At 38.5% G+C, this 72,089-nt stretch overlaps 2 protein-coding genes and 1 pseudogene across 2 annotated transcripts; 2 read left to right on the top strand and 1 right to left on the bottom strand.

Moving 5' to 3' along the window:
• Positions 1-21,322: 21,322 nt before the first annotated feature.
• On the bottom strand, positions 21,323-22,135 carry LOC145788700 (glucan endo-1,3-beta-glucosidase-like; annotated as a pseudogene).
• Positions 22,136-28,456: 6,321 nt separating this feature from the next.
• Positions 28,457-35,732, top strand: LOC114270128 (receptor-like protein 13). Its single transcript, XM_082908162.1, has 7 exons — positions 28,457-28,523; positions 28,631-28,786; positions 28,938-29,003; positions 33,141-33,296; positions 33,385-33,456; positions 35,115-35,270; positions 35,609-35,732. The coding sequence occupies exons 1-7, from the start codon at positions 28,457-28,459 to the stop codon at positions 35,704-35,706; spliced, it is 771 nt and encodes a 256-aa protein (XP_082764288.1). The 3' UTR covers positions 35,707-35,732.
• Positions 35,733-35,771: 39 nt separating this feature from the next.
• LOC145812925 (uncharacterized) lies at positions 35,772-38,392 on the top strand. The gene is made up of 2 exons (XM_082908163.1): positions 35,772-35,912; positions 37,251-38,392. The coding sequence occupies exon 2, from the start codon at positions 37,565-37,567 to the stop codon at positions 38,390-38,392; it is 828 nt and encodes a 275-aa protein (XP_082764289.1). The 5' UTR covers positions 35,772-35,912; positions 37,251-37,564.
• The last annotated feature ends 33,697 nt before the right edge of the window (positions 38,393-72,089 follow it).

A 72,089-nucleotide genomic window follows, 5' to 3' on the forward strand; every position in this document is an offset into this window, starting at 1 on the left:
GATTACACCGAAAGAACTCCCTCTTCAAGAAGGAAGGCCCTGCCTCAACTGCCTGATTCTCAGCCCTAAGAATACCCAAAGCTCCTGCTAACTCTCTGGCCAAGGCACCCATAGCCTGCTGACCTACTGGCTCGGCCACAGTGGCCTGTCCAACTCCCTCCTGCACTGCCGGAACCTCCTCCGGTAACGGTACTTCCTGCCTCGCAGGTCTACCACGCCTAGCACCCCTTCCTCGTCCTGACATCCTAATAAAGGCAACACAGAACGTTAGCACATTCACAAATGTGCCGAAACTAGACACTCACGTCCTAATGCATGGACAACTGTAATTCACTCCACATAAGCACATAAACACATAAGCACTTACGAATTTCATTTCCGGATAATGATAGTCCCGAGACGTTACTAGAGTTCCGGTTAGAAACAGCATTGATCAAGTGCTTTTCCAACAAGACTCCCAGAAACTCAAGGATCCAATCAACATCCTAGAAATTAAATCCCATACCCACATAGTCACATAAGCATGTTATCAATTAAGCACATAGCATATGATACTACATCTAAGTCTCTATCAAGCGAGACAAACCCATTGTGATCCTAATCACTTCCCACGTACCCAAAGTATTCGAACCCGGTACGCTCTGATACCAAGTTGTAACGCCCTCAAAATAATAACATTAAACCCATCAAACAAGACATGCGTTGACGTATAAACAAACCACCTTCTATTATTCATTAGCGTCTCATTACATAAGTATTACATGTTAACATCATAACAAAATGCCCTACGGGCTTACAGCTTTCCAAGTTAACACTTGGTTACAACAAAGAGTGCTAACTCGATACACATTAAGCCCTTGGCTTGAAGTTACATGTAATGCATCAAAAGTAAAACAACAAAACATGTCCGCCTCTAGCCTCCCAGCTATGTCCTTGGAGGTGGCATGCTTCCTGTACCTGAAAATGATGTTCCCATATAGGGTGAGCCACGACCCAGTAGAAATACACTAAACCAACCATGAACAATGACTAAAACATTAGCAATTGATAGATGGCCAACACTGATACAATCACATAAATTTCATATTTATGTCTTACAACTTATGAGTCTAAGTTACCTTTCATTTTCCCTTTTTCAACAGATAAGCATGTCAGCTCTATCATCATTTCAACAGATATGTATAAAAACTATATCTCACATTCAGATAAGCATAAAAGCTATATCCATATTCTCAACAGATATGTATATCAACAATACCCACAGATAAGCATACAAGCTATATCCACATTCTACAACAGATATGTATATCAACAATATCCACAGATAAGCATACAAGCTGTATCCACACTTCACAAAGATAAGCATATGAGCTCTATCTTCACTTCTCTAGACAAGCATATGAGCTCTGTCTACGGAGTTCATCCCCTATCTCCTCCCAATACCTATCCGGTTTAGAGGTACATCCCCTATCTTCCCCTAAACCGCGGAGTACATCCCCTATCTCCTCCTCTACACATAACGTATATAAACACATTGGTTCTATATACAATCACACAATACATACAATTAATGTATTCAATTAACCGTCAAGTTCCATGACACATTTCATTGATCAGTTTCAGTTTACCTAATCATCATGCATTGTCTACAACAATCACGACTATCCTCCACCGATAGCCCAAAGCAGTTATTTCTAAACAGAAAATAAACGCACAATGGATATTCAATCAACATTTCATTCCTCATTCTTCTCAACTAATTATCCCAATTAATTAAACAATGTAATTAGGTCAATTCCCATAATTAACATTTCAACCCTTAGGTTCCATTTTCATCAATGATCCAACAATCATTCCATTTTTCTATGCCAAACATGCATCTAGGTTTATTATGAATAAAACCCCAACTTTTGTAAAATTACACAAAAGCCCCAAACTTTTACAAAATTACCAAACCAAGCCCAGCATCTCAAAATACCAAAATTTAATGACAAAACCCATAGAGAGGAGTAGGATATCCCTACCTCAAATTCGGAGCCCCAAAGGAGATGAAGACCAAAACCAAAATGCTCCAAACCTCGAAATTTTCAGATCAAAAGGAAGCTCTCGACGATCAACACAACTTTTGTGAAGACAAAAGGTGAGTAAACGATCCTTACTAGATCAAATCTAAGAGAGAAGGGCCGATTTAGAGTGAGAAGCTCTGAAAATGGCTTTTTGGAAAAGTAAGAGAGAGAAGAGAAAGCAAAAAGTGATTTGAAAAGGCACAAATTCGGGACTTTAACCCAGTCTCCCGCTCGAGCGTAAAACACCCCGCTCGAGCGGCCACTCACAGACTTACGCTCGAGCGGCCAACCTCCCGCTCGAGCGCAGAATGCACTCGCTCAGCACTTTTGCAGAACCAGACCTCCGCTCGAGCTCCCAACCCTACGCTCGAGCATACAACGCTGCACAGGAAAATACTGAAAGGGTGTAATCTCCGCTCGAGCGCCAAAATCCCCGCTCGAGCGTACAGGCCAAAAATCTGGGCAACTAGTTTTGGTTTCTAAACTCAACCAACCTGTAACAAATCCGCCCCAACACATCCTATAACTCAAATACGAAGTAAAAAGGATGCAAACAAGATAATAAACAACTACCAACATCCACGGACACATGTCCGGATCACGGTATAACAAGGGTAAACCCGGGATCGCTATAAGCGACAAAATGGATTAGTCACAGTAATGATATATTTAGCGACCAACAATTTAGTCGGCAATTCCAACTTTTCCCGACCAACCAAAATTTTGGTCGCGAATTACTTTTCCCAACCCTCAATTGGCGACCAAAGTAGCGACCAAAAAAATTGGTCGCGGATGACTTTTGCTGAGTAAAAATGGGCTTTTAGCGACCAATTTTTTGGTCGGCAAAAGTGTTAATTCTTGTAGAGTTAGTTTATGTCAAATTTCAAAATTTATTTAAAGTTAATTTCCTAAAGTCCTATTTACAAATGTTATGGTAGCTTAGGTTCTATTTAAGATTTTTTAAACCAATGAGTCCTATTTAGTAAAACTGAGAATATTATCGGTTGTTTCCAATTTTTAAAACTATGAACATTATCAATTTTGCATACTAATGTTCCAAATAATTGTTTCACTAACTGATAAAAAAATAGAACATGAGATTAAAGGTTTTTGCCGTTCTACTTATTGGTTTGATTCAACTATCTAATAAAATCAAGAACATTAACAGTTTTTTTCAATTTTAAAACTGAGAACATTATCAATTTTTTCATTTTTTCATTTTTTCAGTTTTTTTCAAAATTAAAATTTTGCACATCAATATTTCATCATGTTCCTTTATAGACACAAAATTTTTAATTTTACAAAAAACAATTAGTTTTTTTTTTTTTGCACATAAATTTTTTCTTTTTTTTCAATTTGAAAGTTGATATTTTAAAGTTTTGAAGATCAAAATAAATGTCAAATCATCATGTTCTTTTGTAGATAATCATAAATGATAAACAATCATTGTTTCAAGAATAATTCCAACTATTAAAAATTTAATGGGATTTGAAAATCTAAAAAATCTTAATTAGAATTTAATGGAATATAAGTTCATAAATTAGAACTTGTGTGTAAATGTCTCATTTTTTTATTAGCGTTCGACATTGGTGTAGATGTTTACTTGAGGTCAACTACCAAAGTGTTGGTTTGGATGTGAGTTGACTTTTTTACTATTTTAATTTGAGGTTAAAAAGCATGGTATAGATTTTTTTTTATTTTTTTAACTTTTGGTAAAAGAAAAAATAAAATGATTATAAATTAAATGTAACATTTTATTTTATTGAACTAAAATAATCAATTTTATTTTATATACCTATTTTAATCCAAACTAGTATCCCAAACATAGCAAAAGTCTAGTCTTTGCAGTGTTGTGGAGGCAAGAATAGTCCAAATACTGGGACGAGACCCAACCATAACTATCAGCCATAGATCCACGGGATGCTTGCCATCTGTACAATCCAATCCAATCCAAGTATGTTATATCAGGATACATAGCAAAAGTCTAGTCTTCGCAGTGTTGTGGAGGCAAGAATAGTCCAAATCCTGGGATGAGACCCAACCATAATTATCAGCCATACATCCACAGGATGCTTGCCATCTGTATAATCCAATCCAATCCAACCAAGTATGTTAGATCAGGATACATAGCAAAAGTCTAGTCTTTGCAGTGTTGTGAAGGCAAGAGTAGTCCAAGTCCTGGGGACGAGACCCAACCGTAATTATCAGCCATAGATCCACGGAATGCTTGCCATCTGTACAATCCAATCCAATCCAATTCAACCAAGTATGTTAGATTAGGATTTGGGTGGGTTGTTATGTGGGGTGCACAGCAATCACTGTTATACAGTTAAATGGACTCATTTCATGGTCCATTTCGATAATCCAAATCATTCACATTTTAGAATATATCAAGTAGAACATATCTGTAAAAAATTAAGTTAATGAGATATCATTTACTCTTTCATCCACTCACATTTATATTCATTTTAATACTTTAAATCACAATTGTTATTTATTTTTGTAAATACAAATGTGAGTGGATGCATGGGTAAATGATATCCGATTAATTTGATTTTTTACAGACATATTCTATTTGATGTATTCTAAAATATGAACGGTTCAGATTATTAAAATGAACCCCAAAATTGACTTATTTAATTGCATAATAATGGCTACTGTGCACCACGCACATCAGCCACCTCAAATCCGTTAGGATCAAGCTTTTGCATATACACTGCATAGATTGTTATTTAAGGTTGTTTGAGAAGTAATTTAAAAAATGATTTTTTGATTTTTTTGATTTTAAAAAAATATATATAAAAAAAAATAAAAAAAATGATATAACTTAAAAAAATTAAAAATTAAAAACAAAACCAAAAAAGTCCAAGTTGCCAAAATGGGCCTATATATACACAAGAGAACTATGTTGGTTACATTCATATAGTTTTTGCATAAATGGGGTGGGTTTCAATAGGTATTATTTCTATTTAAGATTAGCTTTGTTTTTGTAAATTTAGGGTTTATGATATTTAATTTGGGCAAAATATAATTTGAGATTATTTTTGCGATTATAAATACTTTTTATGCTCTTTATGAAAATTTTGTCATGGTTGTTAATTGGAACATTGATATTATTGCAAAAACTTGATAATTGCCCGATAATATTCGTGCGAGTTTCACTGTGAAAAATTTGTTGAATAACAAGAACATGTATTTTTAATTAACTTTAATGTTCCATTGAACACTCTTTACGTATATAATGTACCTATTTACACACACACACACACATATATATATATATATATATATAGAAAATGGTATGTTTGACACTATTGAAAATGAGGTTATCCAAAAAATGGCACCTCGTTGAATATAATTGTAGAAGTTTATGTATTTTTTTATTTTGTTAAGACAATAATATTATTCACCCCCCAATAAAAAGACAATAATATTTTATTAAAAGTTTATTTTACTTAAAGTTTGAGAAGTTTAAATTTTAATTAGTTTAATTTATTTTTTTTCTCATAAAATTTGTGAAACTTGAGTTTTTGGAGTGATCACATCCTTATAAATTTCTGGAGTTGTCACTGTATATAATACAAATACCTTAAAATTTTGAAATAAAGAGTAAATTTTGGAATAAATAGTAGATTGTATACTTGTAGGACTGTTAAAATTTAAGAAGTTAAAGTGATATATCTTAATGTGGGGCAAATTACAATAGCAGTCCCTATAGTTTGGAGCTCGTGTCACTTTGGTCCTTGACTTTTCAATTGTGACACATTTGATCCTGAATTTTGAATATTGTTTCAAATAAGGACAATTGAAGATATCATTGCTTAATTTCAAGGGTAAAATTGTCAATTTGATAAAATATAAACTAATTTGACAAAAATAAATGTCAAAAAAATATTTTCAAATTTTAAAAAATTATTTCTACTAGCCAAAGATAAAATTATGTAAAATTGATAAATCTTTTAGATATTTATTTATTTATTAAATTAATTTTTATTTGGTGTTTAGATAATGATCATGTAATAAATGGTTGTTAGGATTTTAATGTGTAATCAATATATTTAATATATGAATTATTTTTAGTTTTGAATGTTTTGATTTAATGGATTGATTTAATAATGATATTAAAGTTGTCGTCATATTTGATTTTTGAAAAAATAGAAACTAATTTAATGAAAATAAAAATAACTACCCATTACATGATCATCATCCAAACACATAATAAAAATTAATTTAGTAAAAAAAATAAATAAATGTCTAAGAGATTTATCAATTTTAAATAATTTTATCTTTAGTAGGTAGAAATAATTTTTAAAAATTCAAAAATATTTTTTTGACATTTATTTTTGTCAAATTAGTTTATATTTTATCAAATTGATAATTTTGCCTTTGAAATTAAGCAATGATATCTTCAATTGTTCTTATTTGAAACAAGATTCAAAATTTAGGATCAAATGTATTACAATTGAAAAATTAGGGATCAAAATGACACAAGTTCCAAACTGTAAGGAAATTTGCTCCTTAATGTAAATAACTCTAAATAAAAATCAATTCTGAAAAGAACAAATAAAACAAATGTGCTTTCTACTACATTCCTCAAAAATTTGTGTCTGGATACTCTGGAGTGGAGTGGGCTTCCCTGGAGTCTTCTTGCATTGATTTTTCTTTTTTCTTTTTTTAAGTTTCAATATATATTTAAAAAAATAATTATTAATTGATGAAGTTTTTTTAAATATTAATAATTAAATTTTAAATTGTTTTATTAACTTCGTAAAAATACTACTGGATGATAATTTTTTCAAGTCTAGTCTTTGCAGTGTAAAAACATTACGCGTTCACTTGTTGTAGATATTGACTTGAGGTCAACTATCAAAGTCTAGTCTTTGTAGTGTTGTGGAGGCAAGAATAGTCCAAGTCTGGGGGACTAGACCTAGAGTTAATGCTAGAAATTCTAATGTTGTGTTTGGTTGAGGGATTTAAGGAGGGATTTGGAAAGGGAAATGGAAAAGGTAGGTGAAATGTGAAAAAAATATACATATTTCACATAGTTTCACACACCTTTTCCCTTCTCCTTTCCAAATCCCTCCCCAAATCCCCCAACCAAACACAGCATAAATGAATTATCAAATATTTTAGTAGAATATTTGGTAATTTATTTAGGGTTTATAGCATTTTTCACTAAACCCAACCATAATTATCAGCCATAGATCCACGGGATGCTTGCCATCTGTACAACCTAATCCAAGTATGTTAGATCAAGCTTTGCATATACACAGCATAGATTGTTATATATATATACAAAGAACTATGTTGGTTACATTCATATAGTTCTTTTTATTTTTATTTTTGCATAAATGGGGTGGGTTTTTCTGGGCAAGTTTGGTATCATGTGGGTACTAATAGTTTTGATTCTTGTCAGCGGACATAGTGATGGTTGTTTGGAAGGAGAGAGGAGGGGTCTATTGGAATTCAAGAACTTCCTCAAATGCAACGGTGCTGATGCAGACCATCTTCTCCCTACCTGGGTTGATGAGAAAGCAGACCATCACAGCGATTGCTGTGATTGGGAGAGTCACGTGTGATCACACCACAGGACACGTGACAGAGCTCTCTCTGGATAGTATAAAAGATGTATATTATGTCGATGATACGATTTGGTTGGACTCACAATGAAGGTACGCAATTTATAAGCTAATAATATGTAGTCAATAAAACCTTCAAGTCCCAATCAACCCTAAATTACACAATGATGCCTAAAATATATTCTACTTATTTTATCTTTTAACACCTCAATCTATATATATTAAGCAAAAATGAATTTTTAATAAGAAAAGGCTTGTGAAACTCAAAATTCTATTATCTAAAATTTTTATTTTTTAAATAAGTAAAACAATGTTCTAGTTAGATTTTATTGAATCACTTAGAAATATCTTATTATTATGGCTTCATTTACACCTTTCAAAAGGAAAGTTAATTAATCTATATAAAAATTTAAATTTTGAAATTTGAGAAGGAAAGTTAACTAATCAATTTTAAAATTTCAATTTGTGTACCACTAAAATATAGGAATCAATTCACATTTTGCATAGATTTTTTCTCTTGATGTTTATTGGTTTTATATGCATCAACATTCCAATCAATATATATACTATATATTAAGGAAATGAGGTTTCTAATGAGAAAAGTTTTGTGAAATTCAAAACCCTCACACTATTTTTCTAGAATTCTTATTTTTTAAATAATTAAAAAATCTTCTATTAGCTAAGTTTTATTGAATTATTAAAATAAATCTTATTATGCCTTGATTTACACATTTCAAAGAAAAGTTAATTAATCTATTTAGAAATTTGAGAAGGAAAGTTAAGTAATCAGTTTTAATTTTTTTTTTAAAATCTTATTATATCTTGATTTACACATTTCAAAAGGAAAGTTAATTAATCTATTTATAAATTTAAATTTAGAAATTTGAAAAAGAAAGTTAAATAAACAGTTTTAAAATTATTAAAATTATCTTTTAACTTTTGTAGAATCATTTAAAAAAAAAATCTTATTACACCTTGTTTTACACATTTCAAAAGGAAAGTTAATTAATTTATTTATAATTTAAATTTAGAAAATTGGAAAAAGGAAAGTTAATTAATCAATTTTTAAATTTTTAAAAAAATCTTATAGCTTTTATTGAATCATTTAAAAAAAAAAAACTTATTATGTCTTGATTTACACATTTCAAAAAGAAATTTAATTAATCCATTTAAAATTTTAAATTTAGAAATTAGAAAAGGATTAGTTTCAAAATTTAAATTTTTGTATCACTAAAATATAGGAATCAATTTACATCTTCCATAGTTTATCTTTCTTGATGTTTAATTTTTTAAATATTAAAAAAAAAATATTGGCTACCTTTTATTCCCTTATAATGCGATTGATGATCCATTTCAAGAACTTGCGTCTCCCAATAAATATTATATAGTTTTTTTCATATAGTGTATATCAATATAATACAGGATCCAAAACTCCTTTCAAACATTGATGATATGTTTGGTTCATGGCTTTTGGTAGAAATTTTGAAAGGGAAAATGAAAAGGCTTATGAAATTAGGTAAAATGTAGTTATATTTCATTCATATTTCACCTATTTTTTTTCCTTTCTCATTTCAAATTTCTACCCAAATCCATGAATCAAACATAACATAAAGTTGGGTACATATTTTTCATATTGAAAATTTTGAATTAATATTACTTTTTAAAATTATATATTACAAACTCTTATCACACATGTATCTCAATATAATAATAATTGAAATTTATTTTAGTTGCTATCTCAAAAATTAGTTATAGAGTCAAACAAAATGTGTAGGTCTTAAAGTTTTAAGGTAAAAACTTTATGTTAGAATTTGTTCGAACTTAATTCTCTTAACATTTATAATTTTTTTTATTGATTGATAAAAAAGTACCGTAAACATTAAGCTGTTTTTTACGATATTGACTTATTAAAATATAATGTATTATAGCGTAAACCAAGAATTATTGAAAGAAAAAAAAAATCGACTCGAACTAGATTTTTTAGGCTAATTTTTAATATTTAATCCAATATTAGAACTCCCAAACTAGCTCATACCAGTCATGAACCGATAAAAACAATTTTTAATGATCAGGTAAAGGTCACATTAGCATAAATATTGAGTCGAGTAGCTTCTATGTCACTCCTAATGTTCAATCTAACATCACAAGTCAATCATAATCTATTTTCACGTAAGAGTTATAACATACGACAATTTACAATTTCGAGTAAAAAAATTTTAGGCTTTGTGAAATAAGAAAAAATTAATATATTACGAAACTTATAAAACAAAATGTATTTATATTTTATTATAAATATAATTTTTGTAATTTATTCTTTAATTTTTACCAATTAAATTATGACATGCAATTTTTTATTAAGAACTCAGAACACACAATTAATGATATTAGAATAAAAATGAATAAAATTGAATTGATTATAAATCATTTTTACTACATAATTTAAATGAATTTTATATTATTATTGTAATTTAAAAACTAATTTTTGATTATTTATTTATACCTATACATAGCACAGATAATATATTAGTATTTAATTTATATCAATTGCATGGTAAACTTTACACAATATTTTAATACTAGTATATGACCGTGCCTAAATGCATGGTGCAATTAATGATGAGATCAAAATATAATTGAATATAAAATTATTGAGTTGAAATGTAATTTATTAAATTTGTTGTTAAAAATTTGAAGTCAAAATATAAACACAGGTCCGGTTAGTTTCGACTTTCAAATAAATTTTATAAAATTACCCGAGCATAAATGCACCCCAATAAAATTAAAGTAAAAACAAAAAAAGGTAATTTATTGTAAGAATTTAAGCATTCCATTTATATTAGTGTTTGAGTTATGTCTCGTGAGCTTTGTCACTAAGGTGGGTAACAAACTTTTGTTAAAAAAAAAAAACTCTTATTTTCAGTCCTTAAACAAATCAAACCACCCCTATTATCTCTCTTTTCTCTCTTTCTCACTTGCCTTGTGAAAAGATTCCATAGTAGTAAAACATAAACTATTTTTATCCCCATTTTTTTTTAAAACAGAACCCAATTGAAAAAAAAAAAAAAACATTTTTCACATAAATATTTTTTAACAGAATCACTTTTATTTTTTATTTTTTTTATTTTAATGATGTTACATTTCTTAATAAACGTAAACATAAACATTTCTAATGATGTTACATCTCTTAATAACCAAGCTAATTGATTTTTTTCATTTTTTTATTATTTAAATTTTGAGTTCAACTTTGTTAGCCAAAAAAAAAAAACTTTCAAGAACACCATGCTCAAAAGCAGCGGAGGATGGATTCCGGTGGTGAAGCAAAGAGGGAAGCAAGAAGCAAGGAAATCAGTGGGCAGTGCAGTAGTCTTCACGGTGTTTGTGGATAATCTACTTAACTCAATGAATACCAAAGGCTTGTTTAACCTGTTTGGGAAGTTTGGAGTTGTAAAAGATATTTTCATTCCGCAAAAGCGTCGCAGGAATACCAATACTAGATTTGGTTTTGTAAGATATAGCTGTGAGGTAGCTGCAAACGTTGCTGTGCAGAAGGCGGATGGTCTATGGGTGGATGATAAGAAGTTATTCGTGAAACTTGCAGCTTTCGAACGAAGCAGAGAATAGGGGAAGTACCATGCTCAAAAACCACCGCAGTTACATTTCAGAGAGGAATTCCGGAGAGGCTCATATCACTTCACCAACAACAAAACGTTCGCAGACATGGTAAAAGGTATTCAGATACAGGACAGAGACTTTATTACAGTTCAGGCCGAGGAGTATGGTAATGGATGGCTTTACGACAGTGTCTTAGTCCGGCTAAAAGTCAGATGTGTAAACATTAGTTTGAAGTTTGAGCTTAATGCTAGAGGAATAGATGGGTTTGAAGCCAGACAAGGAGGTGGTCGTGATGTGGTGTTATCTTTCAAGTCCAAGGAGGAAATGGTAACAAAGATGAAGTCTATCAAAGAAATTATCCATGAATGGTGTGATGACATCATCCAATGGAGGCTAGAGCTTGCTCTGGCACAGGAGAGACTTGTATGGCTTACCTACTATGGCATTCCCTTACATTTATGGAATAGGTCCAGGCTTGTTAAGATTGGTAGCATATGGGGTGAAGTTATTGATGGTGCCGAAGGCTTGCCTCAGTCCTTCGTATATGGTGAGCTTAGGATCCTTACCAAGTGCATGGAACCTGTTAACAGTGTTATCAACCTGGTGACTAAGCACTCCTCTTATCCAGTGAGAGTCTTGGAAGTTCAGGTCCTTGAAGCAAAAACCATAAATCAGTGCTGCAGCTGTTTGAATCATCTAGATAAGATGAAGGAACTCAGTTCAGAGGAGGAAGGTGAGGATCATGGTTCCAACCGGGTTGGTAAGCCACTACAGAACCTCAGAGATGAGTCAACTCAATCCAGAGAAGGTGGGTCAGCTCAGGGTTCTGAGCAATTCAAAAATGAGGCCACTCGAGTGTTGACACGTGGGGATGGCAGTATAATAGAGGCAAAATGGAAGAGTGATACGGAAGTGGCTGAGTCTAGTAGCATAGTAGGCAAGGAGCTCGAGGTTGAAGCATGCAAGGAAATGGTGGCAGGTAGCAGTGCATTTAATGCCTGAAAACCAGCTGAACAAGGTAATGATGGGCATGTCTTCTCGCCTGGGTGTATGAGAAGATTGAGTGGTTCTAGTCTAAATGTACATGGGTTGAACTTCGAAGTGGAGTTGGGCCAAAAAAATTTAAACCAAGAGGACTTGGGCCATAATATTTTAAACCATGGGTTGTGTGGGCTGACTGATTTGGGAAAGGCAGCTTTTTCTGAGAATGTCTGTCCAGTTGAGGAAGTCAGCAATTCTGATGATGAGATTAGCAGCAATGAAGATGAAGGTGTAGTGGCCTAACCTGTTGTAGCTGCTTGGGCCAATAATGTTAAGACCCAAGGGAAGGAAATTAGTAGGCCAAGATCAGAGAAGGAGATGACTATCAATGTTGGTCCTCAAGGTAGATTCTGGAAAAGTAAAGGAAAATCGGGGGCTCTCTTAAGAAAATCTCAGCAGTGCTATGATCAGGTGTACACGCCTGGGTATATGAGAAGTTTAAGTGAGTCTAGCATGCTTAAGCCTGGGCTAAATTTGGAAGTGGTGTTGGGCTATAATATGGGGTCTACTGATCAGGTTATCCAAACAAAAGTGGGCCCATCAGCCCTGTTGAACAAGGGACTGAACAAGTCAGTAAACGTGAAGAAGGAAGGTAATAACAATCGGAACCGTAAAGGGAAAGCATCAGCAAGGGATGAACATGGAGAGCAGCAGAGAGATTCTATTAATCATGGGGGAAAAGCCCAACCAAAGGCTACTATTGAAGCTATAGTTGACCCAGGAATGGAGCAGCTTGTTCGTATTGGATCAGACATAGGGAAGAAGGATCCTCAGAGTCATGTTCCCTCAGTTCCTACGCAATCACCAGCAAATGGAAGAGACAAAGGAAAGAAAGTGGCTGTGGCTTTTGTTAGGTCAACTGGGGATCAATTATTGTTGGAAAATAGAGCAAGAGTGCAGGACTGTGGTCAAGTTTCGGGTAGTAAAATAAAGGGGCAAAGACAAAGAAGAATGAGGAAATTGCGTTCTACTCAGCAATTCTGCCAAGGATTTCACAGAGGAGCTATATTTAGAGCTGCGGCAGCTGTGATGTCTTCATCTCTGTCAATCAGTAGTGGTGCTTATAAACAGATTTTAAGCCGAAATGAAGCTCAAGAAACCGTGAAGGTAGGGAAAGTTTTGGGTATTGAATTTGGGGCTAATGAAGAGAGTGTTATCCAGAAAATTTCGGAGATGGACAGGCAAGATGAGGAAAGACTAACCAAAAAAGGGGTGAATGGTGGTGCTTAAGTCTGCACCTGCAGGAGATTTTGTAGTCAAAGTTTGTTCCATAATGAAAGTTCTTTCATGGAATGTTAGAGGCTTGGGTAAGCCTGAGAAAAGGAGGAGGATCAGAAATTTCATAAAGTCAAAAGGGGTGGATATGGTGTTGATTCAAGAAACTAAAAAGTCAAGTATTGATGAGAGATTTGTCAGATCTCTATGGGCAGAAGATGAACTGGGGTATATGGAGGTGGGTGCAGAAGGGAGTGCAGGGGCTTTGTTATGTCTATGGAAACCTCATGTGTTTTAGGAAGATGATAGGGATTGGGGTCCCAAACCATTCAAATTCTTAAATGCCTGGGTGCTACATCCCAGCTTTCTTAAAGAAGTTGAAAAGGTTTGGGTTGGTACACAAGTGGAAGGGTGGGCTGGTTTCAGAATTATGGTCAAATTGAGAACACTTAAACAAGCACTGAAGATTTGGAATGTGGAGGTATTCGGTCAAGTGGAGTCCAAGCTTAAAGCTGCTGAGGCTGAGTTACATTCGTAGGATCTAACAGCTGAAGAGAGAGATCTTGTAGAAGATGAAGTTAGACAAAAAATTGAGATCAGAAATGAAGTGTGGAAGCTTAGAAAAAGGCTAGAGTGGATATGGTTGCAGAAATCCAGACTGAACTGGACCTTAAAGGGGACAAAAACACCAGGTATTTCCATATTATGGCATCAAGAAGGCATAGTAAGAACGTCCTTGATTCACTAAAGATTAATGGTACTTTATATGAGGATCCTGCAGAGTTGAAACAGGTAGTGGCAGCTCACTTTAAAATTTTGTTCTCTGAAGTTTGGAAGATTAGACCAAGGATAGGGGGCGAGTTTAGAAGCATTGATCAAAATCAGATTCAATCTTGTTTGGTGAAGGAGTTTTCAAGAGCAGAGGTTTGAGCAGCAATCGAGGAATGCGATGGCAATAAGGCCCCGGGGCCTGATGGATTTAATCTCACTTGCTTCCACAACGGATGGAAATTTATGAAGGATGATATCATGAAATTCATGCAAGAGTTTCATGATAATGGTGTATTAGGTAATGGAATTAATTGTTCTTTTGTGACCCTTGTTCCCAAAATAGTTAGTCCAGAATCAATTACAGACTTTAGACCTATCAGCCTTATTAGTTCAGTCTATAAAGTGGTGGCTAAAGTTCTGGCCAACAGGATGAAATTAGTGTTGCCAAAAATTATTGATAGAGTCCAATCAGCATTCCTAAGTGGTAGGAATATTATGGATGGTGTTCTTGTTGCAAATGAGATTGTGGATTGGTGGAAGAAGACTAACAGAAAGGGGCTAATCATTAAGTTGGATTTTGAAAATGCTTACGACACTGTTAACTGGAATTTCCTCATCCAAATGTTAGAGAATTTTGGTTTTGGAACTACCTGGACCAAATGGATAAAGGAATGCATTTCTTCTTCAAGAGTGTCAGTTCTTGTTAATGGGTCACCATCACCAGAGTTTTGCCCTCAAAAAGGTTTAAGGCAAGGTGATCCTTTATCCCCTTTCTTGTTTAATGTTGTAGCTGAGGGTCTGAATATACTCATATCAAGAGCTAAAGATATGGGTCTGTTTAGAGGTATATTTGTAGGTGCTAATGGGTTGAATATATCTCACTTACAATTTGCCGATGACACAGTGCTGTTTTGTGAGGCTGAAGGGTCACAAATTTTGGCTATAAAAAGAATCCTTAGGTGTTTTGAAGTAATTTCAGGTCTAAGGATCAATTTTGCTAAAAGTGTTGTGTGTGGGGTGGGTGTGACAGATGTGGAGGTTGATGAGTATGCTGGGAAATTGAATTGCCTAAGCAAGAAATTACCATTGAAGTATCTAGGATTACCACTGGGAGCCAGCCTTAGCAGGAGTTTGACTTGGAGGCCAGTTGTAGAGAATTTCAAGAAAAAGTTATCTGGGTGGAAGAGAAGAGTGTTATCTTTTCCTGGTAGAGTCACACTCATTAAGTCTGTGTTGTCTGCTTTACTTGTGTATTACATGTCTCTTTTTAAAATACCTAAGTGTGTTGCAAAAGAGATGGATAGGATTCAAGCATCATTTTTATGGGGTGATTCTGAGCGTAGTAGGAAGTTGCATCTAGTTAGGTGGAATGAAGTGTGCATGAGTTTGAAACAAGGAGGGTTGGGGATCAAAAACATCAGGTTAGCCAATGATAGTTTTCTTTTAAAATGGTGGTGGAGATATGGGCAAGAGGATAAGGCACTGTGGAAGATGGTTATTTGTGAAAAGTATGGTTCAGTTGGGGGTAAATGGTTCCCCGATAAGGATGTTCACGGTCCTATATCTCAGACTTGGAAAGACATCTTATCAGTGGCCCAAAGGAATGGCAGTATTCTCCAATTTTGTAAGGATAATGTGGAAATCTTAATAGGTAATGGGCAAAGAATCAGTTTCTGGAGAGATAATTGGTTGGGTTCAACAAATCTTTTATGCTAATTTCCTAGATTATTCCAGTTGGTTAATGATAAAGAGATTTCCTTGAATGTTCAAGTAGCCAGAAGAGATAGTCAATCTGGGTGGTTTTTCAATTTCAAAAGACCACTTCGAGCTTGGGAAGAAGGCGAGTTGGTTAGATTAACCACTGCTCTGGGGTCAGGCCCTCTTTTAAGAAGTGATGTAGCTGACAGTTTGGGTTGGAAGGCTGCTCAGCTAGGTATTTTTAAGGTTAATGCTGTTTATGCTTGGGGTATGCTCAATGATGGTCCCATTCATAGATCAGTTGATCTTATCTGGAATAATTTTTCCCCACCTAAAGCAAATTTTTTTTCTTGGTTAGCTTGGAGAGGAAGACTGAAAACTAAAGATTTGCTACAAAGGTTTGGAATTCTAGAGGGGGAAGATGTCCTTAATTGTATATTCTATCATGAGGCTAGAGAATCTCTTGACCATGTTATGCTTCATTGTTCTTTTACTTGGAAAATTTGGTCTGCTATTATCGATTGGTGGGGTATTCAGTGGGTTATTCCCAGATCCATAGATGGTCTTTTACTCTGGTGGATGGGTTAGAAGTTTAGGAAGAAAGTTAATCTGGTGTGGAAGGCCCTTCCAGCAGCAGTGTTGTGGTCTATGTGGAGTTATAGAAATGAGTGTGTGTTTAAGGCAGTCCAGCCCAATTTTCAGGTTCTGTGTGAATGTATCAAGGTGAGGTTAGCAATTTGGATGAGATCTCATTTCAGGGATGCTTCATTTTCAGTCAATGATGTCGTGTTTAATTTTTCACAAGTCAGGTGTTGTCTAGGATTTCAGTTGGTGAATTCTGTTATGTTATGTTGCTACTAGCCTGGCTCAACTGTGAGTTTTTTGTGTGCTTCTCGTTACTGTTAGAGGTTGTTATCTACTAGTTAGGCTGCTGTTGTGTTGTTGTATTGTGAGTTTTTTGGGTGCTTTTTGTTGTTGCTAGGGATTTCAGTCCATCAGAGCAGCCACCAATTTGACGTAAGGGCATGATGTGGTTGGGTTGATTAAAGAGTGATTCTGTGATGCATTGCTGGTCTGGTGGTGGATAAATAGGTAGCTGTGGTAGCTGTCTGCCTTTCTTTCTTTGCTCTGGCTGCAGGCTTGGGGAGTTGCTGCTATCTGTGATTTGTGCTAGATGAATGGTTTACTCTAGAGGAATGGCTGTCTGCGAGTGTTTTTCCTTTTTTTGTTTCCGTTCTGTACGTTGGTTACTCACCGACTTGGAACGTGGAGTTAGTGCTAGCAAATAATTTGGTGTGCATCTAGGTGCCAACCTAGTTGGGATCTTAATGTTTCACTTTGATGCTTTTTGCACCCTCCTATTTATTGATGTGCGTTATCATACTTTGTATGTTTTCTTCATCAATAAATTTTCTTTTCGCTGATCAAAAAAAAAAAAAAAAAACTTTCCATAAACATTTTTTTAGCATAACCACATTCACAATTCTATTTTTAAGATGCTTTACTTCTCTACACTTTTTTTTCTCCCCCAGACATAAAACATTGGACATTGTCTTACCAAACTATTTAATAGTATTTTTTAAAAAAAATTATTCTCTCTACTTATTTTTTTGTTTTCAAAAAATATTTTTCTAGCAAGGTAGATAAACTGGAACCACTGGCATGCTCTCATCAACTTTGTATGATAATGATTTTTTTATATATCAAAGTGGAACAATTTATGAAACTTTTAACACAAAAAAAAAAAAAAAAAAAAAACACTGTTTTGTAGGAGTAGACAATTTGTGTTCACAAAAGGAAAATGATATACAAGTACACTTTTTAGATCCATTTTCTAGACTCAGTGATGTGTCAAGAAGATGATTGGTTGATAATTAGAAAATATTTAATTATTAACCAATCATCTTCTTGATATATAACTAGATCTAGAAATTAAGTCTAATTTTTGGACTTGAATAGCAATGCTTTTTCACAAATGAAGTGGAATGCAAAGGTAAAAGGTCAAAAACACTATTTTTTTAAACATTAACCTGCGCAATTGAAAAGCTCTAAGTTTTCAATTTAAAACCTAACATCTCATCTCAATTTGTAAGTTTGGAGGACAAACCAAGTTCACTCTTGTGTCTTCATCGAGGATGATTGACAATTGAGAACTTCAGCGATGCGTTCTTTTCATCTTTCACTTCGTTTGTCTTGCATCTTCGCCGACAACGGTGGAGGACTCCTACGTACTCTAGGTTCTTCGTTCGTCTTGCTTCTTCGTTCGTTCATTCTGTTCTAGATCTAGGTTGCGACGGTGAGAGGCGAACAACACCATGGTCGGGTCGCGAGAGAGTTGTCAGAAAGAGACGCCCCAAAACCCGCTCGCAACCCGGGGTGGGCGCGGTTCGGTTAGGCCCGGGCTTGAGCCCAACCTGGGCCTTGGCCTGGGCTGTCACTTTGAAGACCGGCCCTGCCTGTGGGCCCAGCCTATCAGTCCACTCAAGGCCCACTCAAAGCCTAGTCTGAGGCCCACCCCGCCTGAGACCTAATGTCATTTTTAGTGAAAAATAATAAAATTTTGGTAGGAAAAAAAAAATGTTCAAGCCTAGGCCCACCAGCCCACCCAAAGCCCGAATACCCCCTAGGCCTAATTTTCTGGCAGGAGCCCGTGCGGCCTGGCATAGGTCGGCTCAAGCACGGGCCCAAGTGGATCGGGACAAGTTTACACAAGTGAGAGAGTGTTTTGAAATTTGAAATCTAGGAAAGTGAGGTGAGATGTGAGAGAGAAAAGAAAGAGGGAGGGAAGGTGGGTGGGTTGGTGAAAAGACTCAAAAAGAAGAGAAAGACATTTTATTTTATTTTTTTGGGAGGAGGGGAGAGGGAACAAAAACAAAAAATCATCTTGACCCTTAGATATTTGGTAAGTATAATTTGAACCATTAAAACAAAATATATCTCTGATACATTTTGGACATTTTCAAAATCCTTTCTGCCTTATTATGTACATAGTCTCCCTTATCCTATTGTCTTACCTTACTCCTTTCACTCCATTTTGATTGATCGTATTTTGCATGAAGATGGAGGGTTGTATTCTCTCATGTTAGATTTGAACTTGAGGTAAGACTCACTATTAATCTCATTTCAATAATTCAAACTATTCATTATACATCTCAGTTTATGTCATCCATAAAATAAGTTACGTCTATCAGATAATCATAACTTTTTTCATTTTCATTTTATATTGGTTATCTCTGAAAAAATAGACAATAAGTAGGTTTTTAAAAATAGACTATCCATTTTTTTGAGAAACGTGGCAAATGAAAAGATTACGATTATTGAATCAATATAATTTTTTTTCCCGTATATAATATGCATGGGTTTCATTCATTTTACAATTCAGATCATTAAAACATGACCTATAGTGTGCCTCAACGATCTCTCAAGTTTTCTTAATTTCAAATTGAATTTGAGAGAATCACAACCTTATAAGGTGTTTATGTATGTGTTTTGTACATGAACATATATCTATATAATAAGGCAGAAAAGATTTTAAAATGTCCAAAATGCATTAAAGATATATTTTGTTTTAACGGTTCAGATTATACTTAAGTATGATTTTTTGTTTTTTACTTTTCCCTCCATAATATGTCTTTCTTTCTCTTTATCTCATTTTTGAGTCTTTTCACCAACCCATCCACCCACTCTCCTTCTTTTCTGTCTCACGTCTCACGTCTCACGTCTCACCTCACTTGCCGAAATTTCAAATTTCAAAACACTAGCCTCATTTGAAAAGTTTGCTATTTTAGTTTTTGACTATTTTAGTAAGCTAAGGGCCTGTTTGGTAATCATTTCGTTTTTAGTTTTCAGTTTATATTTACAAAAATTTAAAAAACTTTTATAAAAACTTGTTTGATAATTTTTTTGGTTTATAAATGGTTGTCTCAGTTTATAAATTTGAGGAAAAAACGTAAACTCAAAAAATGAGTTTACGTTTTCAGTTTTCAGTTTTTTTTTCAATTAATTTTTTCTCTCAAATAATTTTTTTTTCAATTAATTTTTTTTCTCAAATAATTTTTTTTCCAATTAATCTTCTTTCAATTAATTTTTTTTTTCATTTTTTTCAATTAATTTTTTTTTTTCAAATAATTGTTTTTCAAATTTTTTTTCCCAATTAAATTTTTTTTCAATTTTTTTAATTAATTTTTTTTCAAATATTTTTTTTCAATTAATTTTTTTTCCAATTAAATTTTTTTTAATTAATTTTTTTTCAATTATAATGTGTGTGATCCCATTGTCATAAATAATAAAAATAATTATAAATATTTTGGGCCTGAACAAACATATTTTTTAGTTTATGTTTTTAAATTTTTTTAAACATTTTGTTCAAACCAAACGCGTTTGTAATTTATGTTTTTCTAAAAATAAACAAAAATCAGTTTATAAAATTTTTGTAAACATAAACAAAAAACGTAAACGTTACCTAAATTTTTGTGTTTAGGAAAATTGTTGATTTTTTTTGTAGTTGGACGTGATATTTGTGAAAGAAAAAGTAAAATGATTATGGGTTTGATATGATATTTTGTCTTATTAGTTATTTTAGTATATTTTATCTTTTTGTAAATTTTAGCGAAAAAACCAAAAAGTCATTTGCCATACCAGGCCATTAGGCCTCGTTTGGGAATCGACTATTTTGGTAACTTTTTGATTTTTTGATTAAAATATGAGGTAAAAAAAACTAATATGTTTGAAATGACTTTTTAATTTTTCGAAAAGATGTGCAAAAAGTAAAGAGAAAAGAGAATCTTTGACTTTTTGGTATAAGTTATAGACTTTTTGATTTTTTAGGAACTTTTTGACTTTTAAACTAAAACTCTCGCATGCCAAACGAGGCCTAAGAGTAAATAGATGCACTAAAATATTTCTTTCCATGCATGATAAGGTTGATTGGAGTTTTTTTTTTTTTTTTGGTCTATTAGGTAAAGACAATTAGGAGAAGGGATTACATTAAAAATTAATCCGTAAATTTGAAGGATGGGATTGATATAAAAAAAAAAAAAAAAAAAATTATACAAGTCTTAAGTTAGAGAAGGTGTGAGATTGTGTACCAAAAATTAAGGTGGGGATGGGTAGATATTTTGGCATAGGTGATACATCTCATTAAAAATAAGTCAACAACTAATGAGTTGTAGTAAGGGGAGAAAATTATCAAAAAGTTAGAATCATATGTATTTTACACATCCTGAAATAATTTCACATATTTTTATATAAATTTTTGAAAAAATTACTCATAAATCCCATTTTAGTAAATGTTGCTCTAGTTAGTCCTAAGTGTTTTTTTCTTAAACCATTTAGTCCTTTTTATTTATGGTGTGATATATGTTTTTGATATATGATGTTTGATGATGTTGGAATCCCCTCAAACCCTTCTCTCTCCATCGCATAAACAAACGCATCAATCTGTTGGAATCGGAAATCCCGCCCAAGACCTTATAGAAATCATACCAAGCAGAAAAACACACCCACACAGAAAGTGTCCAGATGGGTGAATTCAACACAATCGTCGTATTGAATAAATTATCATAAACCAAGTTCTGAACAATCTCTATGTTCCTTCTCCGAAACAGAGCATAGTCTAGCGATACGAATTGTAGGTTGTTTGTGAAGCTGAAAAATGGGTACACATTGACCATTAATGGCGACCCAGTATCCTTCAAAAATTACAGCAATGGACCCATTATTGATTGGTGATTTGGGTCGAAAGATGAGGCTGAGGGAGGGTATGAATTCATCAAAATCGAGGCTGCGTGAGATGTTGAGAGCTTGATTGTGTCTGATAAACCCGAAGTTTGAAGAGCTATGTATAGATTGTTCATGGCAGGGACTAAATAGGTTGTGTAAAATGGGTCTTTGAGGAGGATTTCGTTGCCTACGGCAATGTACTTGATTTGGGTGGGGGAAGATGTGGGAGAAGATGTTAGATTGGAGCCATTGGAGAGAGGGGTCTATGGTGGTGGTGGCGAGAGAAGGGAGGAGTTCGTTGGGGACTCCGATCTTGAGGGAGGTGCTGGTACTGGAGAATGATGTGAGTGTATCGGGATCGGTGTTGAAGAGGCGGACGGTGGTGATGATGTTTGATGATGTAGTTGATGTTTGATGATGTTGATGATGTTGTTAGTGTAGTTAATGTTGGTGATGTTGATGATGTTTTATGATGTTGGTGATGTTGATGATGTTTGATGATGTAGTTCATGTTTGATGATGTTGATGATGTTGCTGATGTTTGATGAGGTTGAAGATGTAGTTGATGTTTGATAATGTTCACAATGTTGGTGATGTTGATGATGTTTTGATGATGTAGTTGATGTTTGATGATGTTGATAATGTTTTATGATGTTGGTGATGTTGATGATGTTTGATGATGTAGTTGAAGTTTGATGATGTTGATAATGTTGTTGGTGTAGTTAATGTTGCTGATGTTCGAAAATGAGGGAAATCTAAAAAAGGTCTATAGTAAGCTTTTAACATTCAAATAGGACTTATTAGTCTATAAAAGGCAGGATCAAATGGTTTAACAAATTAAAATTTGGGATTTATTGATATTTTGCCCTAATTTCTTTTACACATTTTAATGTATATTTTATTTGTCAACCTAGACAAATAATAACTCTATAGACCGTCATTGGCATTTTTTAAAATGAAATATGTGATGGTGACATTTTTTAAGTTACAAATCATTTCATATAAGGCAGTCCCTAATCTTTACTCTTTGGTTCTTTTTTCATGAATTTTGAGTAAAAATTCAATTAAAAGCTTGATCTAATATGAAGGTTACCAATGCTATAATCAAAATTTTAATTTCTCAGCCCATCCCAAAAGCCTCTTTTAACCATTTTTTCTTATGAAAGAAATGAGTGTTTCAACCATTCTCAATCCTTAGTTCAAAAATTAAATAAATAAATAAAAAACCATCCTCAATCCTTACTCCTATCCATAGTTGAATAAAAGCATGGCCATGGAGCATTTGATGAAAGAATTAAGTGAGGCTAGAGTTGATGAAAAATTTGGTTATCCCTTTATTTGATATTGATACAGGTTGGAACTCAGTTTTAAGTATTTTTCCATTAAATTTGAGTTTGACAAATGATTATAGATGCTGTAAGATTCTATTTTTTCTACAGATGATCTGAAATTAAGAAAATAAAAAAGTAATTGTTTCCTATTTACTTTCCTATTTTTGTTTTTTTAATCTACCTAGATAACAAACAAAGAAAATTTTTTATTTTACATTTAACTTCACGTAGAGGGATTTGAAATGGATGCTTTTAAATACATCCATATAACTCTTCTCCACACCGACTTTGCGATGAAACCCAATTCGCAATAGTCTCAACTCATGACTCGAGGCGTGGCTAGTCGACCAATGTGAGTTGTCAAAACTGGGGGGAGGGGGGGAAAGGAACGAAAAGAGAAAAAAGGGTTATATTTGTAAAACTGAAACCAAGGATCTTTCTGCCCAAAAATTCATCAGTTTTTAAGGATCACAGCCTTTCCTATAACCTGCAAAAATTTATATTTGAATTGTGATGACTGTACTCCTCTTTGCAGGATTTGAAAGATTGTTAAATTTGAGGAAACTGGAGATCTTGGATCTGGGTTCCAATGACTTTGATGACAATAATATCCTCCACTCTTTGGGTGCTCTCACTTCAATTAAGACTTTGATTATCAGTGACAATGCCTTGGGAGGATACTTCCCTGCACATGGCATGTTTCCCTCCTGTTAGGTTTTATTTTTGGCAACCCTGTTTGACAAAACTTCTTTCAGTTGTATTTGTTTTCGAACTTTTATTTCAAGATTGCCACTTCACTGATTATGACGGGGATCGAGCTGCCCGGTCAGCTCGCGGGGGTCCAGGGAGCAGCGCCCCTTGGTAGGTCCGGGGCAGCGCCCAGGCGGGGTCGAGGGGCAGCACCCCCAAAGCAAAATGCAAAAATGCATTCCAAGTTGCCTGTCCGCTCAAGCGGATATTCCCCCGCTCGAGCGGAGAATGCTGGGTTTCAGAAGTTTGTCAGGTCTGTAAAAATACTGGAAGATGTGATTTCGAGCTCGAGTGGACCTCTGTTTTGTCACACACATATTTTGCTGAAGACGCTCGAGCGGGATGTTGGGCGCTCGAGCGGACCACGCGAACACAGTTTTCCGGATTTCAATAAGGATTGGGTTTTCTTCCAAATCTAGGATTACTTTTGGTTTTCTATAAGTAGTTGGTTTTCTCCCAAAAACTAGACTACTCCTGAATTCCTCCAGATCTTCTTTTTGGTTCTTAAGGTTTATATCTGGGGATATTTTGTTAGTTTTCTTTGATGTTTTATTGAGTATTCAACTCATGGTTTAAAGAGAGTACATCAAAGGTTTTGTTTGCTATACACAAGAGAGAGAGAGTTGTTCTTCGGTAGATTCTGAAGAATTCGAGCCTGAAGCTTCGATGGATTCTGGAGTGGCTCATCGTAAAGACAATTCCGAGGTGAAGACGGGGTTGGAAGAGGCACATAGAGGTTGGTTCAATTAGGCGTGGATTCGCTAGGTAATTGAGAGCATACTTGTGTAATTCCTTTAAATCTTCTTAGTGAATTGTTTTGTGGCTGTTGCCCGTGGTTTTTTAATCACAGTTGGAGGTGTCCAATTGTGGTTTTTCCACGTTAAAATCGTTGTGTTGATTTGTGTTGATTGTTTGATTGGAATTGTTACATACTGCTTAAAATTGTTACATAATCACAAATCAATATCTAGGGGATTTCTAGATTTTTCACCTCCATTCATTTTCATAGGGCGTACATAATTCTGTGCTTCTCTTTCTATGCAGTTTCTTTTTAATTATATATATGGTTACTCATACATGTATATTCTTGGCGTAGAATTAGTAGCATTGAGAAACTTGGAAACATTGGATATAAGCACCAATGGTTATCATGGCTGTCTCCCAATGCAAGCTAACACAATAGCCATCTCTACATCTCTCTTTTATTGTCTATTTGATTTCATAGGATCAACTCATTCAGAACTCAAGTCATTGAAGTTTATAATAGTATAAGGAAAGAGGAGAATAAAAACTTGACTGGTGACTAAGGTGTGATGTTTGCAATCAGTTTGCAATGACATTCATTTTTACTCCCTCTCAAATTTTGTGACATAATGTTTTGGCGGTAAACCTCTAAAATTTGATTGTTAGTAACTTTTAATCACCAAGATGTCTGAAATTCATTGCTAGAAATTTTTTTTTGACCAAACCACCATGCAAGATTCACCTTTGGAAGAACAATTGAAGGGTTCCTAGAAATCCATATTGAATAAGGAATGCAAATCCAGCTACACTCTAGTGATGATGTCTTCATGTAACTACACCTGATGAAAGTGACCCTTGATTTTACATGCTCTTTTTATCAATAATGTCATTTCATTGGATATGAAAATATTTTACTTATCAAAAAAAAAAAATGACATTATCATTGTTTCTTATCAAAGGAGGATCTTAATATAGACTCTGAAATGTTGACAAAAAACCTATGATGTACCATATCTCTAATCTAATATAACTATGTGTTGAGCTTGACACAAAATTTGATATATATATATATATATTAAGGGTAAATTACACTTACACCTCCTGAGATTTAGATTTAATATATATTATCCCTTGACGTTTGTGAAATTATACTAATCCCCTATCATTGTAATTATTTAGACGGAATAAACACATTAAACTCATACACTCTCTCTTTTCTTATTTTGCTTTACTTCCTACATTTTATTTTTTTTTTCGTTTATTTTACTTTTTTTTTAATGTAATTTCTTTTGTTTTTCTACTAAGAGTTGTTGCCTTTTATATAAGTAGGGGGATTTGTGAAATGAGACTATTAATTACATGGATGAGAGTATAATTTTTAAAATATCAAAAAATAAATTGTAATTAAACCAAACCTTAAAGGTGTCAGTGTAATTTAACCCTTTATTACAACTTTGCTGGGGACCCCAGTGGGGGTGACCCCCAGTGACCCCCAGTGTCACGTGTCGGCCTGGGGTTGGCTGAAAAAAAAAAAAAAAAACTTGTTTTTTGGGCCAATCACAGGATACCCCCAGCACCCCCACTGGGGTCTCAAGCTTTATTCCTTTTATTAATAACACACGAATACATCCCAAGAAATCCACAATCCACTTGCACACAATAGTACACTATATTACTAGCACATATGTGCCGACTTGATCAAGACTTTACGAGGCACCACTTACACAAGACATTACTACACTCTCATGACAACCGACACAGCTTACTCATGCTATTTCACTCACACGTTTTGTATATATATCTCACACACTTTCTTTGCATTCACTCTCGCACACGCCAAGACTTATCCTTTTTCTCACTACGTAGGGCTGCGTTAGAAATTCGTAAAATTCATAATTTGATTTGATCCAATCTAATTTGATAGGTTTGAATTAGTTTTTAAATTCGTGATTTAGTTTCCGATTGAAAAATTAAAAATTCGTAATCCACGGATCGGTTTCGGATTGAACCCCACGGTTTCTGATTGGAACTGATCTGGACCATATATAAATAGCTATATTTATATTGGCCCTGTTTGATAGAGCTGTGGGAAAGTGCTTGTAGCTTATACCTTAACAGCTTATAACTTATAACTATGAACATAAGCTGATTTCTGACTTACAAAAAGCTATAAGCTATAAGCTTAAGCTAAACCAAACACATCAAAATAGCTTAAATTAAGCTGAAAGCTGAAATAAGCTGAAAAAAAGCTGTACCAAACAGGGCTATTATACATTCTCCCGCATAGAATCTTCTCTTATTCCATATAAAATCTAAATCCAAACCTAAACCTGCATAGTATATTTTTTTATTGCTTTTGTTGTTGGTTTTTAGTTTTAATTTGTAATGGTCTTAATATTTATGGTGGAACCCGTTTTCTTATGATTGTTTAAATTTTAGAATAGCATGCCGCTATTGTGGAAAGACATGTTATTATTGTAGAATTGATGCTATGTTTATATTTTTATAAAATTAAAATGTTTTATATATTTTTTTATTATTTAATTATGTGAATCCATGGTTTTAAACCAATTCAATCTGTGTTTAAATGGATTGGTGCGGATTGGTTCCATGATTTAAACAAATTGGTTCCACAATTTAAACGAATTGGATTAATTCTATTTTTTTAGGAATCGTTGATAATAAATTGATCAATTTTTTACTCCAATCCAGACCAATCCGAATCATGTTTCCCCCAATCACTGCAAGTACACACATAGAAGACCAATTTCGTATTTATAGCTGCAAGAGTCGGCTATATCCACCGACTTTGAAATTCCAGAATTCTTCATAAAGGTGGCAGCCCAAGCTCTTCACACCCACACATTCCTTTAACCAAAATCTAACAAGAAATATCTAAAGAGAAAGTTAGAGAAGATTCCAGAGAGAAGATTCTAGAGAGAGAGAGAGTGTTAATGTTGAATATAATAATATAACTATACTCCTATATAACAATATAACTTTACTCCTCCAGATATTGATAGGAAAACCATATTTCTGGTCCAATATAACCAGTGGCGGAGCCACGCAAGGACCGGGGGTCACGTGCTCCCCTAGATTTTGTGATTTTTTTTTTTTTTTTTTGTAAATATGAAGAAAATATTTTAAATAAAAAGAATTACAAAAATATTATTAGAGTGAAATGCCAATGACATTTTAAAAATTATGAAAATAATAATGGTTGTTTTGATTGAAAATGAAGAGATTACTATAAATTATATTATCTATGAAAATTTTAAATGTAACGGTAATGTCATTATTATTGACATGCAAGTATAAATAATCTCATTATAAAGATATGAAATTTATTGGATTGTTAGTTACATTTGACATGTGAGGTTCACTCTCTATGTGTTTATTTACTATTAGTTAGTGATATCACATACTAATGATGACGTGATATTGCCATTATATTGAGTTTTTAATCAAATTTTGTATAAAAAAATAATTTATCATTATATAATTTATTTTAAGACTTATATCCATATTTTTTTATATTGTTCATGATACACTAATTGTAAATAACATTATTTTTTTGATGTTTCTTGAAATCAATTGTAAAAATTTGCGTGAAATACTTTTGTAAAAATTTTCGATATTGTAATTAATAAGTACCCCCTAATTTAACCTTCTGGCTCCGCCACTGAATATAACTATGTACCGCAAACAATTTTGGAAAGAAAAATATGAATGCAAGATAAGAACTAGTTGTACAACTTACATTTCTTTATCAACCTGTTGCATTAGTGCATTTGTAAGTTTGTTCCTTGGGAAAGAACATAGAGAAAAAAAAAGAACTGAATCTCTTGATGGCATATGTACTTATAGTGGCACAAACTTTCAAGATTGTATTTGTTCAAATGGAGGGAGTGGGTCATTATTTGTTACAATGTTGGTTGATCAATTAATCATTGCATTGTGTGTAATCAAGGATATAATATATACGAATTACTTGGGTAAGAAAAATTTATTGAACACCAATCTCGTGGTATTTGGATCCTTGGAACTAATGCTTTGTTGAATCGAAGTGTCAATGATTTATTTTATCAAGATTTTCATGCAGGTTTTGAAAAGCTGTCGGCTTTGAGAAAATTGGAGACTCTAAATCTTAAATGGAACGACTTTGATGATACCATTCTGCCATCTTTGAGTGCGCTTAGATCCCTTAAGATGCTTAATCTCCGTGCAAATAACATTGGGGGATTATTTCCACCTCAAGGTAACTTCAATTTTGTCTGAAAATTCATGATTGTTTCTTATTTGTACAGGAAGTTCAGAACTGGTAATCATAATTACAATTACATAATTATTTTTACTAATCTTGGTATTACTATGTTGCAAACTCATCACTTTGTTGTTTCTTTGTGCAGAATTAGCTTATCTTGGGAACCTAGAAAGGTTGGATCTAAGTTTTATTCAATTTAATGACATCCAAGGTAAAACCTAGCCTTCTTGAAATTACATGCTTGCTTCAAGTTTTCAACAAACAGAGCAGGAAAACCATATAACCTCTGTAGTATTTCATGCACTAACAATAATGGACTATCTTCCCATCCTATTGCATTTTAATCACTGATTTGGCTCATATTGCCTAGAAAGAAGAACAACAAATATAATCTAGAAGGAAGAATGAGTAAATGTTTCACAATCTTGTGGAAACTGATATTGCAGGTCTTGAAGTTCTCTTTTGACCTCGATCTTGATGCAATTGAACTAATTCTCATAATTCTGAATCAGATAGCTCAATTTATAAAGATACATACTCTATGAAGCTTAGACACTTCTAAATAGGCATTTGTCTGTATTGAATTCCGACATTCTTCAAATGCTCCCCAACATGTATTGGAGTTCTGTTATAAATATTTGGGGGACTCACATCTATTTCTTAGAACACAGTATTGTAAGTTTGAAAAAATAAATTTGGGATTTAATTGGAAAAAAATTTGTGAATTCTTATTAATCTCTCATTCTTTAACTTTTGAATTTTAAGAATGAGTAATGCTAGGTTTCATGAAAGAAATATCATGAAAAGCTTCATAAAGATTCTCCACCATTGGATATGTAATTGCATAACATACAATAAAACATCACAATCTAATCTAAAGGTGGATAATTTTCATGAAGTCTTTAACATTACACTTTAAGAATTGTAGAGCCCAAAACTTCCGATTTGCGTATGAATAGACTTTTTAGGTTAGGATTTGTCTATTGACACTTCTTTTTTAATGTGTAGAAAGAATGTAAAAAATGATTTATGACTATTTTGATATAATAAAACATAATTCATCTGTTTAGTTTTCAAACTCAAAAACTAGTTTTAGTAATTTTATTTTTCTTATATTTTGGCTTTAGTGAATTTCTTTAAATTTGTGTCAATTTTTTTTTTTTAATTTTTAGATACACGTGAAAGGTAAAATATTTGCAACAATGTTAGGTACCCATAAAAAAGTATCCATAAAAGTATCTAAAAAATATAATGTGTGGATCACATTCATTCTAAGGGTGGCCCACATAATACCAAGTTCAATCACTTTGAGGATAAATTACATATTACTTTTTCGGGGTACATATCCTTTTCCAAATATTTGTGAAGAAATTTGAAGAAACTTCACAAAAAATTAAAAAAAATATGGACATTTTTGTGTGTTTTTTCTTTTCTTTGGTGAATTTTTTTTAGTTTTTCTTTAAAAATATATTACTTTTTAAGTGCATCTAAGAAGTAAAAATATTTGAACTAAATATATAAAATAAAAAAATTAAGAAAACTTGAAAAATAAAAAATTCGAAAGCAGCTTTGAAAAACTAAACAAAACAAAGTCAATGCTTTCACTGTTAAAGAAAAAAATAAATAAATAAAGTAAAAGAAGAAGCAGTATCTATTTGTCCTTTTGAGGTATGCATATAAAATATGCGTTAAGATCCTCTAGAGTGATCCCCCTAGAGCGATCTCCTACAATAAAGGATATGGGCGCGACACCTGTCTCACCAATGGAACCAATGGTTGAGATCAATCCCTCACAAAAACGACGTCGTTTTGTGGGGGAAATTAAAAACAAAAAAAATTCAAATATCTTTTGTTCTCTAAGTCCTTCCTCATTCCTGGGTTCAGCTCTACTTCTTTGTCTCTCTCTCCTTTCCGATCTTGCTGCCCACCGCCTCGCCTCACTGTCGCTGCCAACAACCTCCACAACACGACTGTTGCTCCCCGTCTCCGGCATGGCTCCGCCGCTGCCTCGGAGATCTGGAAGACCTTCTGTCAATGCCTTCATCTTCGATCTCTTCCGCCGCCACCGCCACTCCAACACCTTTGGTTCAATCGCATACCACAGATCCGTCGACGAGCTGAACCCTAGTCGAACTGTCGTCTTTGATCTCCTGCTCCAATCTCCACGTCCTGTTGCTCATTTTGATTTTGATGATGATGGGGTCTGTAAATCTTCTCTCCCATTTGCTAAATAATAATTATATAAAAAAGAAGAAGAAGTCATATTATATATAGATATATACAGTTTGAAGCCTCTTTCTTTTTGTTCTATAACACAAACACCCACTTGTGTGTTCCATTATTTGCCAAGACAGGTTTGTGTCTGGTTGTGCGCCAAAGATTGATGTAAAATTATGGAGTTGATATGATCAATGTTTATTGTTTATTTCCTGTTCTGTTCTAAACCTTAAAACCAAGTGAATGCTTCAAATATACAATGCTCTATTTTTATTTCTTCTTCTAAACCTGATTTGGGGTTTTTTTTTATTTTTTTTTAACTCAAATAATAGTATATTGTTTATTTCCTGTTATGATCAATGTATATTGGGGGTGTTTGGTGGGGCTTTTTTGAGCCAACTTATGGCTTCTAGCTTTTAAAAAGTTATTTTGGACTGTTTGGTTAAACTTATTTCAAACAACTTCTGATTCTAGCAACTTATTTTAAGTCAAAAAAGCTGATTCTGAGAAGCTGCTCACCCCTTGCTTCTGATTATCATCTTCTGCTGTGGACTTGTTAATTCATGGTTATACTCTTATATATTTTTTTTTTATTTTTTTAAAAATAGAAAGAAACCAAAATGGACTATAGAATATTATTATTATTTTTTTATGAGAAATGTAGACAAATAGTGAATAATAAAAAATAAAAGTTAATTGAAAAAGCTACTTCACAGCTTATTTAACAAACACTACTCAGCAACTTAAATCTATAATCTAACAGTTACACCAAATAGATTAACTGCTTCTGATTAAAGTCATAATCTATAATCTGTTAAGGTATAATCTATAATCTATTTTAACAGCTGCACCAAACAGGACCATTGTTTATGATCAATGTTTGGCCATGGAATCTCTATCTTCTCTCTTCCCTCTTCTCATTTTGTTCGTGTTATTTATTTATTTATTTATTTCCCCACCAAAACGACGTTGTTTTGGTAAGGGATTAATCTCAACCCTTGAATTCATTAGTGGGACAAGTGTCGCGTCCATATCCTTTACTATAGAAGATCACTCTAGAGGAATCACTCTAGAGGATCTCAACGCATAAAATATATGCTCATTAGTTGTCGTGTTCTTCCACTTCATATGTTGAGATTTTTTTAATATTGTTATGTTTGTATGTCTATATCACGCTGTATTCATGTCTCATGTCCGTATCCGTGCTTCTCAATACATAGTGCATCAACTAACCAAATTGCCTCACTAGTCACAAACATATTAAGATAACCATAAATATTGTAGCCCTTTTAAAAAAGAAGTTTGAATTGAATGAGAAAATTATTAACCTCTGTGGCTTCTAGCAATAGAATTGCAATGTTAAATAGAGCGTGATTGTTGATTACTCTTTATTAAAATTGATGCTGGCAATCTCAGCTAGTAAGTAGAGATAGCATTCCACTTAAAGTCTCCAATTTATGATTTGAAATCCCAATACAGTGAATGAGGAATTGGGTGTATCACAAAATAATTTCAATCATGTATCCCGTTTGACCAAAACCTCTATACTATGAGGTCAGTGATTCGAATTTTCTAACCTGTGTGAGGGTATTGTTCCCCGTATATTTGTTGGGGTTTCTCTCTCCCTCTTTGAGAGTTTTTTTGTACTAATTGTGTGCTGTATTTAATTTTTATTATTATCATTGTATTTCATTAGGTTTCATTGTAATATCATATATGAATCGATCAAAATAATAATAATAATACATTATTACAATCATATAGCAATATTAGCAAGATGAGGTCTCATAAATTCTCCCCTTCTTTTTTCATAGCAATTTCTCCCCTCCCCATACCCTGTTTTAGCAGGAGCCCGTGTATTAGGTTGCCCTTTTTTAATCTCTCCCCTCTCTCTCTATTCTGTTTCCTTCAATATGGGAATGAAATAACCAAATGAAAATTATATATGTAAATGGTAACTAAAAACATAATGAATTTTTGTAGTGGTTTATTAAATGTCATTCTCATAGCTCCAATGAAAGATTGATCGATTCAATGTTTCATTAACTTATAATATAATGAACATTATCAATTTCTTGGAAGTTACAAAAATATGAAGCAAAAGTTGTTAATTTTTAAAAATTTACTGCAGGTTGTGAGAACTTATCGAGATTGGAAAATCTAGAGAGGTTATATCTTCGAGGAAACAGGTTCAACAAGAGCGTCATTCTATGTTTGAGTTCATTGATATCTCTCAAAAACCTTTCTCTTCAAGGCAACAACTTAGGAGATCCCTTTCCTGCCCGAGGCATGTCTATCTTTATGAGAACTCCCAAAGAGAATATATTATCCATCCTCATCTTATTCATATCTTAACAAGAATTGTTTCAGTGCAGAATTAACGGTGTTGAAAAACTTGGAGACGTTGGATTTAAGCTCTAATGAGCTTAGCTCCCTAACAATGCAAGGTATGACTTAAGAACTTCCTAGATTCAGTTGAATAGAACTATCAATAAATTCTCTTTTTATATGTATGAGTTCATGTTTAAACCACCTGCTATGGAGACACAAGCACTAAATACCATGATTAATGGCACAACTATAGCTTACAGCAATGGGTCAAAAGTATATCTGTCTATTTGCAACCAACTTCTTAAATATTGATCTACCCATCTAGAAATATTACAGCATGTTTACAGGCACCCCCATCTGGTTGTTTTTGTTAGCTCAGTAGCCCAACTAAAATAATGTTGAGCCATTAGAGTTTTAGCCGTTGGTATATGTTACAAGGTTTTGTTGAATTAGCAGGAAAAGATAGCATAGGAAAATTATTAAGCATAAAAAATAAACAGAAAACATAATTATGTGGTTTACCTTCTTTACCCACCAAATTGACTGTACTACCAAAATACCCAAACAAAATAATACTACTTACAAACCACAACTTAATAGATATGATACCGAGGCATAACCCTTTAACTTGCTTTTTTAATAAAAAATTTCCATCTGGAGTTAGTTTGCAATTTTTGCTTAAATATTCTGCTCAAGCAGCACTACTCATTCTTCTTTAGAGAATCAACTCTATTACTCTCAAAAGAAACATGCTCTGCCATGAGAGGAGAGCCCCTTAACCCTCGTATTAAAACCTTGGGCATGCTCAAAATTTTAACTCTAAGCCTCTTTTAGACCAAATTATTACTGCAAAGATTATGAAATTATTTCCGCAAGAATACTTCATAAAAGAAAAACCAACACCTAAAGATAGGAACTTGAGACAATTTCCAGCAAGTTCACATAAAGAGAAAGGCCATGAATCAATTAAAGCGAAGAGGATTTGACAAAGGCATTGGACAATGCATGGATTTTAGAGTGTTGTGTCATTCATTGAGCTTCAGAAGAGCATTTTAATGTCTACTTGAAATCAACAATATATAGAAATCTGATGTTATAACTTTGTATTTAGATAGCTGACACTTTCCTTAATAGTAGCATTCAAAATCATAGATTTCTACCGTGCAATTATGTGTAAAATAATGATGGTGCCATTCAATGATTGTGCTCTTGATTTTCAAATATTTAAATAAATAACAGAAAACCCCAAAAAGAGAAAGCAAAACAAAAGAAAAGGAAATAAAAGGCCGGAAAATAGTTGTTAGTACTTCTAGCTCTACAACTTCTTTTGTTTCATTTTGTTTATTATTTATTATATATTATCTTTTTAACTGGTTCAACTTACCTATTGATTTCAAATTGAAAATATGATTGAATACATTAGATGTTACTTATGAAAGAAATTGTCTACATTGTCTGGTTTTATACATAGCAGGTAATTCCCCATGAGTAGAAACAAATGGAAGTGTATTGATTCTTTAATTAAAATGACATAGCTAGCGGTTTGTAGTTTACCTAATTATTGTTTTTGGTGAAATAAGGGGTGTGTGTGTGTGTGCTAATTCCATATATACCACTATATATATATATATATATATTCTCTACAATTGTGAATCAGAGTGAAAGTCTATTTACAAAGTACCTAATTACCTATGAAAGCAATAAGTTGGTCATTTTCACTTATGGTTCTTTGGGGTTGACTTTTAATGACATTTGATCATGGTCATATGCTCAGATTCTAAACTACTGTCTAATTTGAGCAAGATGAGACATCTGGATCTAAGTGGTAATCATTTTGACAAGGATGCCTTCAGAATTTTGGGTGCTCTCCCATCCCTTAAGCTTCTATCCTTAGTGTTCAATCAAATGGAAGGACCACTTTCTAACCAAGGTATGTGTATTTTTTATTTCTCAAATTCATGCTACTTAAGTTAATTTTTTTAGTTCCATTTGAGTGTTGAGAACACTTACAATAGTTGGAAAAATTAAGTCTTACAGCTAGCAATTTTGTGCGAACTTATAGTTCTTCTTTGTCAAATATATCTTGCTGGAATCTATTATTGCCATCAATGGCATCACTGTCCTTAAATTTTTTTAACATTACATTTTCATTTGAAATTGAGCTACTAACTGAGGTGCCCATAGAATATAGGTCACAACATCAAATTATATTTATCTCTATTTTCTTTATCTCAATCTAATTAACGAGTCTCTTCACCCGGGTTACAGAATTGACTTATAATCTTAGCAATCTGGAGGTCCTCCTCCTCAGAGGAAATCTGCTCAATGGAACACTACCAATGGAAGGCAAGAATTTTGTTATTTAAATTGTCTCAGGATCACCTTGAAATCTGCTCTATTTTACCTTTATCATATGTTTTGGTAGGTTTGACATCCTTCCGCCATCTTCAAATCTTAGATTTGAGTGAGAATAATTTCTTTGCAAGTATTCCTCCATCCATAGGAGCATTATCTTCTCTGAAAGCTCTATCTCTAGCTCAAAATAACCTTAGTGGTTCTTTACCAATTCAAGGTAAAAATTCCATTCGTTAAGGTTATCTATTATAAACTAAAAGGCCAACAAAATATAAATTCAAAGGCCAACAAAAATTCTATTGCTTCCTTTCTGTTTTTTTTTATTTTATTTATTTATTTATTTGCTTCATGCAAAGCTAATAAATAAACTAGTATTGAAGAAAACTATGAACTAGCATCATCTTTATGTTTTCAAGAGTTAGCTGGTGTTTGATAAAATTGGAAGTTGAAAACTAAGAGTTGAGGAAAATTCTAATGTACACTCCTTTAAAAAAATGTGTATCATATGAACCCCTAAATATGTTATCTTCTTTTTTAGTTATGTCATTTTCTTCTTTAGTTATGGAAAAATTTCTTTTTTAATTGTGACATTATTTTAGCTATGACACATGAGTTCTTTAATTATGCGACATGTTGTGTTTAATTATGATATACTTTTTTTTATTTTTTCTTTTTTAATTATGACTCAAAAAATTGAAGTTATGTTATTTTCCTTTTAAGTTATAAGGTGCATATCGTGCACACTTTTGAAGAGTGTGCACCATAGTGTTTCCCAAAAGTTGAAAATTACTCTCTCTGTCCCAAAATATTAGTCCCTTATTCCATTTTTCATTATCCCAAAATATTAGTTCATCTTCAAAAATTAAGGACTAAAATAATATGAATTTTCTATTTTGCCTCCTTTTAAATTCATTAACAACACAAAAGGTACAATTATAACAATTGACATTCCCAAAAAAAATATACTACCAAAGGGTAATTTTGAAAAATTAATATTTATAAAGTGCAATAATTGTACTACAAAAAAAGTTGAATTCCCCAAAATGGACTATTATTTTGGGACGGAGGGAGCACTGAAAATTGAAAGCTAAATTTTTTAAATTAAAAAGCTGTTTGATAAAAATTTAAATGTTGAAATTGTTTAATATGTAAGAGATTAAATCTGAAAATTATTATTTTGAAATTGTATCTTTCAAATTTTATATTGTGATGGTAGTGGTGGTGATGATGGTGAGGTTATAATAGTATATGTTGATGCTTGTGCATATGTATTTATAAATGCAGTCAATATTAAATAAGTTTCGTATCACTTAGAAAAATTTTAACTTTTAGCATAAATTTTTAGACCCACTTGAATTTTTAAGTGATATTAATTGTAGTTATTAAATAAATGTAATTGATTTCATTTAATACATTCAGTTTTAAATATTGAATTGTGTTATCAAACAACACTTTATATATATAATAATAATAATAAGAATTTTTTTTTATAGAGCATTATGTAAATACATGGCATTACAAACTATACGTGTTTCATAAACTTCTTGTTTTCTAGGTTTGTGCAAACTGAAGAAACTTGAGGAGTTAGATCTCAGCCATAACCATTTTGAAGGGATCCTTCCTTCAGGCCTAAGCAATTTGAGATCTCTCAAGTTTTTTGATATTTCTCTAAACCAATTCACAGGAAACATTTCTCCATCTCTGTTTGGAAGCCTCAACTCCCTAGAGTACATTGATCTTAGTCATAATTGTTTCGAGGGTTTATTCTCATTTGGGTCATTTGCAAACCATTCAAACCTTGAGGTGTTTGAATTGATATGTGACAATGACAAATTTGAGGTAGAGACTGAATCTACAGATTGGATTCCCATGTTTCAGTTGAAGGTCCTTGTTCTATCAAACTGTAAGCTCTCTGGCGAAGTTCCAAAATTTCTACTTTACGAAAACAAATTAAAGGTCATCAATCTCTCCCACAATAACTTGACAGGTTCTTTCGCAAACTGGCTATGGGTGAATAATACGGGATTAGAAGTTTTAAACCTGCGGAATAACTCTTTTGTCGGTCAATTTTGTTTGCCATCATACCGCTATATAAATACTTATTGGATGGATATCTCGAACAATCGCTTAAGTGGGCAAATTCAAGCCAATATGGGGCACATATTTCCATATATTTTTTACGTCAACTTATCTAGTAATGATTTTGAAGGTGGTATCCCATCCTCATTTGGTAAGATTAGTTGGTTGGAATATCTGGATTTGTCCACTAATAATCTTTCAGGGGAGGTACCAAACCAGTTAGTCAGAAATTGCAGATCTTTAAAGATTTTAATATTATCAAATAACAATTTTCATGGTCAAATCTTTTCAGCTGCCTTCAACTTGACTTCGATATGGAGGTTGCAATTGAATGATAATCAGTTTGCAGGGCCTCTAACAAATGTGCTCTCCAAATTGTCTAAATTGGATTTTCTTGATATTAGCAACAACTACATGTTTAGCAAGATTCCAAGTTCAATGGATAACAAGACATCGTTGGGTACACTAATCATCCGAAATAATTCTTTCAATGGTGAGTTCCCATGTGCACTGGTTCAAAATGTGTATATGGACGCCTCTTATAATTCGTTTTCGGGATCAATACATCCTTCTTGCTCAAACCCAAACCTGGGATATGTGGAGCATATGCATTTGTGAGGGAACAAGTTCACAGGATTAATTCCAAGAGCTCTCCTTAATTCGTCAAATCTTTTGACCTTTGATATAAGCGAAAATAGCTTTAGTGGCAGCATTCCTGATTCGATTGGAGTGGCTTCTAACCTCAGAATTCTTTTGTTTAGAGGTCATATAACATGTAATCCCAAGGACTTCATTTCGGGAGACTCTATTTGCACCCTACAAACTTGGTTGTACACGCCATTTTTTAGGGAAAAAAATAATACCATTATACGCCTAAATTAAATTACCAAAAACCCAAAACTCTTAACCTTTCTCCAACAGCTTTTTCATACTCCGGTTGGCCCCTCTCTACTTCGGGCAACCATTTAAAGCCATCCTTTCTACTCTGGCCAACCGTTGGCTATCGCAGTCCTTCCTCTCCCTTCTTCTTCTTCCTCCTCCTTCCTATCCTTTGCTCCTACCCACCCTACCATCGCCGTTTTTTTTTTTTTTTCCTTTCTTCTTCTTTGCCTACAAAACCCTAATCCTCATCCTCTCCAATTGTACCTTCCATGGCTGTCGTTCACCCCATCGTAAACCCCCTTTCCCATCGTGACTGTCTTCTCTTTCCCTCATCGGGAAACCTTCCGCAACCATAAAAAAGCTCCACAGCCACGATCGCGACTATCTTCTCTCTCTCCCATCGTAAAACCCTTGCAGCTATGAAATCCCGCATAACCGCTACTTCATCATCATCATCTCCTTATTTTTCTAAAAACCCTAGCTCTGATCTGATCTGATCTAAGGTTTTTGGAAGAAGAAAAAAAAAAGAAAATGTAGTGGTGGTAGCGAGTGTGAGCGATGGCGGTGACTCCTCTCCTTCGATGATCCATTGCCCTAGGTCCCTCTTCCTCTTCATCCCCCACTGTCGACTCTCTTCACCTTATTTTTTTTTACCCAAATATTGTCTTCCACTAATCTCATCCATTTGCTATCGTCGCCACCTACACAACTACCATCGAGTCCCCCCTTGCCATGCTCATGTTCGATTCCTTTTTATTTGAAATCAGCACTCTTAGTTCAAAATATTAGTATCGAACAAAACGGTGGAGCTTCGAGTGTAAACTATCGAACAAATTGTGGTAGTTCAGATGTAAACCACTGAACAAACAGTGGTGGTTAAGACCTGGGTTATTGAACTGAATCTGGAGGGATTGTAAGTAGTGTTGTAGTTATGATGATCGCGTGAGAATGGTGGGGTTGCATCTGTCGCTAACCTTTTGCGGTCGCGATTGCGATCTCACTTGAGTAAGAGAAAAAAGAGAGGTGGGTGGAGATGGCGATGGAGGTCACAGTGGTGGATGGATATGGATTGAGAAAGGTCATCGAAGCTTGGAGTATGGCAGAGAGCAGTCCAAAAGTGGCGTGGGTGTTGATGTTGGTGTTGGTGGGTGGTGAGTGAGGGTGATGACGATGGCGGCCGGAGTTGGGTGGGTTAGGGTATGAGAGAGTAAAGATGGAGATAAATCTTTAATTTGATGTTAGGACAAAATTGTAATAAAAAAATAAAGAATGTATGGTTCTAAAACAATTATTGGGGTGCTATTAGCACATTTGTAATTTACCCTATGTAGTTTTCTTTACGTGCTCCTAGGAGGGGTTTAGTCTCCTTGGATACAATAGCCCTATAGTTCAGACTCCCGTGGTTCTAAATCTGGCTTCACAAGTGTCATGTGAAATAGATAAACACAAAAGAGCCCAACTCCAACAAATCTTTTGGAAAATCGATTTACAATTAGAAATGCCAAAAATGGACTCATTGCCAGATTTATAGAGTCGCCAACTAAATATTTTTTGGGAAAGTTTAGAAAACCCATGACTCGTGCCAAAGGCCACTTGTCCGTCATCACCAAAGTGTCTTGGCCCGAGAACTTAGGTATAAGAGGGGAAGGTCATGAATTGAGCACCCCACTCACCCGATTGGCCTCTACTAATCATGATGTGAATCTTATGTATATTATATGCTATTGTTCTGATTTTTATGCTATCTTTACTATGCGATGCACACAAGTATAGACTATTTCACAAAATTTGAAATGTTTTGATTTCATGTTCGTTTTGAAAAAAGTTTTGAATACATGTCACTTGAAAAAGAGAGCGCGTGCATATATTAATCAAATCATCCAAATTTAAGCAGAAAAGCCATCATCCACAGGCATTCAAATAGGTATATCAATTAAGCACTTAGTCTCATGTTAGACATGTTTGGTATGGCAACAATTACACGCATGCAATATGCTAAAGCAAAATATGCTTACCCCAAATATTCGAGGCTAGCCAAAGGAAAGAAAATAGTTAGAAAAGATACATGATCCTAAACAATGCAACATGACTAATGCAACGCATACAATATGCAATAATGGGCTTGGCTACGAGCATGGCATGTAAGTCAATTCCAGGCATGCGATTAAAGCACGTATTCAAGGAAGTTGAATTTGACGTTGGTTAATATGATGAGTCGAACCCTTATGCATGCAAGACAAATGGATGCAAGTCATGGAAAATGCTAAGTAAAACATGATGCTACCATTATAAGCAGATAAATAAAAGGGAGAAAGAAATGGGGGGAGAAAGAAATGGGGGTTGGAAGACATACACGATATTACAGGTTTGCCCTCATACAAGAGGGTCCGAGTGTCCGAATTAGCTACTTATTACGAATCCCAATGAATAATAAACGAAGGACTATCTAATTTATTACAACAATAATATTACAATAATGATATGCAAAGAATGAACAAGAAACCTACGCGCGCCAACAAAGGTAGCCCTCAAAAACTGCTATGTTTACCTCTTGGGAAACTGATCTATTTCACCCTCAGCCACTGCTCTCTCTTGAAGAGAGATAGCTTTTGTTGTAAATCAAACTTGATCCTAAGGCAATCTAAAGTTTGAATTATGGTACTCAAGTCTTAACCAAGGCTTCAAATCCAAGCTCTAAGGGTGTATATGGTGTATGTATATAGTTTAAGGATGATATGATAGCACAAAGGTTGCTTGTAAGAGAAGAAGGAGCTCTCAAAGGTCTTTTTATCTCTTGGAAAATTTTCTAACCCTCAAAATAGAGGTCTGAGCTCGTATTTATAGAATTTGAGGTAAATAAGTCATAAATATCTTCAAAAATAGACAGTTGGCGGATTCCTGCCCAGAACAGTGTTTATCGCCCAAAAAACACGACCAGGCTCCAATGGCCACGGCCGGCCCCAAATGAGGCATGGCCAGGCCCCAATGTAGTTCCTTTGTCTCTCAGTTTCAAGTTTAATGCAGGTTGGCATAGTGTTTAAAAAGGGATTTCTAAAGCAAAATCAATTGGGTATGGAAGGTTGGGATTGTTCAAATTCAGATTTCTTCGTTGAGAATTTAAGCCACTTACACAATCTAACCTTCATCATCGAGTGCTTAGAATAAAATGCCCAAGTCTTGCGGGCAGTCAAAAATGGGGTGTCTGCAGTTGCCCCTCTTTGACAAACTTCGTACGTCATGAAATGACATGAGTGAATGTCAAAGACCAAAGATGACCCATTTGACGAGGCCGTAAGACTTGGGCAAACAAACAAATGCATATACAATTGATTGAACCCGAGAGTTGCCTACGTATCCCTTTGCAAGGAATCAAACCTGCGTAGTTTAGGGGCAGAATACACAATGACATATAAAATACGATGCATGTGAAAGTTCGACTTATACGTTGCAAGAAGTTGGTTACTTTTGAAGAAGACTATGAGCATGCAAAACAATGCGATAAGCAATAACAAAGTAAAAGCACAAATGAAAAGTCTCAAAAAAAACCTGACCGTGCCTCGCACAAAAATGAGTAAGCAATTAACAAGACGGGACAACCAACAAACTTGTCTCTCCTCATTGCATTCAGAGAGAAAGTGAAAATTGCAACCAAGAGAAAATCGACAGCCTAACGCATATCAAGCAAAAGGATGCAAATGTGGTGTGAACAACAGGTGCACCTGATGTTTTTGACCGAGTGGAATCGGCAACCTAACGCGTCTCACACAAAAAGTGGAAAGATGTGTGAACAAACAGGCGCACCTAATGTTTTTAACCGAGTGGAATCGACAACCTAACGCGTCACACGTGAAAGGAGGAAAGATGATGTGAACAATAGGCACACCTGATGTTTTTAACCGAGTGAAATTGACAACCTAACGCATCTAATGCAAGAGGAGGAAAGATGGTGTGAACAAAAGGCTCACCTACTGTTTTTAACCGAGTGAAATCGACAACCTAACGAGTCTCATGCGAAAGGAGGAAAGATGATGTGAACAACAGGAGCACCTGATGTTTTTAACCAAGTGAAATTGACAACCTAATGCGTCTCACGCAAAAAGAGGAGAGATGGTGTGAACAACAGGGGTACCTGATGTTTTTAACCGAGTGAAATTGGCAACCTAATGCGTCTCACGTGAGAAAAGGAAAGATGGTGTGAACAACATGTGCACCTAATGTTTTTAACCGAGTGAAATCGACAACCTAACGCATCTCACGCGAGAGGAAGAAAGATGGTGTGAACAACAGGCGCACCTGAAGTTTTTAACCGAGTGAAACAACAACCTAACGCGTCTCATGCAAGAGAAGTAAAGATGGTGTGAACAACAGGCGCACCTGATGTTTTTAACCAAGTGAAACAACAACCTAGCGTGTCTCACGCGAAAGGAGGAAATCGAATCAACGAAACAGCAAACAAATTTTCGGAACTCGATGCAGCGAGGGTTTCCCATCCGCAAAGGTGTCGAAGAATGAAGCTCACGGAGCTAACCCAATTTAGGGTACGAAGATTTGATCATGAGTTTAGACAAACCAAAATGATGCACAAACCAAAACGATACTTGAATTAATAACATGAACTCAATTCTACCAATTTTCTTTTGCAAGTGGGCCTAATTAACTTACCTCAGAAAAATGATATAAAGAACTGAATCCAATTTGGATTACGACTCCGTAATGCTTGAAAGCCGGAACAAATTATGGAGAAAACAAAACAAAATACTCTTCCTCTTTTCTTTCCTTTCTCTTTTTCTCTATTTTTTTTCCTTATTTCTTTTTTTTTTCCTGCTTTTTCTTTCCTTTTTTTTCCTATTTATTCTTGTTTTTCTCTTTTGTATGGCCTACCTTGATTTAAAGCAGGCTTCCCATTCAGTGAAATAATGAAACAAAGAAACTAGGTTGCACTTGGGGCCGGATGGGCCTAAATGAACCACGGCCAGGCTTCAATGGATTTGGCCGTGATAGTGGCCAGGGGTAGTTCGGTAAAATCGCGAGCTGTGGTTTCTTAAAACTCCTTTGGACCCTCATTCCGCACACACCTCCATTCGAAAACCCTCTCCCTCTCTCTCTAGGCTTCTTCTCTCTCTAGATTTTCCTTCCATTTGTAATACCCAACAAAGCTTGCGAATTTTCCCTTGAAAACCCTTTTACTTCTCTATCTTTTGAACCAATTAAAACTTGATTTGGTTGAGTTTTGGGATTTCTCACTTGTTTGCTCGGGTTTTACCCACCCGCTCTTAATTTTCCAACTCTCTTTAACTTCTCTCTCCGAGGGTTTATACTTGGGGTTTTCCCCTCTCATTCAACCACCCACACACTTTTTCTCATTTTTCCTCATTTTCCTTCTATGGTCAGTGGCGAGGTTCCCATTTCGGACCTTGCCGCAGATATTGGAACCATCGTAGGTGAGGACATGCCAGCCGAGGATATTCCCCCTCCCGTGCCAAAGCCTAAGTTTCTCCCTTTTGCTGATAGACCATTCGATGCAGCCACCTTCCAACAACGCACACATGCCTTGACCTCTGGTGGCATTTTGAGATTCGAGGGCCTTATTCCCGGGATTGACGAGAATGTCCTGCTGTGAGAGCCTGTGGAGTACTTATCTGCTGACGCCTCTATGATAAGAAATCTCTCTTTGTTTTGAACATATTTAAACAAGTTCTTTATTATCCTTTAATGCGAATACTGACAACATGCCCCTGCCACAGGTGATAGCCAGGAGGATAGGCAGTTATGGGACTGTTTCAAGCCCTTGGCATTGGTACGAGAGGCTCTCTCCAAAGATCCTCACACTTGTCAACACCGCCAGTTTCGGGCCTTTCTACTCAGGACTCATACAGATGATGGCCGAGCCATTGCTATATGGGGCTTTAGTGGAGAAGTGGTGGGACACCACCAACTCTTTCCACTTATCATCGATCGGGGAGCTGACCTTTACCCTGTATAACTTTTCAATGCTCACAGGCTTGCGGATAGGGATTGGCGACCCTGTTCCGTTCGATCCTGACATGACATAGTGGAGAACCGCACAGCTTCATCTTCTCGGGGCGATCTCGGACACTTCCGGCCAAGGGATGGTATGCTACAGCTAGTTCTTAGACCACTTCTTCGGCCTTTAGCCAGCTACCCTGGAGGAGGTTGCTCAGTACACCTGCAGCTTCCTCATGAATCTCCTTGGTACTACCTTGTTTGCGAACAGGAAAAAAACCGTAGGGTTATACGTTTTGGGCGCATTGGTGCATCTACCTCGGGTGGTGGAGTACGACTGGGATGGCACCAACCTAGCTACCCTATACTGCTCCATGAGTTCTATATCTCGCCAAAAGATGGATTCACTTGGGGGTTACTAAAGAGTTTGGGAGGTACACCTCACACTTCCTTTCCGTTTTGCTTTGCATTTCCCATTTATATCTGCTTTATTTGTTCACTTGGTTTCTCAACTTGTTTTCCTTTTGCAACTGTGGGTTTACACATACTTTATTTCCCTTGCCCCAGTCCTAGTACAGCCAATCAAGTTGTCTGTACCCTGTTCCTGGTATTACAACTCCCGGTTTGAGTGGCGACGATGAGTAGATCGTGACTTTCCTTATTTCTGCCGCTTCTTTGACACCGTCACCGCGGAAAGTGTCATGACCCGAACCCGCCCCCATGGGTTAAGGACAAAACCGACCAGTAATCACGAGATTACCTATGGCCTTAAACCAAATCAGATATATTTTAACAGAGTTGAGGGGGCCAAATGGAAGCAATTTCAAACTTTTGTCCATAGAGCTGTGCTTACATGGCACGCCATAACATTTTACAAACATACATTAATAACCCACATCAAGGAAAGTTAATGTATAAGCTTTACACAACAGGATCATTCAAGTCATGGTTAGCCAATCAAAACTATATACAACCATAATCCAAAGTTCCCGCCAACAAGAAAAAATATAACAGAAAAGCAAAAGGGCGAAAACAAGTCTCATGTGTGAGACGTATGGGATGACTCTTCAAAACCTTGAACGGTTCACACAAACTTCACTGAGGCTGGGTTTAGACTTCCCTTGGCTCACCTACAGACACATGAATGAGCGTGAGCGAAAGCCTAGTGAATAATATCAAATAAAGAAGATACACGAACGGTATTTAGAGCAATATACATCAGACGGCCTTGGGCCCAATTCGTATTTCTATTTAGTATATATATATAGGTCAAGTGACTACGGTCCCAAACACATCAAACAGCCTCGGGCCCAATTTATTCATATCCGACGGCCTTTGGCCCAATCGTTCTTGTCCGATGGCCTTCGGCCCAATCATTCGTGTCAAACTGCCTTTGGCCCATTCATTCATGTCAAATGGCCTTTGGCCCATTCATTCGTGTCGTGCGGCCTTTGGCCCATTCATTCGTGTCGTACAGCCTTTGGCCCATTCATTCGTGTTGTACGACCTTTGGCCCATTCATTTATGTCAAACGGCCTTTGGCCCATTCATTCATGTCATACGGCCTTTGGCCCATTCATTCATGTCAGACGGCTTTTGGCCCATCATTCATGTCATACGGCCTTTGGCCTTTTCATTCGTGTCGTACGGCCTTTGGCCCATTCATTCATGCCTGACGGCCTTTGGCCCAACCATATGGCATAACAAACATTTGTCCACAATTCAGATTAACCACTTATAAGACTTATGAAGAATAAGCAATTGGACAAATAACATACTTCAAAATATCTTTACTAAGATATTACTCACAGTGTTCTGCCGGTAGATTTTCCTTGGAGCTCGACCCTACACATTTCATGAACACAATGGGTCACAAACAATTCAATCCGTTCTTAATTCATACGTCCTTCTTAGGCTTCTCTCTTATTCTTTTAACTAATTTGTAATGCTCAATGCATGCCTAAGAGTGCTTAGAAATGAAAGAGAACGAAAAATGAAACACAGAACACCTTCACAAAATTTCTAAAATAGGCGTCCCCGCTTGAGCGGACCCTCATGGTCTGCAAAAGTACTGGTTACCTCATTTTTATGCTCGAGCTAAAATTCGGACGCTCGAGCTAAAGGTCATACTACATGGCTCCCCGCTCGAGCGTGAATCTCCCCGCTCGAGCAGACATCCATGTCTGCAAAAAGTTATGGGAGCTCGTATTTTATGCTCGAGCGACGATTTCCCCGCTCGAGCGAACATGCCAAATTCTGGGTTTTCCAGAACTGCTCTTGAAGCTCAAACTCGACCTTCGAAGGTCCAAAACTCATGATTTTGGTCCAAAACATGCAAATACATTATATAGCATATGGATGTAAGCAACATGAGGCCAATCATTCAAAATCATGGTCTAATCCTCAAAATTAATCAACATTTCTTTGTATAATCAAGGCTCATGCATTCAAACCTCATATAAGCTCCATATCTTCAATAATCAAACATGCATGTCAATTTTTTGACTTCATTTCTATTTCACATCTTATAAATGACACTTATTATTATGAAGCCCATGATTATGCATGCATGTGAAGATTCGTGCCCAATTCTCCATGTTCAACATTATTCATGCTAGCTTATGCAATTTCATGGCAATTCATGGTAATTTATAGTAATTTCATGCATGCATGTGCATTCTAACTTCATATTCATCTCAATTTTTGCCATGAGCTACCATACCACTTGAATTCACAAAATTACATACTCAATTCATAAATTAAGAGTTGATTACTTACCTAGGAGCTTCAATTCTCACAGTTGAAGTTAATTCTTGAGCCTAGCTTTACAATCTCACAAACCTTGAGCCAAAATACACAATTCTCCCCTTTTCTCTCTCTAGAGCTGGCCTCTCTCTCTCTCTCTCTCACTAAAGTGTAAAATTTGATTTTGAGCTCAAACAAATGAATATGAGTGTATAGTGCCCCCTTTATATAAGCTCCCTTAATCACTTTTCATTAGCATTAATTAATTGAGCACTGACTCATCAATTTAATCTACTTAATTTGATCCGAATCAATTTTCAATTAAATTTCACCGTAGGCTCTAAAAATCACGCTAATCGCAATGGCGTAGTCAATTTCGGTTTTCGTGGCTAATAAGGCCTTCAATTTAAATTCTAAAGCAGATAATCAAACAGATTTTCCTGTGGTGAACAGATAGAAATTCAAAACCACATATTCATATAAACGGCATACAAAATCATATCAAACACATAATCACATTCGTAATTAAGATTAATTAGCAAAATACGGAGCAAGGTTATCACAGTCTTCCCCCCTTTAGGAAGTTTGGTCCTCCAAACTTGTTTTACCTTCGTCGGGGAACAAATGTGGATAGCGTAGTCGCATTTCATCCTCTTTTTCCCATGTGGCATCCGTCTTATAGTGTTCTTTCCATTCCACTTTTACCATTGAGATGGACTTGCTTCTCAATTGTTTCACTTGCCAGTCAATGATTCGTTCCGGCCATTCGGCGTACTCCATATTGTCATCAGGAGCCACCCAGTGATAATCAATGACATGAATGGATCTTGAAGATAACCCCTCAACATTGATACATGAAACACATTATGGATTTGTTCGAATCCTGGTGGCAAAGCGACTCGATAAGCAACTGGACCAAGTCTTTCTAGAATTTGAAACGGCCCAATGTAACGGGGCGACAACTTACCCTTTTTCCCAAACCTGACTTGGCCTTTCATCGGAGTCATACAGATAAACACATGGTCACCAACCTCATACTCAAGAGGTCTTCTTTGAACATCTGCATAATTCTTTTGTCGACTCTGGGCTGTCTTGAGCCTTTGCTGAATAATCTTGATCTTTTCAGAAGTGTCATGCACAAGTTCAGGCCCAAGCAAGGCCCCATCCCTGACTTCTGTCCAACAATTTGGTGATCTACACCTTCTACCATACAAAGCCTCGTATGGCGCCATACCGATACTGGAGTGGAAGTTGTTATTGTATGCAAACTTTGCTAGTGGAAAATAATCTACCCAACTCCCTTGGAAATCTAAGGCACACATCCGAAGCATATCTTCCAAGGTCTGTATGGTCCATTCTGATTGCCCATCTGTCTGTGGGTGGAATGCAGTACTAAACCTCAGTTTTGTCCCCACAGCTTTCTGCAAACTCTTCCACAATCTAGATACAAATTTTGAATCTCTGTCCGAAACAATGGATACCGGGACTCCGTGTAGACGGACAATCTCATCAACATATATAGTAGCCAGTCTATAAGCATCAAATGTAGTTTTAACAGGTAGAAAATGTGCAGACTTAGCCAGTCTATCAACTACAACCCAAATAGAATCCATACCTCGAGGAGTTCAGGGTAGACCTTCCATTCAGGAATAGGGAGAGGCAGAAGTAGACTGCCCGGTTTCTGATGTTCAGCTTTTACTTGCTGACATTGAAGACATTTGGACACATACTCTGCAATTTCTTTCTTCATTTTAGGCCACCAATAGCTTTGTTTCAAATCCCGATACATTTTGTTATTACCCGGATGCATAGCAAATGCTGATTTATGGGCTTCATCTAGAATTCTCTTCTTTAGTTCTGGAACATCCGGGACACACATTCGGTTTCAAAATTTCAGCACTTCATTTTCAAGGCTGAACTCTGCCTTTGGACTTGTCTCAAATTCATCGATAACTTTCTTAAGGAATTCATCCTCTTTTTGCCTACGCTTAATTTCAGAGATTATTGCTGGTTCAACTGAAATGGCGGCTATTAATCTGCCCTGTTCACACGATACCACTTCTATCTCGAACTTCTCAAAATCTTGCAAGATCTCCTTCTGTTCAGTGAGTAAACAAGCCAGACTCCCCATCGATTTCCTGCTCAAAGCATCAGCAACTATATTGGCTTTCCCAGGGTGATATTGTATCTCTAGGTCATAGTCTTTTATCAATTCGAGCCATCTTCTTTGTCGCATATTTAACTCTTTCTATGTAAAAAAGTATTTCAGACTTTTGTGATCTGTGTAAACTTCACACTTTGCCTCATACAAATAATGCGGCCAGATTTTCAAAGCAAAAACAACTGCGGCCAATTCTAAATCATGTGTTGGGTAGTTCTTCTCATGTGGTGGGTAATTCTTCTCATGTGGCCTCAACTGCCAAGAGGCATAGGCAATTACCCTTCCGTTCTGCATTAGTACACAACCCAAACCTTTATAAGATGCATCACTGAAAATTACAAAGTTTTTCGTACCTATGGGCAATGTCAATACTGGTGCAGTGGTCAGTCTCGCTTTCAGTTCATGAAAAGCAGATTCTCTTTCGTCATTCCATTAAAATGGTTGCCCTTTGCATGTCAGTTGAGTAAGAGGTACAGCTGTCCTCAAAAAGTCTTTCACAAACCTCCTGTAATACCCGGCTAAGCCCATGAAACTGCGGACCTCCGTTACATTTGTCAGTGTAGGCCAATTCACAATTGCCTCTATTTTCTGTAGGTCCACTGAAATCCCCTCTTTGTTGATAACATGCCCTAAGAAAATAACTTCATCTAACCAAAACTCACATTTCTTTAGTTTAGCAAATAATTTATTTTCTCTAAGTATCTACAGGACAGCCCTCAAATGATGTTCATGTTCAGGTTTATTCTTGGAGTATATCAAAATGTCATCGATAAAAACCACAACCAATTTATCAAGGTAGGTTTTAAAAATTCGGTTCATTAAGTCCATAAATGCTGCCGGAGCATTAGTTACCCCAAATGACATAACAAGAAATTCATAATGGCCATACCTTGTTCGTGTAGACGCGCCCTAGGGCTTCATGCTACTACAGTTCAGACTCAAATGTCACGGTTCTGAATCTAATCCCGCAAAGTGCAATGCGAGACCGATAAATCACCAAAGAGTCCAAATTCGGCAAATCGTTTTGGAAAACTGATTTTTGAGAAAGAAGTGCCAAACATGGACTACTTTGCCAGATACAGAGTCGCCACCTAAATATTTTATTTTGGGGGAATTTAGGAAACCCTGACTCGTGCCTAAGGCCACGTGTCCGTCATCACCAAAGTTGCCTCGGCTCGGGAACTTGGGTACAATTGGGGAAGGTCATTTATGAGCACCCCCGCTCACCCGATCAAAGATCGGCCTGTACTAAGCATGATATTTTGTTTTTGAAAACACATGCGTTCTTATTCCAGTTATTAGCTAGAATTACTATGTGATGCGCACAACACACAAGTATAGACTAGATCGCCTAATTTGGAACAAAGCATCGCATATCCGTTTGTTTGGAAAATGGTTTGAAGTTTGCTACTCGCAAGTAGGCTAAAACGAGGATTTCAATGAATTGTTCCAATTCAAATAATCCAACCTTCACCCACAAGCATTCAGGCAGTTAATCACATAAGCAAATAGCCTCATGGTAAGCATGCTTTCATGGCAACATTAACACACATGCAGTATGCTAAAGCGTAAACACTCATATTGTACCCCGAGCCAAAACAAAGAAACTAGTTAGTAATCATGCATGATCCTAGTTCATTTTGAGATGACTAATGCAACACATGCAAAATGCAACTAGAATAAGCTCGGCTAATCTAAGGCATATGAGATGCGACAATTCGATACATGTATTTAGCTTGGAATTGAAATACGATGTAGTTAGTATGATGCGCCGAGCCCGGTGCATGCAATACAGATGAATGGATGCAAACATGCAGAGCATAAGGATGCTAATTGAGATATGCCCCAAAACTAACCATCGTAAGCGGCTAAGTAAAAGGGAGAAAGAAGTGGGGGTTTAGAAGACATGCATCACACACACGCACACTTATTACACAATTGTGCCCTATCGACGGAGGGACTGAAAGAATAATACAAATCAACTAATTAACTAACTAACAAGCTAATTAATTAATTATAAAACCAAATGAATAATTAGCTACAAATAATTATTACAACACTTAAATAATTAACAAATTAATTAAGCTACGAAAGCAGGTAAAGCAGCCTCGGGAAGAGGAACAAATGCATGCTCGATCGGCTTCGCTCGGAAATCCATCGCCATTCTTCATGTTGCCTCTGTCTGCACTACTCTGTACCTCTGAAAATTGTGCCAACTTCTGTGACACTTCCGAACCACCTTGTGGACATGCTAAGAGTCCATCGACCAAGAGATAGGGCCATCGGCCAAGGAAAACTGGTCATCGACCAAAAATTAGGGTCTCGGCCAACAATTGGTAGCCAGCCGGCATTGAAGGTGGCCGACCGGCAATCCCTTCCTGCTGACTGCTTCTTTTGCTGCAATAGAGGATAGACAGAGCATGGCAATGCATTTACAAGACAATGTGTGCACAACCACCCTCCCTATCATGTCATGAGCTCAAGGGAGTATGGTTCTCGACCCTCAGACCATCAATCACGCATTTTAATGCATGATGGCCAAAGGAGTCAAATGTGTAATTAATATCAAATGAAATGCACACCAAAACAGATAAGGGACCCCAACCTCTATCATGCTTGATCAAGAGGCAATGGATGCACATACAATGCTATGCAACCTAAGCATGCAAGCAAGCATCCAAGCAACTCAAGCATGTGTAGACGCGCCCGCGTGGGGCCCTCGCTACTACAGTTCGGACTCGATTTTGTAGTCACGGTTCTTAATCTTGAACCAAAGAGTCCAAATCCGGCAAATCGTTTTGAGAAACAGATTTTTGAAAAGTAGTGCCAAACATGGACTGCTTTGCCAGATATAGAGTCGCCGCCTAAATATTTTAAAATAGGGGAATTTAGGAAACCCTGACTCGGTGCCGAAGGCCACATGTCCGTCATCACCGGAGTTGTCTCGGCTCGGGAGCTTGGGTACGATCGGGGAAGGTCAGCTATGAGCACCCCCTTTCGCCCGGTCCGAAGACCGGCCTCTACTAACCATGATATCCGATTTTGAAAACGTTATGTGCTCTTATTCCAATTGTTAGCCTAGAATTACTATGTTATGCGCACAGCAAACAAGTATAGACTAGATTGCCTAATTTGGAAAGAAACATTGCATATCCGTTTGTTTTGGAAAATGTGTTGGAATTTGCTACTCGCAAGTAGGCTAAAATATGGATTTCAACGAGTTTTTCCAACTCAAACAATCCAACCTTCACCCACAGGCATTCAAACAATTTATCACATAAGCATCTAGCCACATGGTAAGCATACTGTCATGGCAACATTCACACGCATGCGAGATGCTAAAGCGAAAATACTTACATCGTACTCCGTGCCAAAAATAGGAACATGTTAGTAATTAATGCATGATCCAAGTCCATGTTAAGTGCCTAATGCTTTGCATACAAAATGTCACTAGAGTAGGCTCGGCTAGTCTATGAATAACACATGAGAATGCACAACTAACATGTATTCAGTTTGGAATTTTGAAATACAGATGCAGTTAGCGTGATGTACCGAGCCCGGTGCATGCAAGACAAATGTATGGATGCACGCATGCATAGCATAAGGCATGCTAAATTAAACATGCCCTAATCTACCATCATAAGCAGGTAAATAAAAGGGAAGAAAGAAGTGGGGATTGGAAGACATACATGCCACTCACCCACACTTATTACAGATTTGCCCTCGCTCGGAGGGACCAAATAAATAATACAAATTAATTAACTACGCAAGCTAATTAATATTACGAATTGCCTAATTAATTAACAAATTAAATAAGCTAAGAAAAGCAGTAAACTGCCTCGGGATGAGGGCCAGATGCAGCGCGTGCTCGGTCCTGCTCGGAAACACACCGCCATGCATAGGCTGCCTCTGTTTTCCTTCCTTCACTCCTCTGGAGGCTGCCAAAATCTCAGAACTGGTTTCTTGGACACTGAGGAGTGCCACCGGCTGAATGAAACTGTCACCGGCAGTATGCTATGGCCATCGGCACAAAATGAAGCTGTCGGCAGAGAAGGGATTGCCGGTCGGCACTTGACACTGCCGGTCGGCAAAGTATTCCTGCAGAATCTGCAATTGATAGCAACAGAGGGCAAGGCAAAGCATGGCAGCACAATTCAAAGCATATATGCACCATTCATGTCCCTTATCATGTTTGTGACTCAAAGGCGCATGTGTCTCGATTCCCGGACCACCAATCACGCATTTCCATGCATGATGGCCCAAGGAGTCAAGTGTGCAACTTTTATGTCAAATGAAATGCAAACCATACAAACAAACCAAGGCCCAATTCCCATCACCAACTCAAGGAACAAGGCATGCATGCAAGATGCAATGCAACCTAGGCATGCGAGCTAAGGATGCAACATGGCATGGCAAGGCACTTATGCAAGCATACAAGCAAACATGAGGCAATGCTAATGGATGAAAGGATGGACTTATGCACGATTTGGGCAACTCTAAATAGGCCCAAAACAGCGGCCAAAATGACCAAAATAAAGGACCAAAATACACATACACGCATGCACATGTTAAGGTCAACACTTAGGCACAAATTGGACGACTCTCAAACACATTTGAAAGAAGGTAATCATGGACATATAGCATGCAACATAACCATTAAAAATCATGTTAAAATGATGTCAAACCTAGCAACAAGATAAGCTAAACATTAGCATGCAAATGGTCCAAGTTCTTGAAGCAAGTCAAAGGGGCTTGAACCAAGACCAAGCCAACCAAGCCTCACAAGGCTAAGGGGGCTTAGAATAGGTTCAAGGCAGACCTAGACCATGCAAAGGGGACTCTTAGATGGCATCTAAGTGGCTCAAATTCAAAGGCATACGCAATGGCCAAAACATGGAGCATGCAAGACAAGCTTTCAAAGCATTAAAGAGACAACTAAAGCAAGCATACAAGCATACTATAAGGTCTGAAATGACATGGTGGATGGTTCCAAACCACTAAATCAATGCAAGAATGGCATGCTACACACTCACACACTTAAGGCCAACAAGCCAAAATGCAAAGGGGCTATATGATGCATGCCAAATCCGACCCAAACAACCATGGACAGACCTAAAACATGGCAAAATATGCACAAAAGCTTCACAAGACTAAGCCTAAAACATGCTCTAACAAGGGCTAACAACCTAAGGCACATTGAGGCAATAACATGGCATTACATGGTAGGTATGCTAAGCATGCATGGTGTACTAAAACCAAGTAAAAACAGAGGCATATTACAACATAATAAGCACAAAAAACAACTAAGGCATGGTCAACATGAAGCTTAGCTAGGTGCTCCCTTAAGAGGCCAAAAAAATGGTCCATTTCAAGGACAACAAGGAGAGGGGATGGCCCTCTCCTTTTAGAGACTTCAAGGAACCATCTCCACCACTGAAATCCCTCAAGATTTCAGTGGTGAAGAGGCCCAAACACCAAAGTCTCGAAACTTGCTCAAAATGGCTCAAAATGAGGCCTTTCAAGGCCTAAGAGGGGTCAAACACCCTCAAACCACAAAACACCCTTAATAAACAATCAAGAGGGCTAAAAAACAGAACTTTTTTGTATTATACACCAAGCTCAAAAACGAATTTAAGACAGGTAAAAATACAATGCAAGATTGGGGTTAAAATGGGTAAGATTCTCATCCTTGAAGACCTCTTCAACAATGATGCTCCAATGGCCCTCCTTGGCTTGAATCCAACACCAAACACCAAAATCAGCCCCTTAGAACCTCAGGAGCCAAAGGAAGGTGAAACACTATGTGTTTGTATGCAATAGTAAGACACAAACACACTTTAACACACACAAGAGGGAAAAGAGAGAGATAATGTGTATCAAACCCTAACCCTAGAACTCAAACCCTAAAAATGGCTGTCTAAGCTCTCTAAAATATCTCAAGTGTCTAACCCTAAAGCCAAGAGACAAAGCTCTCTCTTATAGAGCTTATTGTCTTGTAAAGCTTACAAGACAAGCTTCATAAGAGGGAGATCCCTCCATACACGTGTATGGAGGGGAGCAAAAGGCAAGACAGCTGTCTTAAAATATCTGCAAAAGCAGATGCACAGTAGTCGGCCGGCCAAAAAGGCCATCTTGGCAAAAAAGAGTGCCGACCGGCACTAAATAGTGCTGACCGGCAACAAATAGTGCCGGCCGGCAATATACATTGCCGGTGGCAGTAAAATCCAGCCGGTGGCCTCTAGCCACTGCCGGTGGTGTATGGGGATGCCTCACAAGGCATTCCCTGCCATTCCAAGGCAACATGCAAGTGTTTGGTGCGAAACCAGACACTAAACGGTTGAGTTCGGAGATCTTGAGGCAAGGCGCGCGAGCCGAGACCTCCGGGAACTCCAAACGAACACAAACATGGATGATCACCGAGTGTTCAAACGGTGACGTCCAAGTCTTGAGGACGGTCAAAAATGGGGTGTCTACAGTTGCCCCTCTTTGACAGAACTCAAAAGTCATAACAATGACGGGAGTGAATGTCAAAGCCCAGAGACGACCCATTTTTGACAAGGCCGAAGACTCAGACAGACATGCAAAACAGACAAGATATGCGCCCGAAGGTAGGGGCAAAATGCAAGACAATGCACAGAGTCGAGCATAACTTATGATTATGCAAAGAAAGCTGTAATGAAGCAAACATGCGACGGTTTTAAGCTGGCATACACCAAACTACACTACAATGCACAAAGGATGTAAGAGAATTATGCAATTCTCAATACGTCTCACTCGGAGGATACAATACCTGTGCGGCTTGTCTGGTTGCACCAGCCTCAAATGAACCGTACATACAATATCGTGCCTGAAAAGAAAACAAACTTAACAGGTACAATATCGTTAGCAACATGCATAACAATGCAGAAATGGATGCAAAATGATATGCAATATATACAAAACAATGTACAAACAATGCAATGAAGATGCAATGTAATTGAAATAATGCAAACTACATGCAAGGCAATTGAATCACGATCCAATCACGAGTGGTTCGAGACCACACCTATGTCAAATAGATTGATGGAGGTAACAAGTCTGTCTACCATAGAACGGTCAACTGAACTATGAGCATTGTAGACAGACACAAGAACAAGTATTGGGGGGGATGACATAAGTGGGGAAACGACCCACTGGAGAAAGGACAATAATCCTAATGCCGGATGCGAAAATTACACTACAATGTATAATATACATATGGAAATGAATATGGCACGCGGGCCAAACCAAATCTTGCCTAGGTAGGGCATGTACGCATACAAGCCACGTCTAACATAGAACGGTCCACTGAACTATGCTTCGACACGAGAAGTATGGGCACATACCAAACCAAGCTCAACATGGAAAGGCGCAAGCCATAGATGGAAGATGATGCAATGAATGCATGCGATCTACGATGCAATGGATATGGCACGCGGGCCAAACCGAATCTTGCCTAGAAAAGGCATGTACGCATACGAGCCATGTCTAACACAGAAAAGGTGCCGCAACCCTCAAACCAACATACCAGCGTGGAATAGGCGCGTACACATGCAGAACTGTGCTTTAACGTGAAAAGTAAGGGCACATACCAGACCAAGCTCAACATGGAAAGGCGCGAGCCATGAGCGGATGGTGATGCAATGAATGCATGCAAACTACCATGCAATATTTACAAATATGCAATGGAAATCGATGGATATTTACAAAATGCATGACAATGCAGTATGATGCGATCTACTGGGAAAAATGCAATGAATGCATGCAAGCTACAATGGAAATGCATGACAATGCACTACGATGCAATGGCTATGATTGCAACTTTCCCTATCTTACCAACAGGGCGATATACTAGGTTGGTTCAGTATCCAGAACTGAGGCGCCGACATGCTGCCTCAATCTATGAGGCTTCCATACAGATTTCAAGCCGAGGATACACCCCTGGGTATTTAAACCATACTTTAGTCTCGAAATTTCCGAACCTTTGCGTTCTAGGCATAAGCCGTTCGAACTCTAGTTTCCACCGTCCCAGTTGGTCTTCTAGGAACTCACCGCAAACATAGGCAGGTGGCTTTACCAGACCACCGAAAGTCGTTCGGGCACGACAAACACCGAAGGAATTGCACCTTCCGAGGATTTAAGGTCTCCTAGACCGGGGATACCTGCGCGGTTCGTCTGGTTGCTCCAGCCTCAAATGAACCGTACATACAATATTGTGCCTGAAAAGAAAACAAACTTAACAGGTACAATGTTGTTAGCAATATGCATGACAATGCAAATGAAATGCACACATCAATGTGCCGAAGGTTTTGCACCTTCCAAGGATTTAAGGTCTCCTAGACCGCGCGTGTTTAAGGTCTCGCCAGACCAGCGCGCGTGTTTAAGGTCTCGCCAGACCGCCGTAGCAACATGCATGACAATGCAAGAATGAGGCACGCATGCTACATGGAATGTAAACTGATACAAATGGACTTATATGCCACGAAAAACTGTGCATATCAATGCACCGGAGGTTTCGCACCTCCCAAGGATTTAAGGTCTCCTAGACCGTGCGTGTTTAAGGTCTCGCCAGACCGGCGCGCGTGTTTAAGGTCTCGCCAGACCGGCGCGGCAACATGCATGACAATGCAAGAATGAGGCACGCATGCTAATGCTAATGCAAAATGATGCAAGTATGACACGTATGCCACACGGAATGCCAAAATGAAACAAAATGAGACACGCGTGCCTCATAAAATGCAAAAATGATACAAGTGTGACACGCATGCCACACGGAATGCACAATGAAACAAAATGAGACACGCGTGCCTCATAAGATGCAAAAATGATACGAGTGTGACACGTATGCCACACGGAATGCAAAATGAAACAAATGAGACACGCGTGCCTCATAAGATGCAAAATGATACGAGTGTGACACGTATGCCACACAGAATGCAAAATTTAACAAATGAGACACGCATGCCTCATAAGATGCAAGAATGATACAAGTGTGACACGCATGCCACACGGAATGCAAAATTTTGAAAATTGGACTTATACGCTACGCGAAGCCGGTTCTGTATTTAAAACAATGCAATGCACTAACAAGTACAAGTGAGGTGCGCAAGATAGCGCGAGAGGATACATGCAAGATGCAAGTAAAGTGCACAAAACAGTGCGATGCGGTGCGCAAAATAGCGCGAGTGATTTTGAAATGCACAAAACAGTGCGATGCGCTAAACAGCGCGATTGAATGCAATGCACAAAACAGTGCGATGCGCTAAACAGCGCGTGTGATTCGAAATGCACAAAACAGTGCGATTGATTTGAAGTGCACAAAACAGTGCGATGCGCAAAACAGCGCGAGTGTTTTGAAATGCACAAAACAGTGCGATTGAGGTGCGCAAAATAGCGCGATGCGTTAGACAACGCAAGTGCACAAGACAGTGCGATGCGCTAAACAGCGCGATTGAAATGCAATGCACAAAACAGTGCGATGCGCAAAACAGCGCGAGTGTTTTGAAATGCACAAAACAGTGCGATTGAGGTGCACAAAATAGGGCGATGCGTTAGACAACGCGAGTGCACAAGACAGTGCGATGCGCTAAACAGCGCGATTGAAATGCGATGCACAAAACAGTGCGATGCGCTACACAGCGCGATTGATTTTGAAATGCACAAAACAGTGCGATGCGCAAAACAGCGCGAGTGTTTTGAAATGCACAAAACAGTGCGATTGAGGTGCGCAAAATAGCGCGATGCGTTAGACAACGCGAGTGCACAAGACAGTGCGATGCGCTAAACAGCGCGATTGAAATGCAATGCACAAAACAGTGCGAGTGAATGCATGTTCTATGCAAACGAGGCGCACAGGCCGATGAAAATGACACAAAATGAAACACGCATGCCCCATAGGATGCCAAATGATATAAATGAGATACGCATGCCTCACAAGATGCAAAATGATGCTCAGTGCGACACGTATGCCACACGGAATGTAAAACGATGCTAAGTGTGACACGCATGCCACACGAAATGTAAAATGATGCCCAGTGTGACACGCGTGCCACACGGAATGTAAATGGACTTAAATGTGTAACAACGCACGTGTTTCGGAATGCATGACAATGCATGAAATAAAAAATGGAATGACAATGCATGAGAGATGTGCATGACAATGCAAGGGGTGCGTGTTACAACGCATGTAGTATGTGCATAACAATGCGAATGTGAGGCTCATGACAGCGCGATGTAATGCACCGAAGTAGTGCGATGAACGCGTGCAACGCACATGGGGCAACTTTTGTATTTAAAAGGATACAAAAAGGATACACCTTGCACAAATTCAAGCGCCACGCACAGAAGACACGACCCGAGGTCAAAGCGGAGACCGGTTGAGCGTCGGAGATGCACTTTCTTGCACTTTCTTGAGCTATAAAGACCAGAAACTTCTCATATGGCCTAAACAAGGCTGTGGGAACACCACCGGCCGGGAGGGGACGCCGCCGGCTGTCCACCGGCTGCAGAATAACTCCATCGGCACAATATTATGCCGGCCGGCACAAAACATTGCCGACCGGCAAAAAGTTGCTGAGTCGGGGCAGTTTCGAGATTTCACTTCGGGTGTTTTAAAATAGGGCTTCCAAACCCTATTTTTCATTTCCTCCACCGCCGAAAACCCAAACCCTCTCTCTCTAGAGTGTTTTTCTCTCCTCTTTCGCACGTTTCTTCGCGTTCTACGCCCGTTTCGTCTCGGATTCGCGATTTCCTTCTCGTTTCGAACATTTTCAACCGAACACATCTTCGTTTCGGTGCTTCGTTTGGCGTTCCCGGCTTTTTGGAGTTTGTTTCCCTTGCTTTTCTCTTGATTTCCGTGCTCTTTCACATCCCGGCCTTTCCGGTCATTTTCGGCCTTCTCAGGAGTTGGCCTTTCGGTTGACTCTTCGTATTCTAGCCCGGTTTTCCTTCCTCCGGCTATTTTCTCATCATTCTCGACATGGCGGACGACATTCCACACGGCGGGACTCCCCCGGACCACGAGATGGATCCCAAGGTCGAGCTCTTACCCTTGCACGAGCGCCCGTTCGACCCGGCAACCTACCGGCCGGCGATCCATGTTCTGCCCCCCGACGGACTCCGCCAGTTTCGGAGCTTCGAGAGGCACGTGCCACCCGAGCTATTGCTGCGCGAGCCTACCTCCCACCTGTCCTTCGGCACTTCCGAGGTAACTCTCTTTCCTCTGCTTTACTTTCTGCAATGTAGGATACAAAACTGTCAACTGCTAGTTGTACTCTTTAATTGCTTTAGCCCAGATACCCTGTATACTGTAGTTGATTGCAAATGCACTTGCAACTGATTATCTGTTTGAGACTCACATGTGCACACACACTGCACTAGCCTTGAATCACCCAAACACACAGCGCACACTGCATACATACTGGTGCCCAACATTTGCTTGAATCTGTCAAACTATGCACACATGCTATACTGTACTGAACCACCCGAACACGCTGACGCATCACACGCTGTAGTTCACTGTAAGCACACCGGCACCCGGTATTTGTCAAAATCTGTTAAACTTGCACGCATGCTATACTTGTATACTTCTTAGAACTGCATTTTGAATGTTGTCTTGCAATTGTTATTTTCTGTTCACAGGAGGATTCCCATACCATCCGCGGGTATGGGAACACTGGCTCTCGGGAGTGGTACGACGAGCTCCCTGACGCGGTCCGTCGCATAGTGGACCAGGCGGGCTTCGGCGCCTTCTGCCGAGGACTCTCCAGGCTTACCACATGCAGACCTCTCCTCGCCGCTCTGGCGGAGAGGTGGTGGGACACCACCGATTCATTTCACTTCTCCACAGCAGGGGACATGACGATGACCCCTTACGACTTCTCGATGCTCACAGGCATCGAGGTAGGGGGTGATCCGATCCCCTTTGATATTGACATGGACGAGTGGACCGCCGCTCAGGTCCATCTGCTGGGGGAGGCCCCACCTCTCGCTCACCCAGGTTTTGTGCGGTACTCCTGGTTCGAGGTACAGTTTAGGGTCCAGCCTACTCTCGGTGATGCAGATCCGATGACCCCGGAGGCCGAGGAGAGGTATGCCCGTGGCTTCCTCATGTTTTTATTCGGGACGACCATCTTCGCCGACCGGGCGAACACCGTGCCTCTCTGCCTTCTCAACGCACTGATGGACGTTCGAAACATCCTGCATTATGATTGGGGTGGTGCCGCTCTGGCCACCCTCTATGGATACATGAGCTCAGCTACCCGCGGCAGCGGCCAGTTGCTCGGAGGCTATTGGCGGGCATGGGAGGTACATTTCTTCTCCGCTTTTCATTTCTGCTTTTCTATCTTTTCTGTACTCTGTACACTGCACACACTGTAGTCTACTTTATATTTGCTGTATACTGTACACACGGCACACACATACGCTCTGCTTTACACTGGCTGTACACTGCTCACACTGTACACTGTACACAATACACTGCACAACACACGGCTCTGCCATTTCTGCTTTATTCTGTATTCTGCTTTATCTGATAAATGCACTGGTATTTACCTTGCAGTTGTGGGTTTACGCCTACTTTCCTAGGCTTGCTCCCGTACCAGTCACAGAGACTCCTCTGGTCATCCCCTTTTCACGTCGCTTTGACGGGAGATGCACCCGGAGGCCACGAGAGACATTCGGCTTTTTCCGCTGATACTTCAATACCATTACCCCCGCCGAGGTATGTTTTACTTGCAGTTTATTTAAGCTTTGCCTTTCCACTGCATATTTCAAAAAACAGTAGATAACAAACTGTATGGCATTTTCAGATCATCTGGCAGCCTTGGGCTCCGTTGCCGGCGGCGACGCGGGATCGGTTCGCCGGTGCCGATGAGACCTCACGTTTCTGGATCTTGTTGGAAGGCCCGGTCTGTCAGGCTGGGTACCTAGGTGAGCGTTTCTTGCGCCAAACCCTAGGGTTACCTGAGCAGATAGTCCCGGTTCACCCTCTTACGGATATGAGGGAGACCGAGGGGCTCACCATCGAGCAGATGGACGATTTCACTATTGGCTGGGAGGAGGCCCGCTTCAGAGGCACCGGCGACTACCGAGAGTACGTACAGACGTACCTGATGCGACCTCTGAGCGGCGACCGTCGAGCGGAGGGGGCCAGGCCTGCGGCGCTAGTGGCGCCAGCGGCTGGGACAGGAGTAGGAGCTGGAGTGGGAGCTTCGAGGAGGGCCCGAGTCCGTGGCAGGGGCGGAGCTTAGGGAGGACGGGGGGCTGGTTGGCCCGCCCTGCCTGCTGTACTGACTTTCCGAGGGCAGGGTGGGGCGACCTATCAGATCCCCTTCGCCCCTCCGCCGGCTGATCACGAGTTCGTCGGCGTCCCCGACTTGCCTCCAGTATGTATTACTGCACTTTTGTATAGTCATTTCATTTCAGTTTATTTGATATCCCACAGAATATTGATGCATCTAATATTTTTGCAGGCTTCTTCTGCGTACACCCGGCAGTCATTGGAGATGAATGCCTCCATGATGGGGATGCTCCAGCGGACTTTTGATCTCCTGGCCCTCTACAGCATTCCGGTATGTTCTTCTGACACTGGCCTCAAACCATTCATACACTGTTTCACATAATCTGATGCACGGCACAACACCTGATACACTGATCTCACAGCATTTGACACACTGCACACACCGCATTCCGCACTGTACTCTGCATTCTGGACTGACAAATTGCTCACGGCATTCATACACTGTACTCATACACCGCATTCTGCACTGTTAAACAGCCCACGGCATACACACACTGTACTCATACACTGCATTCTGCACCGTTAAACTGTCCACAATATACTGATGCATTTCCCTTTTGTGTACCTTTTCAGCCTCCTTTCCAGATTCCTATGGCAGGAGGTGCTCCAGCTGGACCTTCCGTCCCTGCCCGAGGGAGAGATGAGGAGGGCCGAGTATTCCCCCGCTCCAAAGCGGGGCGCACTCATGTCGGGAGTAGCTCGCGAGCTCCAGTCCCGGATGATGACGATGACGAGGAGTCAGAGGCGGAGGCAGAGGCGGAGTCCGAGTCATCGGAGGAGGAGACCGGAGGCGGTTCTAGCTTGGGCTCTGACGACGATGCTGATGATGCTCCTGGACCCTCGTCCAGGAAGAGGACCAGGACAGACTGATGGCCCTTGGAGTCGCTTGATATAGATTTTTGTTGTTTTTCTTCTTTCTTGTACTTTTCCTTTTTGTTGGTAGTTAGATTACCTTGTACTGCCGCAGGCAGATTTTGTTTTCCTCAAGACTTTGTACTTGAAAAAGATTATGAAATGAATAGATTTTTGCTTAAAAAGTGTTACATTTACATATCTTATGTATTGCATCGCAATCCATCATGTTACACCTCAATGTAAATGAAATTGATTGGTTGTCTGAAAATTGAACACTTACACTGTGATAATCAGATAACTAAACAGCCAACAGCAAAATAACCCAAGCAACCCACTGCTTGATTCTGGATACACAACCCTTGCTCTACTGGGGATTAATCTGCATACAGCCCGTGACACGACATTCGGTTCATTCTGCACACAGCAAACTTGAGTGAACGGGCCAATCTGACAAGACGGAGCTTAAAGATGGAACCGGTTGGAGTTGAAACACGCTCAAATATAGAGAATGGCACCGCATTCTGGGTATAAGCAATTCTGAAATTAAATGAGGGTTTTTCAAACCGGGGTATCGAGCCTACAACTGAACACAGCGGGTAGGACTCGAACAAAAAGGTACACAACCTAAACACAACGAGACACGCTCGAAAAAGACCTAAAACAAAAGTTGAGATAAACAAAACAAAAGACACGACACACAGACGCGTTAGCGAAAATGGGGGGGGGGGGGGCCTCGGACCACGAGGAGCCAGTTCAATCTGGGTATTGTTTCCCACCTTGTCTGATTTGTGATTCTCACATCACTCTGGCACTCAAACTCGGATTTTCTCTCAAAACCCTTTTCCTCACTTTTCTCTCAACTCACACCTCTCTATTCTTCATTCTCTCATTTTTCATCCCTCCCCAGGGTGTTTAATGAATGAATAGGAAGTTGCGGGTTCATGCCCAACGCCGTTAGCTCACGGCTATTTCTTCTGGCGGGCAGAGTGCTCTTCTGGCTACTACGTCGATGACGGGGGAAAGACAGAACGCCTGACTCAACTGTGCCCCTAGTTCATCATTTTAACCATTCTTTTCGTTTTGGTTTTCTACTAAAACAAGTTTGATCAAAATGAGAGTCGGATTAACGTACTTGTTCGATTTTTGATTTGAAAAGCATGCAAGTCAGGCTGCAAGCACTGAAAATTTTCCTTTTTGGGTCCAAGACAATGGTCCAGTTTTGGAAAATGAAATAGTTTTCGAGAAAATAGTCAATCTCAGTAAAAATTTTCAAAAACAATTTTTTCAAACAGTCAATGCTCAACGGGCATGGAACTTACTCTTTGAGATGCGCAACCTCGGATCGGAGGAAATGGAAAATTGCCCCTGGTTTGAAAGGGGGGGGGGAGGCAACGGAAAGTTGCCCCTGGTTTGAATGGCGGCTCACGATGGCTCGTGGCAACGGAAAGTTGCCCCTTGTTTGGATGGTGCCGCAGCAGTCCGCAAACAGTCTTCATTGGCGGTGGTCGAGCTCTTGGACACAGCGATGACGAAGACGGTTACAACAAATATATGTACACAGTCGCCTTGGAAGGTGTTGGCGACTGGACTTTGGGATGAAATCGAAACCATTGCATGGACTGAGACGCTATGAAAGCGTTGGGGGCTGGACTTCACGATGAAGTTGCCTACGTATCCCAAACATGGGAATCAAGCCTTACGTAGTTCCGGTTAAGGTACACTCGGGTATTTTAACCTTCACTTTTCAGGCTCTAACTTTTGCCAAGGCGCCCGATGCGGGTTTTCGACCTTGCGAGCTTTTCTTTCTCTTATTTTTTGAATTTTTCTTCTTTTTCTTTCTTTTTCACACTCTTTCTTTCTTTTCTGTTCTTTTGTATTTTTTGCTTTTCTTCTTTTTTTTTGTTTTGTTTTTTTTTTTTGTATTTTTCTCTTGCTCTAACTTTTGCCTGGGCCGCCCTTCCGGGTTTTCGGCCCAGCGAGCCTCTCAAAGGGTAAAAGTGCAACAAGTCCATGCCAAATGGTTTTTGAAGTTGAAGCCTCTCTGTGTCTAGGAGAACGGCTGTCGCAATGATTCGTAGGAGACTCCGTCGTGGCTGTTCCACGAGCTCTTTCAGGTGAGATCTACTCTTTTGATTCGACTTTGGTGCCTCTTGTTTGAGGGCTGCTTCAAAACTGGCCACACGGGCCTCCTCTGACGGTTGACTGTTGAATGTTCGGAATGAGTTCGAGGTTCAAGACAACAGGTCGAATCTTGAGGCTGAGAGCGATCCTAGGCTGCACAATCTCAAGAGCGATTCCACACAAGTCTTCACAGGGCCGCGTAAAACATTTGTTTTTGAAAGTTTTTAAGAAAGCGACAAATCGCTCGCGCCGAAGATAGTGTGGAACCGATTTGGATCAAGCCAGGGTCCTTCTCAGTACTTACGCCGACAAGCATGGTTTCATTCATTAAAAAGACTTAGCACGCCTCTCTTTCTCTCAAAATGATCAAAATTTTGCAAAACCCGAGGAATTCCTTCCTCTTCATTTTCATCACCGCAGTGTTCAAAAGGTTTTTCTTTTTGAAAAACTTATGTTAATGCAATGAGTTTGGCGCACAGGAGAGCAGGCGAGACGTACTGTCAGCCCAATCAAATTCTCTGGCACTTATGCTGAAAGCAAGCATGAAAGTGAGATAGCAACAGCTGTTTCATTCAGATTTGTTGGTGTAACTGGCCCCTCGGCAGAAACAGACTCAACAACAAAACAGGTAATTACAAGACAAAACGGTGTTCGAGGCAACAGCCCCAGAATCACCTGGTATTATATACAAAGGGGACTGACTCGCTACAACAAGACAGACCTTTAAGCAAAAAGACTGACTCAAGACAAAGAGACAGACTCAAAACAAAAGACTGACTCGATACCCAAGCCAGGATTTACAAAGCTAGCGTTCATAGCCACTCAAAAATGTGTGCCAGACGCTACATTCAAAACACATCCAGATGCCGCCCGCAGGTGGTTCAACTTCTGATTACATACTTGCAGTATCCTCAAAGTCCAACAGCTCGGTGGTAACAGACTTCGCTGAGGTGGGTGGGAGGATAACCTCATTGTCAATCAAATCTTGCACCTCATGACGGAGGCAGAAGCAATTGTCAGTGGCATGGCCTGTCTGCTGGTGGTACGCACAGTACTGAGCAGCATCATGCGTGGCAGGGAGATTCTTCGGGAGAGGCCGAGGCTCCAAGGGTTTAAGGTGTCCCCTCTCGGCAAGGATCTGAAGTGCCTTGGATAGAGGCATGTAGAGAGCATGAAAGGTCCTGCGCCCCCGGGGCAAGTACTTTGGAGTCTGAGCGCTCTTACTAGCCGCACAAGCGAAAGGGTCGGCAGGCGCCACTTTAGCTTTCTGATCTTTCCTGGGTGCAGGGGCGGGAATAGGAGGAACTGTCTTGGCATGACGGGGCTTATCCCAATTTTCTGACTGGCTTGAACTACCCTCAGGTGGAGTGGGGAAAGCATCCTCCATAGTCTTTGCCACAACTGCGGATATCTGTTGCTTGTTCATCCCCCCGGCTCTCAAAGCCTCGACTGCCCACAGCAGTTGTTCAATGGGATCGGCATCTACCTTCATTTTGTCTTTTCCTCCGGCCTCAGCCTGATCGAGGGTTTGGGTTGCTACTTCAGAGCGAAGCCCGGTTGTTGCTGACATGTCGTGGCTGTAGCTGGAAGCCACCTCTGGCTGGCTGAGCTCTATCACAATCCGCCCCAGCAGCGGGGGCTCCTGTGGTATGAAATTCCAGGCATACGGTGCCGCTGGGGGTGAAGCTGACATTCCGTAGGCGAGATCCGCCACAGACCTCTGGAGATCACCTATCATCCCCATCAGTTCGAATGTAGTAGGCTCGCGAGCCTGATATAACTGGGGTGCCCAGACCAAGTGCACAACAGGCGACCTGGGTGGATGTGACACATCAGTGTTGGCCTCACTTTGCAGAGTGATCCCCTGCTCCAATGCAGCCGTCATGACTACGATCTCTTCTGAATTCTGCGTCATCATAAGCCCTGCTTCGGCAAGGGAGAACACTGGCTATTCTGTACCAACTCTCTGACCTTCTGAACTGAAAGGAAAAACATACAGCATTTCAACCCCAAACGGATCAAACACAGGTGTTGCCGAACAACTGTATTCCACTACTGATCACTGTTCCCAGAAATCACTGTTCCTGAAAACTGAACCCTGATACCCACAGATAACTGATTCTTATAACTGACACTGATACTGGTGTCCTCAGATCTGATACTCAAACTTGCAAACTGATATGCACTTTCCCTGTAGAGATACATTCTAAAAGCACATAGCAAGTAAAGAGAGCCAAAACACCCCTATGTTGGGGTAGGGTTTCCTTGTCCTATTTTGTCAGGAGCTAGGGTTTCACTATGCACGCAGCAGTTTTCAAACAACCTAATATCGGGTAAGCAGCCTGTCCTAACTTGGAATGGTCACTATGGATCCGAACATGTACTAGGTCGAATGGTCGAAAAGGGTGCCCCGGTAAAAGCTGGGGTTTGTGTTCCCATGCTGTCAGAGCCCATAGCCGGTCAGCCTTGTGGTCATGCCTTGACAAGACAAGCCTCCGGCAAACCGTTCTGGAATGGCAGATGGCAAACACTGTGTTCCTAAGCGCACCAATGCACATGCAATGCAAAGAAACACATAAGTGTAATAAAAAACAGGATATCACGAGTTCGTGTCAAGCTCTCTAAAATCCCCAGCGGAGTCGCCAGAGACTGTAGACGCGCCCACGTGGGGCCCTCGCTACTACAGTTCGGACTCGATTTTGTAGTCACGGTTCTTAATCTTGAACCAAAGAGTCCAAATCCGGCAAATCGTTTTGAGAAACAGATTTTTGAAAAGTAGTGCCAAACATGGACTGCTTTGCCAGATACAGAGTCGCCACCTAAATATTTTTAAATGGGGGAATTTAGGAAACCCTGACTTGGTGCCGAAGGCCACATGTCCGTCATCACCGGAGTTGTCTCGGCTCGGGAGCTTGGGTACGATCGGGGAAGGTCAGCTATGAGCACCCCCTTTCGCCCGGTCCGAAGACCGGCCTCTACTAACCATGATATCCGATTTTGAAAACGTTATGTGCTCTTATTCCAATTGTTAGCCTAGAATTACTATGTTATGCGCACAGCAAACAAGTATAGACTAGATTGCCTAATTTGGAAAGAAACATTGCATATCCGTTTGTTTTGGAAAATGTGTTGGAATTTGCTACTCGCAAGTAGGCTAAAATACGGATTTCAACCAGTTTTTCCAACTCAAACAATCCGACCTTCACCCACAGGCATTCAAACAGTTTATCACATAAGCATCTAGCCACATGGTAAGCATACTGTCATGGCAACATTCACACGCATACGAGATGCTAAAGCGAAAATACTTACATCGTACTCCGTGCCAAAAATAGGAACATGTTAGTAATCAATGCATGATCCAAGTCCATGTTAAGTGCCTAATGCTTTGCATACAAAATGTCACTAGAGTAGGCTCGGCTAGTCTATGAATAACATATGAGAATGCATAACTAACATGTATTCAGTTTGGAATTTTGAAATACAGATGCAGTTAGCGTGATGTACCGAGCCCGGTGCATGCAAGACAAATGTACGGATGCACGCATGCATAACATAAGGTATGCTAAATTAAACATGCCCTAATCTACCATCATAAGCAGGTAAATAAAAGGGAAGAAAGAAGTGGGGATTGGAAGACATACATGCCACTCACCCACACTTATTACAGATTTGCCCTCGCTCGGAGGGACCAAATAAATAATACAAATTAATTAACTACGCAAGCTAATTAATATTACGAATTGCCTAATTAATTAACAAATTAAATAAGCTAAGAAAAGCAGTAAACCACCTCGGGATGAGGGCCAGATGCAGCGCGTGCTCGGTCCTGCTCGGAAACACACCGCCATGCATAGGCTGCCTCTGTTTTCCTTCCTTCACTCCTCTGGAGGCTGCCAAAATCTCAGAACTGGTTTCTTGGACACTGAGGAGTGCCACCGGCTGAATGAAACTGTCACCGGCAGTATGCTATGGCCATCCGCACAAAATGAAGCTGTCGGCACTTGACACTGCCGGTCAGCAAAGTATTCCTGCAGAATCTGCAATTGACAGCAACAGAGGGCAAGGCAAAGCATGGCAGCACAATTCAAAGCAAATATGCACCATTCATGTCCCTTATCATGTTTGTGACTCAAAGGCGCATGTGTCTCGATTCCCGGACCACCAATCACGCATTTCCATGCATGATGGCCCAAGGAGTCAAGTGTGCAACTTTTATGTCAAATGAAATGGAAACCATACAAACAAACCAAGGCCCAATTCCCATCACCAACTCAAGGAACAAGGCATGCATGCAAGATGCAATGCAACCTAGGCATGCTAGCTAAGGATGCAACATGGCATGGCAAGGCACTTATGCAAGCATACAAGCAAACATGAGGCAATGCTAATGGATGAAAGGATGGACTTATGCACGATTTGGGCAACTCTAAATAGGCCCAAAACAGCGGCCAAAATGACCAAAATAAAGGACCAAAATACACATACACGCATGCACATGTTAAGGTCAACACTTAGGCACAAATTGGACGACTCTCAAACACATTTGAAAGAAGGTAATCATGGACATATAGCATGCAAGATAAGCATTAAAAATCATGTTAAAATGATGTCAAACCTAGCAACAAGATAGCTAAACATTAGCATGCAAATGGTCCAAGTTCTTGAAGCAAGTCAAAGGGGCTTGAACCAAGACCAAGCCAACCAAGCCTCACAAGGCTAAGGGGGCTTAGAATAGGTTCAAGGCAGACCTAGACCATGCAAAGGGGACTCTTAGATGGCATCTAAGTGGCTCAAATTCAAAGGCATACGCAATGGCCAAAACATGGAGCATGCAAGACAAGCTTTCAAAGCATTAAAGAGACAACTAAAGCAAGCATACAAGCATACTATAAGGTCTGAAATGACATGGTGGATGGTTCCAAACCACTAAACCAATGCAAGAATGGCATGCTACACACTCACACACTTAAGGCCAACAAGCCAAAATGCAAATGGGCTATATGATGCATGCCAAATCCGACCCAAACAACCATGGACAGACCTAAAACATGGCAAAATATGCACAAAAGCTTCACAAGACTAAGCCTAAAACATGCTCTAACAAGGGCTAACAACCTAAGGCACATTGAGGCAATAACATGGCATTACATGGTAGGTATGCTAAGCATGCATGGTGTACCAAAACCAAGTAAAAACAGAGGCATATTACAACATAATAAGCACAAAAAACAACTAAGGCATGGTCAACATGAAGCTTAGCTAGGTGCTCCCTTAAGAGGCCAAAAAAATGGTCCATTTCAAGGACAACAAGGAGAGGGGATGGCCCTCTCCTTTTAGAGACTTCAAGGCACCATCTCCACCACTGAAATCCCTCAAGATTTCAGTGGTGAACAGGCCCAAACACCAAAGTCTCGAAACTTGCTCAAAATGGCTCAAAATGAGGCCTTTCAAGGCCTAAGAGGGGTCAAACACCCTCAAACCACAAAACACCCTTAATAAACAATCAAGAGGGCTAAAAAACAGAACTTTTTTGTATTATACACCAAGCTCAAAAACGAATTTAAGACAGGTAAAAATACAATGCAAGATTGGGGTAAAAATGGGTAAGATTCTCACCCTTGAAGACCTCTTCAACAATGATGCTCCAATGGCCCTCCTTGGCTTGAATCCAACACCAAACACCAAAATCAGCCCCTTAGAACCTCAGGAGCCAAAGGAAGGTGAAACACTATGTGTTTGTGTGCAATAGTAAGACACAAACACACTTTAACACACACAAGAGGGAAAAGAGAGAGATAATGTGTATCAAACCCTAACCCTAGAACTCAAACCCTAAAAATGGCTGTCTAAGCTCTCTAAAATATCTCAAGTGTCTAACCCTAAAGCCAAGAGACAAAGCTCTCTCTTATAGAGCTTATTGTCTTGTAAAGCTTACAAGACAAGCTTCATAAGAGGGAGATCCCTCCATACACGTGTATGGAGGGGAGCAAAAGGCAAGACAGCTGTCTTAAAATATCTGCAAAAGCAGATGCACAGTAGTCGGCCGGCCAAAACGGCCATCTTGGCAAAAAAGAGTGCCGACCGGCACTAAATAGTGCTGACCGGCAACAAATAGTGCCGGCCAGCAATATACATTGCCGGTGGCAGCAAATTCCAGCCGGTGGCCTCTAGCCACTGCGGTGGTGTATGGGGATGCCTCACAAGGCATTCCCTACCCTTCCAAGGCAACATGCAAGTGTTTGGTGCAAAACCAGACACTAAACGGT

This window comes from Camellia sinensis, chromosome 15 (assembly GCF_055761805.1).
Source record: "Camellia sinensis isolate YWXY chromosome 15, ASM5576180v1, whole genome shotgun sequence".
Lineage (NCBI taxonomy): Eukaryota > Viridiplantae > Streptophyta > Magnoliopsida > Ericales > Theaceae > Camellia > Camellia sinensis.

Excerpts from the sequence above, each read along its gene's own strand:
- LOC114270128 (XM_082908162.1), top strand. The coding sequence starts at position 28,457 with ATGTTGGTTGATCAATTAATCATTGCATTGTGTGTAATCAAGGATATA. Across the intron at positions 28,524-28,630 it reads AATATATACGAATTACTTGG|GTTTTGAAAAGCTGTCGGCT; the intron begins GTAAGAAAAATT and ends ATTTTCATGCAG. Across the intron at positions 35,271-35,608 it reads AGGACCACTTTCTAACCAAG|AATTGACTTATAATCTTAGC; the intron begins GTATGTGTATTT and ends CCCGGGTTACAG.
- LOC145812925 (XM_082908163.1), top strand. The coding sequence starts at position 37,565 with ATGTTTCAGTTGAAGGTCCTTGTTCTATCAAACTGTAAGCTCTCTGGC.